Genomic DNA, 72089 nt, shown 5'->3' with positions numbered 1-72089 from the left:
TGTGAGAGCATATCCAAACTCTAAATTAGAGATCTTGGATGGATTGCTATAATCAGCGGTCGGTGAGACATGCCACATGGAGCATCTTTAATTCTTTATATTTATGGATAATTAATTACTCTGAGAACAAAGGTTGATAAAATCAGGATTCCATATTTCCATGCTTCATCTTTTTCACGTTATCTAACCAATCGAAGAACTCCTCAAGTCCTGATGCAGAGGAGTCGCGATGTGCCGGTTGCCTATTAATGGCTGGGATCCATCTGGATCCTCGAATAGGAGAGTGCCCTGTACGTTGTATTTATGCCGTAGCCTGTCCTTATAAAATTGGGAGCGCATCTCACACTGACTGACTTACAGGTATCGTGCATTGGGAATCTTCCATGAATTATCATAGAGATGTTTCCGATCCATAATGAGATATGTGCCTGTAAAGTCGGTGTGAGGAGCAGATACGTCTCGTCCTTACAGGCTTTGAGTTTGAGGAGGTGTTTTCTTATTGAATAACCAATGATTCAGCAAATCAGAAGTGCATTGGTGAAGACTTAATAACGTTTTTTTTTTTTTTTTACAAACACACTTAAACATGCATATCATATATATGATGGATCATGCTATCATGATGATGTGTGCAGACACGCATAATATTGGAAGCAAGTTGGGACAGTTTTGTAAGAAGACCCCTGTTTCAATTGACATAAGAGAAGTGAAAAGTACCAGCTGGCTATCCATACTATTCACAACCTTTGCAGCTAATGCAATGCTAATATTTCCCCATGAATAAGAATATTTGTACACGCGGATATGTTCCAGAATGGTCTCCAGCTGCTGGTTGCAGTGTTGACATGGGATGGCATCTTACAAGATTGGGGACGGATTATTTCTGAATAGTTTGGATTTGGTATAGACAAGATGCTATGTACATGGCAAATCTGGGTAAGTGTAGCCACGTAGGTAGCAAAATTGCTCTTACTTCATTTACTAGTATAAAAAAATAAGTAAATTAGAGAAATTAATTTGTCATTTAATTTTAGGCAAAATTTATTGTGTAAAAATTGGTACAAACCCAAAAATTTAAATTTATGTATCATATATGATTAATACTTAATTGCATATGCCCTTCTAGTATGAAACAAAATTACAGTCTAAATAATAAAGTGGGATATCATACTTGATTGATAAATTTTAGCGCTGTTAAAATTTTTAATGTGATTGCTAAATACACAAGCTTTTTGGTAAATATTCATTTCTACGTCATAATAAAACTTTTAATTTTATGATCAAATTGTATTTAAAAGAAGAGTTAATTATAATATTATTAAATGATATAGCGCCAATATTTAATCCATTGCTTACTTTGGGACAAAATTCAAATATCATATTTATGAAAGGAGTCAAACATAAAACAAATATTTTAGTTCTTGGACCAGAGTAAAACCCGGGATGTTCTTTGGGCCCCGGTATTTTGGTTAATCAGGCAATATGCCAATCCAACGTCATTTAACCGGGACCAAAAAAAAGACTCGGGTTCTCAATTTTACAGTCTGACCGTCTGATCCGGATTCCGAGCCAAGTCTTAAAAAATTGACAAAACTATCAAATAAGATAGACGAAATAGTGTGGAAGAATCAGAATGCAACTAATTCCCGGAAGGGTGAAGGGTAATTTTCGTAATAAGAATATTCATTGTCTGGAAAGGAAAGTGGAGACAAAGGGGAGAGTCGGTGGTCGTCGGTGGAGAAAAGAAAATTGCAATTGGCCGGGCAACGCGCTAGTATGATGCAATAGGAATGAACACCGACAATCAAATTTCTCGTCTCCCTCTCTGTTTCTCGGTGGAACATGCATCTTTAGCGTTTGTTAGACGACCGTGGAGATCAGACGGCGACGACACTATTGTGGTCTGTGGGGCCAAAAAAATATGCTATTGGTATTGGAGATCCGGCAAAATGTAATGGTGAGAAGTAAACTGATAACACTCAAGATTGAGATGCAATGAATTGGAATTGTATGGTGCAATGTAATAATGTGGAACCCAAATAAAACACTCTTTATCACCAATTGCCTGTTTTGATGACGGGTGATTGTTGGGACTAATCTGAACCATTCCCCAATGAGAGAAATGGGCCCACCTAAGGATAGGATTGACCACACTCATTGTAGGCTGGGGGAGAAATAATGAATTGAGAAGTAGGAAATCAAGTACTGAAGGAGTATGTATAGTACTATTTCTACAATGATGTTTGAACAGAAATTAGGTGAGTGGAGGATTGTTGTGGCTTGTGGGTTTGGTGGTCGAGCACATATGAAGTGAAGGAGATAGATTTGATGTTATATGCAAAAAGAAAGACTTGTTGAGATATGACCCCTTGAGATATTTATATTGTAATGAAATCAGAAATATATGCATGAGCTCAGCTCAATCAACAAGCAAGTTCTCGGAAAATCTGTGTGGTCAGTAGACCTGTTCATGGGCCCGACCCCCGTGCGGGTTTTAACAGGTATATAGGCCTGCGGGCTTAACTTCGGGCCAAAAAACCCGACCCGCAATAAATTTGAGCTGGGCTCGGGATTTGCCAAAATAGCCTGACCCGGCTTATAACTAAACCTAAAAACCTAGTTGAATACCCCTCTTTTTTTCACCTTCTTTCCTTCTTTTTTCAACCAAATTCTTCTTCTCCACATCATCTTTCCCTTCTTTATATTATTTTTTTAATATAAATAAATTTTGAATTTATATATTTTTTAATGTAAATAAATTCTGATTTATATTGATTATTGAATAGGGAAATTTTCTAATTTTTTTATTAGGTCGGGCTTCGGGTTTTTTATTAGGGCCAGGCTCGGGCCCAAGTTGTAGGCCCGTTGGTCGGGCCGGGCTCGGGCCTAACATATTTCTATTAATGGAGAGTAAAAGCCCGGCCCGGCCCAGCCCATGAATAGGTCTAGTGGTCAAACTATCCAAATTGAAGATAAAGCAGCAATATTGTATTACATTGTGATGAATTATTCCACCACTCCGAGAGTTTGAATTTTGTCCTTACAAAATCTGTTTTTACACTGTTTTAAAGTTCTTGCAGTCGCAATGGAAATATCTTTGTATTTGCATGTTTCTTATTCATCAATAGATATTCCTAATGCACAGTTGTAAAGGGCTCTAAAACGGTATGGGGATGGACACAAAATCCAAATTTTTAGAGGCCAAAATATTGAAATATTGTTGATTCACTTATTTGTATTGCCAATTTGCAGTCTGAATTAGTAATAAATTATATTTGACCTTAAAAGGCTGTTCAGATATGCTTAACTTATTTTCCTGTACTTCTAATCATTCTGTGACAAGTTTCTCATTGCATGTGTAAATATAATGTATGTGTTTGGTTTCCTTTATGTTTATTGAGTTGCCACATAGGTACCATGTTAGCAAAGGCCTTATTAATTGCATCCGTATGTATCAATGTTTGCATCCATAGCAAAGGTTTCATTAAAAGCAAACATCGATTTTTGTGTCTCTTTGAAGCTTACTGAAACGGATAAATATTTATTGGCACTTTGTTGATGTGGTGCCTAATGACGCTTATGTATCATAAACACCCTCATTAATTACTTTTTTCGGTTTTGCAGCCACACAAGTATAAAACGTTTATTCAATAAACGTAAACGAAACCAAACACCTTCAATATGCATAGGTATTTACATTGAGTCCAGATCTACCAAGTGAGTGAGAATGTACATTCAGCCATGAGAATGTGCAAAATGCCAAAGATCACCTCAGCCTAAAAATTCAAGACTTGGGCCAAGGTTTTCCTGTTCAGGCCCGGCCAAGGCCTAGTCTGGTCTACAATTATTTTCAATGAAAAAGAATCTATGTAATTATAAAATATATATTTGCTTTGAATCTGATGCATAAAAGATAAATTTAATTATATAATATTAACTTATATCTTTACCAGTTACTCTAGTTTCATTAAATACTACATTCTAACAAAGCTAGCTATACAAAAAAAAATCAATCAGGACAATCAAAGTAGAAAACAGTCGGACTGTGTAATCCTTTTAGGACTAGGGCATGAACCACCCCATTACAAGACCTTTTTAACAAAAGAAATCGAACACTCAGAACCTGCAGTAATGACTACAAATCTTGGAAAAGCCATAATTCTTGGCAAGCTCTAAGCCCATGTATCACTGTGATTGCTTCAGTCTGGAGTGGAGACGACGCTTTACATGGGCCAAAACACACCGCTACACACAAAAGCAGAGTTGCTTCTAATTATCACTCAATGGCCAACTTTATTCAAATTTACAAAACCTCCATATGAATTTATCTTGATGGTCTAGCCACCAAGGCGGCCAAAAGAAAGGTAATGACTAATCACCAAGCTCCTAAAAGGGGTATTTAACAACATGGTTGATTTGCTATATATTGAAAATAAAAACAACTCTCACATTTCTCAAAGGAATTATTCCGTCTAAAAACTTAAGTTGTTAGGTGAGGTCTTTGAATAGGTTTTTGATTTCTAATACGTCTCTTCATACAAAAGCCCATTAAACTTGAAGCATGGATATACACATACCCACTTATATCTTGTGCTGAAATTTAATCAAGTATAATGGGGGACATCAGTGATTGAACACTAAACTATTTGATCAAATACGCTCTGATAAGGAACCATTCAACCTAAAAATTTAAACTGTTTGGTGAAGTCCTTGAATAGATTTTTAGTTTCAAACAACATTAACAAAATTAGATTATTTTTACTGATGTGATAATTGTTTACAAAACCAACCATATTATCAAACGTCTCCTTTCGGTTTGAAGAGACTTTGGAGCAAGGCCTCAAACTCTCTACGGTGATTTTTACAATCCTGCTAATTGCATTTAGGTTACCATCATGTGAAGGTTCAACATCATCTTTGTCAAAGGTATACCTGTTACGAGATTTCTTTATAGGCCAAAGTAAAATGGCAGTATCAACAAAGAAATCTCTCTCTCACTGTTGCACCCAGTCAAATAACCAAACCTTATAAGCCAGGTCGGGCACTGTGTAGGCTTGAGCCTGGGCTATAGCCATTATCGATTTATCAATAGGCGCTAACTACTAAGGACCTGGACCGGCCCATGATCACTCCTGATCCAGCCTAACCCCTCCAAAGAGCCCAACTGCCCAAAATCCCAAATAGATGAGACCATCAATGGACTGTTGCCCTTTATTATGCCCTTCTCGATTACTTTTTAAAAATGCATTATCTTATTTTTTTGTTAAATATTAAGTTAATTTGTATTTCTCTTTCAGAAAAAAAAGTTGTATTCATTCAATTTGTATTATGCCCTTCTCCTAATTGTCTTCCAACTGCGTAGCGTAGCAAATAGCAACTTCCCCCTCTTCTTGAATTATCATGTGGCTACGAGAGCGTAACTGTCCTTTGAAATACCCCCAACTTATCCTCTTAAAAAGTTAAAAACAAAAATATTTACAAAGTACTTACTGAATTCGGTCCCCATTAAGAGGGTGTATTGCCAATCTTGTTTCTTAAAGCAAACAATGGAGGGGCCCACCGTCCACCCCTCCGCAGTAGTTAGGAGTGAGAAAATAACACAAAAAACGAATTGATCAAAATCAAATCGAGAAATCAGTTAACCGAGTCGATCGGTTTAGTTTTGGTTCGGTGTCTTTAAAAATCTAATGAGTTCAGTTTCGATTAACTAATATAGAAACCCGGCGGTTAATCGAACTGGCCGGTATAAATACATTTCTATATATTTTATATATATTTGTGTATATTATATAATTATATATTTTATATATTATAAATTAATAAATATGCATAATATATAAATATATATTTTTATAATATATTGTAAAAATTAAAAACCTAAAATCAACAAATCGAACCGATCAACCAGCTAACCGATTGATTTTGGTTCGATTTCGATTACCAGTTTTCCAAAAACTAATAATAATGGTTCAGTTACAAAAAAAAACCTACAGTTCGATTAACCAAACCATGAGCACCCTTTACCAGTAGCCAAGACATTTTAAAGTATCTAAGAGTAGGACTGTCAATGGGTCAACAGCCCAGTAGACCCAAACTCAACCAATCCAATTTTATGCGTCCAGATCTCTTGAAAGAAAAAACACATGTAATACTTTGAGATCACGGCATCTATATGTACTTCAAGAGTATTTTTCATGTTTGTATGTTAAATTCATGTAGAGATACTCTCGATGTGCAGTTGGATGCCGTACTCCCAATATATTTACATGGTTTTTGCTTTTAGGTGTTAAATTCATGTAGAGATATTCCCGATGTGCAGTTGGATGCCGTACTCCCAATATATTTACATGGTTTTTGCTTTTAGGTGATCCCATCTCGTTTTATAAGGTCTGAATCTGCATTACGTGTCTTGATTATAGTTGAGTCAGTATTGGTTTTGATTGTTCCTTTTTTTTTAACAAAGGTTTTCATTATTCTGAATCAATTAATTAAATATAGGTATATTATAAAGATACCTTTATATCTATTCTTTTTTTTACCATAAATAAATACATATTTATTCATGATATATTTGTAATATTACTATTTTACTATGTCCAAAGTAAACAAATAAGTAGGTTTGTTGTCAATTTTTTAACTTACCTGATGGCCTTGATTGGAAATAGTATAGGGTCTGTTTTGGAACTGGTTCTTCACAATTATCAAGTTGGGCCGAAACCTATATTGACCTGACCCATTAACAACCAAGGTTTTTAAAACCAACCCGGACAACGAACCGGTCAGGGTTCGGTTCCTAGGTCAAACTGTCTGACTATTCGAACTGAATGACCAGCCCGTTCTAACAAAAAAAATAAAAAAAAATGGTCAAAACTGTTGAATGGTTTGAACAATTCAATCACCCAGGTCAATGGTTTACTGACCAAATCAACATTTTTTGGCAAATGTCTGGTTTTGGGAAAAAATGGAACTGATCACGTGACCGATTCCCGATTTTTTAGGTTCGACCATCTAATTTTGAAAACCATATTGACAACATTATGAAAGGGAACGGAACTTAAACCTAGTCAAGACTACCCAAGCTGAACTTAGGCTTGTTCAGTAAATGAGCATAACTTTGGCTTTATTCAAGAATGAACCAAGATTAGGGTTACAAATTGTATCTATCTATTTGAATTCAAACTCAAATTCCATATGGTTAAAGGTGATCTGGGTTGATCTGTTTGTAATTGAACCAGGTAAGATTTTATCCATATCTGATTTGATAAAATCCCATGCAATTTGATTTAAATGTATATATAGCAAGACAGTCCATGTCACTATGCCTTTCCTTGCTCCAGTCCCCCTTTCCTAATTTTCTGTTTTTTTTTTTTAATTTCACATAATTACCCATTAAAGCAATAAGGAAATAACATAGGCTTAACTATTTTAACAACCATAAAGAAAAAGGGATTTGCTTTTCTAATGTTTAGCCAAGTAGCACCACTTTTCCCCACTTTCTCCTAAATGGTCTCTAATTCCTTTTTATCTCCTAAAATATCTCTAACTCCTATTTATCTCTTAAATTATCTCTAATTTAGTAGAGAGATTCCCTCCCAAACTATTTCTAATTCCTATTTAACCTCTCCCCCACATTTATCTACATCTATCTAAAGAAAGTTTCAATTAAAAAAAATAGAATTATTTAAATATTATAACAAAATTATATACTAACTTAAAATATGGATAAAATACAAAAACCTCCCTTGAAGTTTTTGACAATCATAAAAACCTCCCCTATAGTTTCATTTTAACAAATACCTCCCCTAAACTTTTGAGAAACTCAACAAAAACCTCTTTTCCGTCACTATCTCAGACAGAAAACGTTAGATTGATGTACCAGTTTTTTTCCAAATACCCATTCTACCCTTTTATAAATTATTTTACATACAAAATTACTGAATATGTTTTTTTGTTGAGTTAAAATGGGATTGTTTCAGTAATTTTGTATGTAAAGTAATTTATAAAAGGGTATAATGAATATTTGGAAAAACCGGTGCATCAATCTAATGTTTTCCGTTTGGGATAGTGACGGAAGGGAGGTTTTTGTTGAGTTTCTCAAAAGTTCAAGGGAGGTATTTATTAAAATGAAACTATAGGGGAGGTTTTTATGATTGTCAGAAACTTCAGGGGAAGGTTTTGTATTTTACCATTAAAATATGTATTCAAAACATAAAATTTAATAGATTTAATAATATTCATATCATTAATAATTCTATATTTAAAAAAAAAAAACATCATGAAATTATGTAGTAACAATATAAATTATAATTTTGGGAATTATTCAATTTAAATGTTATTCAAATAATAAAAATTAACATTAAAAATAAAACATTATTTAAATATTTTAACAACTAAATATCTTAAATAACAAAACATTAAAATAGTTAAATAATTATATAACAATATATTTAATATTATGTAATAACATTAAAATAATAAAAATTTAAATATTTTACATATTATTTAAATATTTAAATAACAAAATATTTAACATGACTAAATTTTAAATAGTTAAAATACAGAGATTATGTAATAAATTAAAAAAATCTTAAAAGTAGAAAAATAATTATAATAGATTTCATAATGTTCATATTAATAATAAGTTAATATTTTACAAAATTAATGACGAATTATGTAATAATAGTACTAGTTATCATTTTATAGATTATTAAATTCAATAAATAATTAATATTTTAAAATTTTAAATATAATTATTATTTAAATAACTAAATAATATTATATATAACTAATTTCACTTATATCAATTAATAATAATAGAAAATAAATTTCAAAAAATAACATTTATTAGTAATAATTTTACAATAATAATGTATATTCATTATATGTTTATATATATACTAAAATTAATATTTATTTTATATTCAGTAATTATTTCATGTATTTTTTGATAAATATGTTTTCAATAATTATTTATAAATCTATTTTTGTTTTGTTATTTAACAATAAATTGTCAATAATTATTGGAGATTAAACAACTATTATTTAACTTTTGAAATTTAAAGTATCATATTTATTGTATTTTTGTTATAAATTTATTTTTAATAATTATTTAATTTTAATAATTTATTGATTAATATTTATTAGAGATTAAACTATTATTTAATATTACACTATTTATTGACTTATTTAATATATATATATATATGTTCAGTATTTATTGTATTTTTATTAGATATCTATTGTATTTTCATTATAAATTTATTTTCAATAATTGTGTATTTTTGCTATAAAATTTCAATAATTATTAGACATTAGACTATTAATTTAGCTGAAATTATGAGTGCTCAAGGATTAGTTCAATTTGGTTATAGGTTGTTTCGCCAACCAAATCGACTTGGTTAGGTTGGGAGTTTGTCACTCGAAACTGATTGACCATTAGTGAAAACCTGTCAACTCGGGTTGTATAAGTTTGGGTCTATTTTCGGTTTGATTTGTTTACTCAAAAGATTTAAACTTAAAAAATTAAATTTCAATTTAATAAATTCCAATTGTATTATTAAAAATTAAATTTATGATATAAAATATTTTAGACTAAGGGTCTGTTCATTTGTTATGAAGTCTAACATCTAAAAGTGCAATAATTACATTAATAGGTATATTGGTATTGATGAACTTTTCTTTCCTCTAAAATTTGAATGCAGAGAATGTTTGTTCTGAATTCTGAATTCTGAAAATTATCAAATATCCATTTTGACCCCATTATGAGAGTTTTTGTTTGTCTTTTTGGGGGTATCATTGGAAAACACAAAAAGTTGTATGATTGCACTTTAAGAAATAAGAGATAAGAGGTAATAAATACCTATTTTTCTCTTAAAGTTAAAAGATTCCTCTAAAGAGATAAGAGTTAAGAGGAAACGAACATGCCCTAAGAAATATAGGAATTTTCAAACTTTCTAGTATTAAATATGTATATTTAAAAAACAATATATATGTGGTCGGGCCGGTTCAATTTTAGTTGATTTACAAATGGTCAAATCAAAACTAACCTAACTTGATCGAGTTGGAAAATTGCTAAACCAAAGCCAATCGAAAATACTAGAAAATCAACCAACTCAGGTTGAGTTTGATAGGATTTGTTATTAGAAAGTTAAAATATAAAACAACTATATACTCCTATGTATTTCTATTATTTAACTTTCGCTTAACAAATCTTGTGCATTAGATAGGTCCTTGGTAATACTTATATATACTCAAAATTTATATGTTAAACGTTGTGTTTTTACCAAAGATTCATTGTCATTGGTTAAGTGTCATAAAATTTATTTCCAATATATTTTGTTAAAGATATATTATATTAAAGGTTTTTTTAGTTCATTTTATTAATGATCTACTATAAATGTGATTGATAAAATTGAGGGTTCAACTGTGATACTTGAAAGACATCATACCAAAAAAAAACTTGTAACCAATCAACCAACATCATAAAAGTGGTAATCAATTAGGTAGTGTTTTCAACATCGTTGACCTGATTGGTTGAACTGTTCGAACCATTACCTGGCCAAGATTCTAGGTCTGGTTCAATCAAGACCCGTCAGACAATAAAAAACTGTTGACTTGGTCAAGAACCACTCCATCCAACTAATCGAAACCGGTGACCTACAACCCAGAGGCAAATATGGTTCAACCTCCAGGTTGATTTTTAAAACATTACAATAAGTGGTTTTTCTTGAGCTTAGATCTTCTACCCACAAATAGGGGTGTCGATTGGACTAGATTTGGTTCAATCCAATCCAGTCCAATACGTGTCCGTTACAAATAGACCATGTCCAATCCAATGCAATGAATATTTTGGACCATTTTGGACTGGTCCAATTCAATGTCTGGACCATCCAATCTGTTTAAATTGGTTTTTAATTTAGATTTGTTCCAATCCAAACCTGGTCCATTGACACATATATTCTTATTTTATATCAGTGGATTGGATAATAGGAGCAATCTGACCCAATCCACTATAAATCCATAATAGATGAACCATCTAATCTAATCCAATAAATACTTTGAACCATTAAATCTGGATTGATCCAATTCAATATACCTTATTAGCAGTTATTAGTCTGTCCAATTCGTCCAAATTGATGAACGGGGTCCGATCCAAAATAAATATTAACACCTTACGAGACACTATAGGCATGTGTAACGAATATCTCTATTATCATTTATTTGAAATGTTCTCAAGTATAATTTGTCCTGTGGACATATTGTTCATGGGCCAAGCTTTGGGCTTAACTTTACACTATTACGAGTTCGGCATTCAAGTTTGGCCCACTCCTATTTTAACAAAAGCTAAGCCGCCGAAGTATAGGCCATGAATATTTCCATCTATTGGTAGGGTTGTGAGAAAAGTTTTTATATAGGGATATCGGAAATGAGTTTTTTTTTTTTTTTTTTTACCATATTCGCTGGGGTTTAATTGGTCAAAGCCCTTCTACTATCATATCTTTCTGCAGCATAGATTTTTCCTAAGATATGATTTTAATCCGAATATAAAGAATCAGATTCGGATTTATTTATGTAATACATGAATGGATTAGCTGAATGCTTTGACTGTTCAACTGGCTGTAAACTCTTTGCTGAATCACGAATTATTACTGTCGTGATTCTCGTAAAATCTCATAATTAGTTCCACAGAGTGCTGAACAGCGAAAGCGTTCATCTAAACATTGAATACACACATGAAACGAAACAAATGGATTTACCTTATATCCGATTTGATCCGGTTCGGATGCAGTTTTGCCTTTTGGCCCTAGCTGTATTTTATTTCTTTTTCTGATTTTTATATTTATATTAACTCGGATCGGGTTAAGTCGAATTTCCCTGTTTTAAGGCACCTCTGGCTCTGTAATTTTTCATTGATACAATGGAGTTCTGGTTTTAAATGATGCGGTTGCTTCCGTTTACTACAGGATGTGCGACTTTCTCTCCCTCCGTCGTCGGAACGAAGACGAAATTGTGACAGGTATAGTCTTTCTGTCTTCTAGTCTTCTAAACTGCAACTTAAGAAAGAAATACTGGCCTTACTCGGCTTGTTTTAATAGTTCAGAATCACCGGCGTGTATTTTTAGCTAAATTTGACAATTTTCCCTCCTGAAAGGCCGAAACAGGTACCATGGCGATGCTCTTTACAGGCTCTCTCTTAATCACGCCTACCCTCGCAAGGAACTCTACCCTCTTCACCTTCTTCACCAAAACATCATTTCTCTTGTTTGGGCAAAAGAGTCATGCTTACAGTACTCACCCCCATTACTCATCTCTTATCTCTCTCAAATCCATTATCACCAGCAAAAATAAGAGCTTCTCTATGAACAAGAGAACCCAACTCTCTACTTCGGTCCATTCTGCAACAATACCCACTGATGAATCTTCAACACCCACCACCACTGTGCTTTCCAACAAAGCACGGAAGAAGGCCCATCGAGAGTCTCCTGAAGGCTTGCTTCGGTTAAATCTCGATATGTGCTCAAAGCGTGGTGACCTTGTTGAAGCCCTTCGCCTTTATGATGATGCTCGAAGTAATGGGATACCACTCAATCAACATCATTACAATGTTCTACTTTACCTGTGTTCTTCTTCTCAGACTTCTTCGGTTGAATCCAGTGGTGTCAGGAATGAAGAGGGCAGCTTGCATTTGGGTCTAAGAAGGGGTTTTGAGATTTTTCAGCAAATGGGTATTGATGGAATTACTCCAAATGAGGCTACCTTTACTAGTGCTGCGAGATTGGCGGCTGCAATGGAAGACCCGGAGATGGCTTTTGATTTGATTAAGAAGATGACAAGTTTTGATATTCCGCCAAAGTTAAGGTCGTATGGGCCGGCGTTATTTGGGTTCTGTAAGAAGGGGGAAGCCGATAAAGCTTATGAGGTTGATGCTCACATGGTGGCGTCTGGGGTGTCGGCCGAAGAGACAGAGCTTGCTGCCTTGTTACAGCTTAGTGCGAATGCAGCGAGAGGGGATAGGGTGTATGAAATACTTCATCGGTTGCGAGCGACTGTGAGGCAAGTTTCGGAATCGACAGCTGAAATTCTGGAGAGCTGGTTTAAGTCTGATGCTGCTGCGGAGGTTGGAGAGGAGAATTGGGATGTGGAGAAGGTGAAGGAAGGTGTTGTTAAGGGTGGAGGTGGGTGGCATGGGCAGGGGTGGTTGGGGAAGGGGAAGTGGGAAGTAGTCAGAACTGAGATGGATGAGAAGGGTACTTGTCATTCTTGTGGGGAGAGACTTGTTTCTATCGACATTGATCCTTTGGAGACAGAAAACTTTGCTAGTTCGTTATCCAACTTGGCTTGCCAGAGGGAGGTTAAGGCTGATTTCAATAGCTTTCAGGTATTAATATTTTTATTTTCCTTTTCTTTTTTGTTAGTCTTACCTTAAATTTCAGGCTTTGAAGAATTTTGTTTGTTTTGATTAACCATGTAATTCAGATATGCTTTTAGTTTTTCTCTTTCTTTTTATCATGCAACTATATTTTCCTACTGTTTTGGGATTTGGAAAGAACAATATTTAGGTTTTATTCCAATAATTGAAAAAAAGGCTATTATCCTGTTGGTTTCCGCAATTCAGGGTCTTTGGAAAGTGGACTGGATATGGTCCTAACCTTTGGCATTTTTTTTTGCACAAAATGGCTGCTCCCAGACTTCAACCTGCATTCTCAAACTTGCCAACCTGAGATTTTACCATCGCACCAAGCAATGTTCCTTTTATAGCAACAATTGAAAAGTTAAATAATTTTGGAAGTCATTTTTACAGTGTTCTAATTAGTAAGAATGGTTATGGATGAATCTGTAGAAGTGGTTTTGCAAGATTGAGTGGCTATATTGCTAATAAAAAAAATCAATCCTTTTGGATCCCATGTTTTTGTTGTCATGTTGCTATCTATCTATATATAAAATGCTTATTTGAGGAAATAGTTATATAGAACATTATTAAGTGTTGGCATCTTTCAAGGCATATGGGATGGATACTTTGCCATTTTCTCTTTCTTTATTGGGTGGTTACTTCAACTTTTTCTTGATGAGAAGATTTTTTTTCTCAATGTATCTTTCTATCCTTCAGAAAGCATGAGCAAATTCTTGAGCTACAAGTGCAAAAGAGATGTGCTTATGAAATAGTGAATTGTGATTTGAAGTACTTTCATACTGCGTTGTATTTCTTGGGATTTAAGGGTTAAGGTCATTACCCAATGCTCCTCCCAGCTCTCTGAGGTCTTAGGAAGGGTGGACTGGATACTAACTTTTGGCATTTTTGGCACAAAGTGGCCACTCTCAGACTTGGACCCACATTCTAACACTTGACAGCCCAATATTTTACCATTACATCATTATATTTCTTGGGATTTCAGGTTGAAAAATGTGAGTATTGGAGAAGCTGGAAGTTTGCATGCATCTCATATATTTTTCATTTCTGGTGTTAGTAAATGGATTATCTACAGAATTTTTCCAAGCATCCAGAGGTCTACAACTAGGAGACATCGCTTCTCCTTTTCTTATTATGCTGGTTGTTGATTTTTCTTGTGTCTCATCTATTGAAGTCTAGTTGTTGATTTTGGAAGCCAGCTTGGTTATGGTCTTCCATAATTGCCAAAAAAAAATGCTATAAGGGTTGAAAAAAAACTCTTCTGATGGTTGTTCCTTGATGATGATTTGTTGGGTAATGGTGATGCGGGATCTGGACGCTCCCTCGTGTGTTATGACTCAGACTCAGACTGTGTGTCAATCTGGTTGGGCCAAGCTGATGTCTGTTTGTCCGAGATAAGATGAGCTGCAAGGAAAGAAGGGTGAGAGTGCCCGGGTAGGTTTTACCCGGGGAGAACACTCCAATGCTGAAGTCAAAAAGATGGTATGGGAGTCTCTTGTGAGTGTGAGAGAGCTTGAGTGTATCAGTGCGCATACCTTTCTAGGTGGATCTAGACGTCTTATATAGGCCCCTGGATTCAGGGGGCTCATGGTAATTGTTTTCAGCTCTTTGTGGAGTTGTTTCCCTATTTTCAGGCAGATTAAGGTGTCAGTCGAGAGATTTTTGCGGGAGTTATGATTCGTTCACGTAGAATCTAGCGTACGACACAGTAAGTCATTCTAATGGTCGCGCTATCGGCGCTTTTGGTAGCAAGCTGCTGGGGATGGTCGCCTTAGGTCCTCTCAACTCGGCCGACTCCTAGAACAGGTTGCCGTAATCTTACGGGTCTGCCAGCTTGGCCTTGCTGAAATGGAACTGTAGGGGTGGTTAGCGAGCTCTCCATAGCAGGTCGCCTTAAGTCCCTACAGTTCGATCGACTCCTAGGACAGCTCACCATAATCCTACGGGGTCAGCTAGTTCGGCCTCGCCGAGGTCGAGGTCGGCCTGGGTGAGATGCTTCGAGCTAATTTTACTGAGGTAGCTCGCTGACTTGGCGCTGAGGCGCCATCCAGAACAAGGTTCAAAGTATCGACACATATTGGCCTGTATCGGCCGATACGTATCGTTCCGAGACCCTTCCGATATACCCCTACAGTGGGTGTATCGAGGGTCTGACCGGTTCAAGGGGTGGAGCAGCCCTAAACCGACCCCCCCCTGAACCAGTTTTGGAAAAAAAAAAAAGTAAAAAACAAGGTATCGATTCGCCCGATATGCCCCTATTGGCGTATCGGGCGTATCGATATTTTGAACCTTGATCCAAAAGCCTGTAGTATATGCTTTTCTTCAGATTTCAGTCTTTGTACATATTTAAAACGTAAACAAAAAGGAGAGAAAAAAATAGAAATTATATATATATATATATATATATATATATATATATATATGGTGGGAGTAGCTGTTCTTGTTGGGTTTGGTTGATTGGGTAATTGGGGTGAACAGGTGGTAGGAGAGGAGAGGAGTGGGCCACTTTTGGTAGAGGGTTGATTCCTATAGGGTGTTGATGGAATGTGGGAGGGATGACGGGATGAGTATGGTGGATGAAAGTTCAAAAGATGAATTTTATACACCACCTATTTTGTACATAACGAATTTGGTTGCTACTCTGTTAGATAGTACTACTAATGCTTGACCTTATTTGTGTCCAAAAAAAACCTTGATCCAGAAGCCACGTGTCGCTGTATGATTGGGAGGACCAAGTTACCCCTCATCAGGTAACACTTTGGGTATTTCATTTTTTATTTTTATTTTGAAAAAGGTAAGGTAACTTTAGAGATTTGAAGTATTGACTCTTGACTTAACTCTTGCACTTTCTACCACAAGGCCATCCACAAAGCAAATGATCACCAATCAATACGTTTTTGGCATAAAGGAAGTTTGAGGCTGATAACCTATAGAGATTTAACCCGTGGAGTACAGCCAACAGTTCTGCTCTAATCTAATTACATACCCTACGGGTCCAGAATGTAATGCTTAAATTGTGCTATTGTTGCCTCTGAGAACACCCTTATGTCTTAACTTCCTAGGTTTCCCATGCTACTCCCATCAAAATTCAGCTTGATCTTATTGGCTGAACTGTCAAGAAAGGGTTAAAGATGTTATATACTCAATCAATGTTATTGGCTGGAGAGGGGAGACCAATGTGCATGTGTCAAAATGCCAAATGAGCTGTCAAGAAAGGGTTAAAGATGTTATATACTCAATCAATGTTTCTCGTGAATGAATTGCTTCCTTATTCTTGCATTCTTTTCCCCCAAGTCATTCACTTCCATATTCTTGTGTTCCTTTCTCCCAAAACTAACTAAAGGATAGCAGCTCTTGTGCATGTAGCCATGTGCAGTATTTTTCCTCTCCCAAAACTGACAAAAGGATTGCCATAAGCCACATGATATGGCTGGAACATCCACTACTAAAGGTATTACCACTCTTTGTTGGTCTTCACTGGAGAGTGATTTCATTAAATCAAATTTTGATGGCAGCAGTGTGGAAAACCCAGGGAGCTCAGGAGTTGGTGGAAGTTTTAGAAATGAAGATTTCCATTTCACTGCTGTTTTTTTGGACCCAACTGGTGTAGGTATTAAGGGCTTAAGTCATGGGCTTGATGGAAGGAGTGCAATGAGCAAGAAGTTTGATTACTAAAAATGGTAATAATTAAAGGGGATTTCAAATTGATGCTGGCATGGTTTCTAAGTAGGGAGACAAAGATTTGGGAGTATAGGAATGAGTTAAAGAAGTTTAGGTGGTTGACTAAAGACAAAGAAGTAAGATTTTTTTTTTTTTGAAAAAGGCAAAGTATAAAGACAAAGAAGTAAGATTTCAATGGATAAAATGGACAACTGATAATGTAACTGATTCTTTGGCTAAACAAGGGGTGGGGAGGGATCAAATGTTTTGAGCACAATTGTAAGAAAATGAAAGGGGAGAGATAAGAGGTTTTGTTTCTGTTTGTTTGATTGTACTTATATATATATATATATATATTCTTCCTTAATTAATAAATTGCATGGTTATTGATCAGAAAAAAAGGTGTACAGACACATGATAATGCTATTAATTTGCAAAGAAGTAAAACCATATTTGGTTGATACCTTGTGCAAATAACTTCCTTATTTTTTGGGCTCAGAATTTTAAGTTCTATCTCAAAATTCCACATGTCTTAGCAAATGAACTCAATCTTTTGTTAAATAGAAGAGAATGCTGTCATGGCTTATAATGTTGTCATTGATAATGTGTTTCACTATCTTAGTGGTTGGCCAATGCTTTCTCCTTCTCTATGCTTGAGGCAACTTCTGCATATAAAGATTGTCAATCAAATCTTGTCTAATTTAGAAGTTAACTCAATTCAGGAGTGGCTTTGCCAGCATGGACCATTTGATGCTGTTATAGATGGTGCCAATGTGGGTCTAATCAATCAGCATAATTTCAGCTTTTTCCAGGTGAGATTCTGAAGGTAATTTCTAGAAAGACTGGTAGTTTTGCATATTCTTTGAAGTGTTAGATACATGAGTTCTGAATGTGATAATTCTGGGGCAGCTAAATTCTGTTGTTAATCGTATTCGCCAAATAAGTCCATCAAAACGCATGCCACTTATTGTTTTGCACAGTCGTCGAGTGAAGGATGGTCCTGCACAGAACCCAAATAATAAGAAGTTGTTAGAAAACTGGAAGAAGTCTGGTGCACTCTATGCTACCCCTTCTGGATCAAATGATGATTGGTAAAACCTCTTTCATTAACTTGGAAAAAGTTTCTTGTTTAAACTATAAGCCATAACGTTTTTAGTCCTTAACAATGTTTATTACCCAATCTGCTTCACCAATGGTCCATGAAATTTAGCCATATAAATAAAATCCTGAACTACTACATGCTTAAATATATTTTCCTTAGTTATATTTTCAACCTCATATTGCCTATGTTCTAGTTATGCATTTTCTCTGAACTATATTCGATCTCCCTCTGAGCAAATCCTTTAGGCTCAGTTTGGGAAGAGTACAAGCACAAGCAAGTAAACTGCAAATACAATGTTTAGAAATACAATATAGAAGGTTTTGCATTGTACATATTTGCATTTGTACTCTTCCCAAACTGAGCCTTAAGGAGAAAAGTTGTGAGATATAATTCTGTAACTTAAAGAGCTTTTCTTGTTTATTTATTTAATTTTGGATCAGTAACCAATAGTGCTTATTCACAACTAAGGATCTTTGCTGCTAGGTCCTATGTATGATCTTTAAGCACACTATTTGGTTGTATAATTCTTGTGGCCATCTTTGTCGTTTTGTATCTGAAAGGTTTCTCCAAATATAACACTGTTTGGTTGTATAATTCTTGTGGCCTATCTTTGTTGTTTTCAATATAGGATTTAGTTGTCTGTGCAAACCGGTATTACACGAACATGAGCACAGGAATCAGAACTCAATGCATGTTTAGGAGTCATGACTCAGAAAGATGAAGAAATAAGGACTTGCAGACACATTTACAGAAAAGTATAAACTATTAAAATAGTTTGTATTTTGTTGAATTTTAACATTATAAACCTATAGAAAAAGGTCTAAAAGATCACTTTTATTAATTCTACATTAGCTATTTATTTATGTTGAATAAACAAGGAGAAAAAAGGAAAATGTCCATGCAACACTGGTACAAACTCTCTTCACTGGATTTACATGCTGGCGTGTATCACTGTCAAAACAGTCTAGAATTTAGTATTCAGCCTTTACCTAAGGTTTGTTTGCATAACCCATGTAGGAGGTACGGGGTGGTATTTTGTGATTCTAGCTCATTATATTGATATTCATGTTTTGGCACCTTTACAATTTCATCAATAAAGATCTGCTGTCCTGTTTTGGTTGATTGGTTTTTCAAGTTTGTAAGTTCAAATTCCTTTGTCGACTTTCTCTGAATACTGGTTTGTCCAATTAATGTTCCTGCTTTGGCAACAGTCTCCTATTCCTTTAACTTCCTTTGTTCTTGAGTTGGGTCATTTCTTCAGCTTGGAATCCTACTTTTGGTTGTTGTTTCTTGCCTAATACAAGCTTTCTTTGTAGTTATTTTTTGATCTTGGAATCTTGCTTTTGGTCATTGTTTCCTTGCCTAATTCAAAATTCCTTTGTAGTTATTTTCTGGTATTTGATCTCTCCGTGGGTGCAACTTGTGATATGCTTTAGGTCCTACTTGTCATAATATCTATACACCATTGTAGCTCAGTGATCTTGTAATGTAAGAGAAAGAGAAACCCACTTCTGAAGCCGAGGTCTTCAATTCAGCCATAGATGCGATTAGGAGCTGGTTGTCAATACATACTGAATTCAAAGATGTTACTTCTGATCATACTTTTTTGAGAGTGGACTTTTTTTGAGATCCTTTTTGTACAGTTAGTCGTATACAGGACCAGTTATTAATATAATCATACTTTACCTTCTTTCAAAAAAAAAAAAGTAAGAGAAAGAGAAAAACTTTGTTTCACAAAGAGGAATCAAGAAGAGTTGCCACCAGGGCACCAACTAAATAGGTGTAGTTGGTTACCAATAAGAGACCATTATTGCTTCCTGCTGAAGGCATTAGGCACATTGGGGCTGCCTAAATAAAAGTAAAAGACTCCTTGGACAAGTATAGGCACTTGATCTTGTTGAACCTACTTAGAGGTCCAGCTTGCATGACTATTGTATCAAAGAATGACGAAGATTAGGGGTGCAGCTTGGGTTGGTCTTGGCCCTGGCCCACTCAAATTTTGACTAAAGCCCAACTCAAGCCTGCCCAAGTTGCACCCCTGATGAAGATGGCATATGGAAAAGAGGAAAAGAATTTTCAATATGATGTCATGGGAAACTACTAAAAATGTTCACGATATATGACATAAGATGGATATTAGAAAGAAAAGAGAAAGTAGAGAAAAAGGAAATGAAGTCATACTATTGGCTCAGGGGGTCCCATTCCTTGTAAAATGAATAATAACAGGCAATGGGTGGCTGATTAAAAAAATTAATAGGCAATGGGTGGCTGATAAAAAAAAAAAAAACTAATAGGCAATGGGTGCCCAATAATCATCATTACCAATAATAGAAATTAAATATAAAGAAAGAGGTTAACCTATCAAAACATCTTGGATAAAACACATATAAGACTTTCATCTTATGAGGTATAGGTTCAAACTATAGAGCTTCCTTGAAAATAATTAACATGGCTGACATGCTCCAACTGAGGACCAAATTATGTTTGCATTTTCTGTTTGATGAGTGGAGAGAATGTAATTCACCTCTTTCTCGAGTGTCCTTTTGTCTCAGTTTGGAAAGAGTACAAATACAAATATGTACAGTACAAATACATACAAAATAATACAAAATATGAGGTTTTGCACTCTACATATTTGTATTTGTACTCCTTCCAAACTGAGCCCTCACTACAAAGGTATGAAGCTACTATTTAAACCTTTTTAGTGTTGCTTGGTCTGCCCCCTTCTGAAGTGGTTGAGCTGTTTTTTCTCCAATTTCTTCCTATGAATACAAAAAGAGGGAAGATTCTATGGCACTTTATGAGGGCAGGAATTCTATGGAGTGCTTGAGGTGAGAGGAATTCCATGTTTTTTGAAAACAAAAGTCAAAATACTGAAGGTATTAGACTTTTGTCTGATAGGGGTAGCATGACGGTTGTAGACTATAGAGGAGTTTTGAGGAGTTCCAATTGCTTTGATTCTAAGATTACGAGGGTAACTTGCAGAGGCTAGCTGTCCTCAAAGATTAGTCAGTTCCAAGCTATGGGTCACACCTGAACAAGGACCTACGTTTAACTGAATTTTGACTGCAGCTCTCTTGGGAATCCAGGCTAATCTGGTATAGGAGTTTACAGAGATCACAAGAGCGACATGTTATTAAGCTATTCAGGTCCAGATGGATTGGGAAACTCTTGAAGGGTGGAACTGTTAGCACTTATTCAATGATTTAGATTGCATGGGTTAAGCTTGAGTTATTTGGGCATTCAAGGAGATTGCCAAGTGTGGTCAGTTGATTTCTCTTGAAGGATGAAGAAGAACCTTGATGCTTTTAGATCCTGAATCAGAGAAGCAACAACTCTATCTTCCTATTCTGTATTCCAATCTGAACTGCTTGTTCAGTTGGATTCCAGATCTGCTAGCAGCATGGCAGATAGAGTAGCCAAGATGAGGTCAACAAGAGAACTGGAATAGGGAGTTCCAGAGCAAGGGGGAAATCTTTTGTTGTTTTATACTTTGGACTATATGGTGCTATCAGCCAATGGATTTTTTTTTTGTTTGATAAATTATCAGCCAATGGATGTTCGATTGCCATTCATAGAAAAAATGGATGTTCGATTGTTTCCATCTTATTTCTCTAAGTATCTTGGAGAGTAGCGCTGCATTGTATATATTATCTCTTTCAATAAAATTTTACTATTAATGATTACAAAATTCTTGGATAAAATATAGTTGAATGTAGATTGCAACAAAATTTTAGAATGGGATTTCTTTACCATGATAACACTAGAAAGATATCAGAAAGAAATCAAAGATTATGAAGGAAACGAAAGGGGAATTCCTACCTAAGTATGTATCCTCCAAGGCACTAAAAAGTTCAGAACACATCAAAGATGGTTGAAACTGAAAGAGAACCCGAAGGGGGGTTTCTTCACCTTAAGATATTGGTCCAACTCTTTCATAGAAAAGAAAACATAAATGGAATGAGGTTATAAGATTCTAAAAGTTAGGGAATAAAAATAAATATTAGGGGGTTCATATTCTAAATAAACATCCACTCTTTATTAAAATAAAAAAAATGGTATTTTTTTAAGCAAAAGTTGTTCTATGAAGGGGCCATTGCTTGGTGTAGTGGTAAAACTTTGATTTGACAAGTGCGAGAATGTGGGTTCAAGTCTGAGAGTAGCTATTGGTGCAAAAAAGAAATGCAAACCCCAGATAGATGGGACAAACATTGAGTAATGGCCTTTTTTGACAAAGTTGTCATGAGACTCGTGGGGATTGAGTCCTTGCCCCAGTCAGCTCTTTAATGCTGGTCACACCGGAACTCAACGGGACTTCTGTTTTATTGAGTAACCTGTCTGGAGTCCTCCTATCATCTCTGGATGGTCTTGTCCCCAGAGCTATGCTCCCCATATCCATGGATTCACCAAATTTTAGTTTTGATTGGTTGTTCTATCCAGAATCAATCCTAGGCCAGTCTGGATGGTGGAGTCCTTCTTGGACCTATTGGAACATCCTTTTGGACTTAAGTACAGTGGTGCTATTAGTATTGCTGACTAAGCAGATAGTAGGTGAGAGCTCTCCTAACAGGAACCTGCATGGAAAAGCAGCTTTGAATATCTTCTTTGGTCATTGAGGGTCGACTTGGCAAATAATATGACATATATCCTAACAATTTGGGCAAATCAGTTCAGATAAGATAGATCCTAATAGAGATGAACCTAGTGACAGCTGAACAAGCTAGATCTAGGGATGTGAAGGGTCTTTTTTTTTTTATGGTGACAACCATTACAACTTCTCAAATTGAGTAGTTTTCTGTAATGGATGGGCTATCTATTTATTTACCATTTGTCATGTACAATCTCCCTTCTTGTGATGTCACATTATACATACAAGTTACTTTCTCTCTCTTATCAAACAAGGTTATGTTATTTGAGCAGTTGATATTCTTCTCTTTGTTGTGATCCATTTTACCAAAGTCCTAATGCTAGCACATAGCCACTTCTTTGATTTATGAAACCCAGGATGACTAGTCTAATGTTGATCTGCTAAAATCCTTTAAGCTGCACTATGTCAGTTCCTGACTGCTATATCTTAGGGTCTAGCAAATAAGCAGCTTTATATTGGGTTCCCTACAGTAGTTACAGTATCAGATTGAGTTGGTTCTCAATTTGTTGTATAGTTATGCTTCCCAATGTGGTTATCTTCTTGAGTGGCGGTACTTACTCTAAATTATGTAGAACAAATAATTACTGATAAAAAAAAGAAAGCTAATACAAATCCCATTACTTTAAGTATTGTTGAATCTTTGGGGTTCAATTAAATGATCAATTTACTCATATTAATTATCTATTAGACAATTGATCGGTCAATTGTTTCTACTTGTTCAGCCCATGAATCAATAACGACAACTGTTTAACTGCCCAGGATGATGGAATTGATTCAGAAATGAAGAAGCTGAGTATGCCTGAGGACGCATATTTACCTATTTAGTGTTAGGTTTTAAGATTAAGAAATAAAGAGAAATAAAAAAGAAATGATAGTGAAGAAGAGCTTAACTGAGGTAGATTACAGTAGAAATGTACTTTAAAACTTGACTCAGGATAATAAATACAATTATTTAATCTCTTGCTAGTCAATACACCATTAAGCCCATTTTATTCTAGTTCTCAATTTCTCATTAAATTTTGCTTTCCTATCCTTTGCATTTGATGTATGACTTAGTAAAAATAGATTAATTTTTCATATTATTACAGGTATTGGTTATATGCCGCTGTTAGTTGTAAATGTTTGTTGGTTACCAATGATGAAATGAGGGATCATTTATTCCAACTGCTAGGAACTAACTTTTTCCCAAGATGGAAAGAAAAGCATCAGGTGTGTGTTTATTTTTCATTTCTTCTATATTGCCTTTTTTTTTTTGAATTTGTGGTGGAAAATGTATTTAATGTAAAAGCACAATTTCATTGCCAGATCTCATAGAATGAGGAACAATGAAAAATATTATTCCTCTTAAGCAATAGATTTTTTATCATGTATATTGTCTGCACTTTTTGAACTATTACTCTTGTATTGTTTGTTGAACTTGGTTCTATTACTCACACCATTTATCAATTTTGTATTTCCAAGAACTAAATATCTTTCAAAAGTTCCATTTTAATTATTATTTCTTTTATATACTTTTTTCATTAATGGACCAAATTGTTTTAATATGCAGAATTGACACAATTTTATTTTTTTGATGAGGTGATCAAACAATTTTTAATAGAAAATGATTATTATTGTTGTTGTTGTTGTTGTTAGGCTGGGTTTGGGCTCGGGCTCGGTTCAGGCTTATTTGAGAAAGCCTGAGCCCGGCCTGAAACATAGTTGGACCTGGTGCGTAGAGGCTGAACCCGTGGGCCTAAAATTTTGCCCAAGCCTAATAAAGAATGGCCAGGCTGGGCCAGCTCGTCAGGCTACCCGGCCCACAAACAGGTTTATTTACAGTTACAACAGTATACTGCCCTCTACACCCAAAATATTTACCCAGCCATAGACAAAGTTTCTACATTCACTTGAGCTCATTTGAAACAAGAGTGTAATATATAAATAAGATTGCTCCTACCAACATGTATGAATCACTGGCCTTCCAATCTTTCAGATTCTTTGGTTATGTTCTTTCCTAATAGCCCAACATGTTGCGTGTGGAACCAGGGCCTGAAGTACTGCAACCTTGCTCTCAACTGAAGCATAAGGCAAAAATTGGATCACTTGCTTTATTGATGAAGAGCAAACCAATAATATCTGAAACAAGGAACTGAAAAAATCCATAGAAATGACATGGCTGAGAAAAAAAAGGAAGAGGTGGTTGACCGTCTCTTTGGCTGTTTTATACATGACACAGCAATAAAAAATTTGTCCACACAAGATTTGCATCTCCTTTTATGGATTTCATCACTATTACAAATTCCTTTTGGTTTTTCTTTCCAAACAATTCCATTCCTTTGAATGGGGAAGACGATAAGATCTTCAAGTTTCTGAGGAAGAAGACATTCCATGATTTTTCTATTAAAGAGGGGCTTCTGAAAAAATTGAGTTCCATATAATGCAATACTTTACCTAAAAGAAGTGTTCCATAAGTGGAACTGCCTTGAACAGAAAAAAAATAAAGAAATTCAGAGATTTTCTTTCTGACATGAGAGTAAACTCTGTATAGTCTAGGACATAGGATGCATGCTTTGCCAGCATTAGATCAATCATCTTCCCAAATTTTGATTTTAGTCTCATTTTCCACCTTGTTTTTCACGAGGGTAGAGCACACAAAATATATTATTATTATTAGCATGATGCCCTTCCATAAGCTAACCCCATAAGAAGAGGCCACTGATTTAGTTTCCCAAATACTTATTGTATCCCCATATTTTGCAGCCACTACCATTCTATGAAGAGCAAGTTCCTCCCAAGAACAAAGCTTTGTTCATGAAGCTCATTTTTTGAAAAACCTAGACTCAGAAAATGTTTGGGCTGTCTCACCCATTTCCACCTAATAGAATTTCTTCTTATCACCTCTACAATTCCAAAAGAAACCCACTTTGAATTTTCTTGGATCTTTTTGCAATAAAAGCTGGCATTTTAATTTTTAAGAAATGAGGCAAGATAGATAGGGATGCTAGCCAATGCACACCTTTCATCCAGCCAACCTCTGATCCATTCCATCAGTGATAGGATTTCCTGCTCATTTTCAATTTTGTTTAACACTTAATGGAAAGCCCAAATAAGAACAGCACAGAGGTTCCACTTGACACCCCAAAGCGGCTGCACATGTTCTAAGAGTCATTATTATAATTACCCACCCCAAAAATGGCACTGTTAAAATGCTTCAGGGATACAAGAAAACTTTGAAATAGCCAAGAATGGCTCTCAACTTCTGATTTGCAGGGCTAAAAGATAAAGGAAAGTCAATGTGTCATCTACATATGGAGGTGGGTAATAATAGGTGCTTCCTTCACTGTAAAACCGGTAATGAGCCTCATGTTTTCTGCCTTACACATCATGCAGCTTGGTTTCAGTTACTGACAAAGAAGTCATCAGGAAAAGGGACATTGTCTTAGAAACTGCTGATCAAACTGATTGGTTGGGAATGCTTATCTTCCTTGACCTCTTATCTTCTTAGGAATAAGAGAAATAAAGGTAGCGTTGAATGTGACTCTAGATATTCCTATCATGGATTTAAACACATATATTCCTCCAAGAAATTCTATACAGCTTCAAAGAAGTTCATATTCGAATCTATCTAGATTGGAGAGTTGGTCCATTCAACAGCTTGTCTCCTAGATTTCCTCTGCTAATTCCCTTTCTAACCATCATGCCTCTTTGTTCAAGATATTCTTAGCTCCAGCCCCACCAAGATTGGTTTACTACCATCTTTGACTGCATATATATTTGAAAAGTAGCTTTCTATTATTTGTCTTACCTTTTGTGTTCTTGATCCATGGGTTATCAATTTTCAGCTTGAATAGAGTTGCCCTTCCTCCTGAAATTTTCATATGCACAAAAAAACCTGAATATGGGTTGCTTTGCTCATTGAGCATTACCTTCATTGACTTGACAGTAGCTCCAGCAAATTAAATCCTGGGTAATGAATGTTCATATGTCCAAAAGAAGGGGAACATGGCTTAATTACTCTCTTCGGTTGTTATTCTCTTCTTCAGTTGTCATGAAATAGATGTGTTTATTACAGACGTTCTAAACTGAAAATCCAATTACATTTTGATGTTTCACCCGGATTGGTCTCCTTGCTGAAACCCAAATTTGTTTTGATCTTCACAGGTTCGACTTACAATTTCCAGAAATGGGCCCACCTTCCACATGCCCCCACCTTATTCAATTGTTATACAGGTGATCGTGTCACGGCTGTTCATTTCCTTGATCATTTTAAGCTGTAATTTGTTATTGCATGACTTCTATTTGCATCTTAAAAATGTTGACTCGAGGATGAATGTGCAGGAATCAGAAAGGGGTAGTTGGCATATACCAACGGTCACTGGTGACAACATTGAGACTCCAAAGCAGTGGTTGTGTGCTACCCGGTCCCAATCTAACACTGTCCCAGATCCAACACGAAAATCCTCTTCCATGGGAGAACTCACTAGGTTGTTTTCAACCAACAAACCGAATGTTGTGTAATCTTTGAAGAGAATGTCTATATTTAGGGGGCCGTTGGGTTCGCGGGAATAGGGGTCCGGAATCGGAATGACTTGGTTGGGCGGAATTGAAATTCCATTCCCATTCCTGTTGGAATGGTCATTCAATACCATTCCAGCTTATTCTTATTCGAAAGGATTTTGATTCTTATTTCAATTTTGATTCGATTGCAAACCAATGGATCATTAATGGTTTTTTTTTTTTTTTTTAAACTTGTGTAAACCATGAGCAAGTTTGGATTTTTTGAGCTGAAAGTTGAAGTTGAACCTAACCACGAGACAGGTAAGATAATTGTAATAAACTGAATACGAGTATCGGGCCAGAGCCAATTCCAAACATTGCATTGAACAAACGGACGAGGGGCACATGCTCTTATTTTAGATATAGGCCATGTTTGGGAATGCTTATGTTAAAAATAGCACTTATTGAACAAGTGCTTATTTGAATAAGTACATATTTATATTTGGCATTCAACTTTTTCAAGTGTCTTATTTTAAAAAATAAGTACTTATTTCGTATTTGGTGTTTGCTAGTCTTTTTTTCTAATGAGCACTTAAATATGTATTTATGACTATTTTGCCTTTCATTTTCTTTTAAATTTTAGGAAAACACTTTTATAAAAGTATTTTAAAATAATTTTATAAAAGTATTTTTATAAAAATATTTTTATAGAAGTATTTTTATAAAAGTAAAAGTATTTTTGTGGAAGTACTTTTATGAAATTCAAGTAGGGATAATTTTGAAAGAAAATTTTGAATAATTGCTTATTGTATAAATACTTTAAAATATTGAAAATTTGGATTTAAAAAATAAGCACTTATTTTTCAAACACCAATAAGTGCTTAGTGATATGGTTCCCCAAATAAGCGCTTATTTTTAAGCTTTACTCTCGCTAATATAGAAATGAAAACTGTCGTGGGTCTCTGCAAGAGTTGAAGTTGGTCGATGAGAGTTTGCTTCTGATGCAGAAGACCTGCTGCTTTTGGGATTTGGGTGAAATAGACCAACTCTATGCTCTGTAATAGGCCATGGAAATCCCACCACATTACTCTTTCTTCTCATGTTTTACGTTTCTCCACAAGACCACAACTCCCAACTCCTGTCAGTCTCCCAATTGTCTGTCTCGCTTTTTGTCTTTATTTCTTCCCTGTGCGTCTGCTGAAATAGAGTTGAGATGGTGAGGGGTGATGGGCCGATGGCCTGGTGGGTGTGGATAGGGGATCAAGAGAATTGGAGTCAATGTTCTGATTTTTTGTATACTAAGATCCCCAGGCCCAAATTGCCACATGTTGCTTCAGTTTAATTTATGGGCAAATTTCTTAAATTGCTCTTGTGGTTTAGCTAATTGACTAACTCTATCTTTACTGTTTACATATTGTTTTAAAGTATCCTTACTGTTTTTGACAATTTATTGTCTAAAACCTCTACTACCGTTAATCCTCCGTCATAAATCGTTTACATGTGACATCACATCACTAATTCAAATCCCTAAAATACCCTTTTGTCACAGAATTCAGGGCACCGAGACTGGGAGTGGGACACTGGGACCTATTTACCTCTATCACCACCCACCAGCCTTCCATGTGGACTGCATTGATATATGGCTCAGGTGAGGTCTCATGCCAACTGTCCATGTCGCGCTGGTTTTGTCCAGAATCTCCATTTATTCCATTAATGGCAGCCAGAAGCTGATGCACTAGATCAGACCCGTTGAAGAAGCATCACCTCGAAGAAACTCACAGTGGATCGGTTTGTGTACTTCAGCGGACTGGGGAGAGCTGGGGGGGATCAAGGGAGCCATGACCCCCCCTATGGTCCAGAAATCCGCACAGTGAATACATTTTTCTATATAAGTTCTCTCCCTCCCCTCACTTTTCACCCAATGGTTTGGCCCCCCTATGAACCATTCATAAGTTTTGGCCTTCTCGTAAAAAATTTCTGGCTCTGCCCCTGCCAGCAGAGAATCCTCCCCCAAGATGGACTAAGTGGTTGACCACCCCTATAGCATCATCGCCTTGCTTTTCTTTCTTTGGGTGAGAATCACTTGCACTCTCATAAATCTCAGTAATTACTTTAGTGCGTGCTCTGCCATTGATGTGCCTGGCATTTCCCGGTCGGACTTTTGAGGGTGAGTTTTTTAGTTTTAGGCACCGTTCCATTGAACGGGTGCATAACTCTATAGGTTGTAAGAACAATAACTTCCTGGTGTTCTTTGGATTGTGGTCGACCGTCGGTTGCATCTAAGGAAACAGATTTTAAATAAACACAGAAAGGGTAGTGCAGACAAGGGAAAAAGCACAAAGAAATATTGAAAAGAAGGAAAACCCCTACTACAGAACGTCAGATGCTATGTTAAATTTGTCTGCTCCTCAACAACACCATTCGTTGTTTATATTCAAAACTACGTTTTCCATGGGAGAAGTTTCCTCAACAACACCATTGTCAATGGGAGAGATTTCCTCAAGCAATAACTAATTGTAAAAGAAAATACAAATAACATGAATTAATCAAGTTGATCGACTCTGCCTTTACAATCAGATTCTGTAATTAAAATTGAAAATCTCTTTTGGGTTCTTCAATCTTACAAAAAATTTGGATAAGTCGGGGGAGACCAAGACGAAGAAGGGCCTGTTGCGTTGACACGCAATCATTCTACCCATCTCTACAGTCTACCTTGCCATGTTTGAATCATCTAAATGTTTCAGATATTGAAGGAGTGCCCCTCCTCTTACTACGGTCCTGCTAACGCTTTCTACATGCTTTCTCAGTCTAGATTTCTGAATCTCTGACATAAAATTTACAGATGCAGTTTGAGAAGGTTGTTGTTGAGGTTGAATTGGGGGGCGGCAACGGCGGACTTAGAGGAGAGGATGGCCTCTTGCTCTTTGTTGATGGACTTTCCCTCAGAAATGCGAAGAAATGCCACATAGAAGGAAAGATTGCAGTTTTTCAAAATTTTCATCAAGCACTTACAAATATGTAAACAATAAGTACTTAGATTTTGCCCTGTCAATTGTCAGAAATAATAGGGTAACAGTGTTAATCAATTATCTAAACCATAAGGGTACTTTCAAAATTTTGCCCTTTATTTATTTATTATGGTCATTTATTAAAACACCCCTTGTAGTTTTGTAAATTTACTAAAGTGTATCCTATATTTTAGGTTTACTAAAACACTCCTAATAATTCATAACCAATTTATTTAATCGACCCTCTGTTAAGAATCCTTTATATTTCTGTCAAAAAATGGTAATGTGACCATATAAGGGTTTGGGTCCCTGCTTTTTATTCCAAAAATATCCCTATCTAGAAATAAAACACTTGATTTTTAGATCTATAAAAAGATATTTGGCTTCAATAGAATGAAGAATATAGAACAATGTTACTTGGCATAAAAAAGAATAGAACAATGACATCTAAGGTTCCACTAGATATCAGTGGAAAATCACAGTTTTGACCCTAATGTCCATTTGAATAATCAAAAGAAAATAAAAATAAAATACTATTTTTATCCCTAATAAGACATGAGCAACCACTCTATTTGGTCAATTTTGTTTTCTATATAAAGAATTATTAAGGGTATTTTTGGAATAAACAATCATGGGCACATGCCCTTGAACATTTTCCACTCACTTTAGGTGATCATTTTATTATTTTTAGATTGCAAAACAAATACTTCTTAGTGAAAGGTCAATTAAGTAAATAGCTTATAAACTATAAGGGGTCTTTTAGTAAATGAAAACTATTGGATAAGTTTAAGTAAATTTGTAAAACTATTGAGGGTGTTCTAGTAAATGACCCAATAAAAAACTAAATTGTAAAAAAGGATTCAATTTTCATGCCAAAAAGATATGATATAGAAAAAAACTCATCAATTAGATAGGTTTTCATCAAAATTCATTGGAGTTTTGATTGGTCAAAACTCTTCCCATACCATGTCTTTTTAGCATCATCAATTTTCTCATTTTTCCAACATCATATATTTTTTTTTATAAAAAAAAGAAAATTGAAAAATTAGGAGGTAGAGGCCGATATAGAAGAGTCTGGATTTGCTTCTTATAATGCATGCCTCACATCAACCTCATAGGCCACAGCATGTCCGGGCCGCACATCAAGAACATCTCCCATTCTTGAATTTATTATTCATGGGAGATGTTCCCATTATAGGGTGAGATGTGATTGTGAGATCGGTGTGAGGTGTGTTATGTAAGAGCATATCCCAATTCGATATAAAACCGGATCGCAACAGAGGGCCCTAACAACCAGTCCCAACACACACCCCAACTATACAATGGAAAAATGAATTCAGATCTGCGCCACACAACGTCCCACAGCACATCCTTGCCCTGTATTGATAATATCTCCTAATGACAACATCATCATTTCGTATCATCAAGATGTTCCCAATACACGCCATGATGTCATGTGGGACGCTGTGGGGCGCAGATGTGAACTCCGGAAACATCTACCAATAACGACAGCGAGATAGTCTTAATGTACGGTTGCAAATAACTGTTGGGACCCGTAGTTGTACTGCAAATTCTTTTTTTTTGTATAAAATCACCGGTCAATATGTTATAGTACTTAAAAAACTTCTAACCAATTATAAACTCACGTGAATTTGAATGCACATTGATTAGCAATTTGATGGTACCGATTGAATGGTTATCACTCTTTCATGTACGCGACCTTAATTTTCCAGTACCATGATGATGGGACTCTACGCTCGAAGCGGGAAAAAAACATGATGGGCCTCTACGTACATTAAATTAGATGCGGGGCCTACAATAATGAAAATTATTATACTTTTCTTGGGATTTAGGTCAAGACCTCAAGACCTCCCCTTAGACTTTGCTATCTACTAAAAGATCTTTACTATTTTCGTAAATTATTTATTCTGCTCAAATTTGATATGATACACCTTGAATCCGGTATATTGTCTCGTATCTTTTAGTATATGATATATCTACTTTAAGGGGTGATAACGAGTCGAGTTTTTCACGAGTTGTTTGAGCTCGATTTGGTTCGGTTCAGTTTGATTTCAGTCAAGTTCGAGTCTATTAGAGCTCGGTTTATGAGGCTCGCAAGTCAGCTCGAATATATATATATATATATATATATATATATTATAATTCTTAATTATTATATCAAATAAAAATATTATAATTCTTAATTTTTTAAATATAAAATAAAAAAGTATATATATAATTTTTATTTTTATAAAATATTTTTTCTAAATATTTTTATAAAATATAAAACGAGCTGAGCCGAGCTCGAGCTTATGAACTCTTGACTTGAGCCGAGCTCAAGCTCAAGGTTCTGGCTCAAACCGAGCTCGAGCCTTATAGAATAGCCTCGAGACGACCTTGAGCCTAGTACTATTCGACTTGACTCAGCTCGAATCCACCCCCAATTTAAGGTGATTTTAAAAAGTTTTTTCTAAATAATTAAAACACATAAAAATAGTATTGATATTTTAAACCTTGATTCCACCTTTCTACTAATAAATAATAAACCATCAGTTTTAGCATGGGAAGTGTCATGACATTTAAAATAAAAAATTAAAAGGTCAAAAATAAAATAAAGTTTGAGATGATAAACTGTTAGGATCCATAAGATGGGTGGCCGAACCATGCTAGATGCTTGGGCAAATTTTCAAAAATTTCCTAATCCTTTTGGGAATCGAATTCCCTATGTTTTGAAAAATTGCATTTTTCAAGATTGGTCTTGTATTGAACCAGACCATATTTGAAACCAATCAAAGAGGGAGATGTATACCTGATACGAATACCACAAATGCAGAACCCAAGGTGGAAGTTCATACCTAAATCAGTCTTAAAACTAGCCTCCACTAAAGATGGTGCAGTATATTCCTGAAGTCGGATTAACAACATAGTTTTTAACAAAACTACAATCCAACTACTTGGGTCGAACTAGGGAAGTTGAGCCTAATATCCCCTGAATTTTTCTTGCAAAAATAAGAGAAAAACTAATCTATATCAGTCCTAGTAGCTGAGGTCAAACTAAGAGAAAACTGGGAGACAAAAGGGTGCAGAGAAAACCAAAAACTGCAAAATTATGAAGATGTTTTGGACTGGTCTGTCCCCTCCCCTTTTATAATCTCTTATAGAGCTATCTCATAATCTAATTAAGAGATAATCCAAATCTAAATCAGATCTGGATTCTAATTAGAGATATACCTTATCTTATTATAAGATTAGGTCTCCATACCCAAATCCAAACCTAGATTTGCCCCATGTTACATGACAACTTAATTAATCATATTAATTATGGGCTTTACGCCAATCAACTATAAGGCTCACGACCCAAGGGTGTTGCATGGCCAACTTAGGTCTAATTTGTATGGTGTGGGACCCCACAATGACCTCACATAAGTTCATATGGGTTCAGCCTAGCCTCTATGAAAAGGCTTGTCTGAATTCACTTTTAAACACAATGAACCCCTGAGTACATCACTATGGGCTCAATATGAGTTCAACATTTACACTTAAATTATCATTTTATTCAACCATCCTATAAAGACCCAAGGATAATGGACTTAACCTCTTGGCCCATAATGATCAAATACTATTCGACAGGGAATGACCTCTTTCTTGTTGCAAGGTATAGTGTCACACTCTTTGCTTGGATGAATCCCAATAATTAAAACCTTTTGCAAACATTTTCAATAAAACATTATATATATCTATATATATTACAAAACAAAACCTCAAATATAATTGAAATCCACTACCGACAATTTAGGTTTTCATTAGAGAAAGTGTAAGTCCTACAATTCACTTTGTTTGACAAAGGGACCGATCTTATCACTATAATCATCCACTCAACTGAATTCTCGAACTGCCCCAACATATTTAGGTTTTGACCCTCAATGGATCTCACTGATTGGCATATCAAAGATAACTCAATTCAATACCTAGTGTAATAATCAAGTTTAGGAGTTATGTGTAACTTTCCAGTTTTGCCCATTAATCTCCAAAGTCTACGGCATAATTAGAAAATGGTCAAGGTTTAGTGTTTAAACTAAACACACATTGCATGTGCTTTGAGTCTAACCCTAATAGTTGAGACAAGCTGCCCCAACTTTATCTAATGGCTAAGAGCATTTTAATCTAATACGAGTCTCATAAGTATCTAGTTTAAAGGGTAATTTCGCAGAAACATACCAATATCAACATAAAACAATAATGTATTTTTATTCATTTACAATAAATGTATTTATACATCAATCAAATTTGAGCTAAGGGCATAAACTATCTAACATTTTATTATTAAAGGCATTTTAAGAAAATAACTAATATTATTTTAATTTCTTCTAACATCTATATTCCCTTGGAGTTCAGAATCTCCTCCCAACAAAATGCATTCCAACAAGCTACCAATTTGATCTTATACCATAAATCTTGCTATAAAAATGGGCCACCATAAAAGTGAGACCCGCCATAAATGAGATATACGGTGTCGGATAATGTTGGTAGGGTGTTTCCTTTGATAAGTAAGCCGTAGAAATATCAAACATAGTATTACTATTATACATGTTATAGATAGGAATATATTCCCAATGCATGGGATAGTGTGCTGTGGATAAGCGTGGCGAGAGTTCTTCTGTACATGAGATCCGGAGTCAGAAGTTTTATGTTCAATGGGGTATTAGCAAATACATAAACGGGAGGGAAGTATTAGCATTTGATGAAAACGCTGGGGACGTATGAGTAATTTACCCTATGTTCGGATGTTTGGCTCGACAAAATGAGAGGATGGCGGGAGAGACGGAAGGACGGGATTTCGAGAGACCGTTGTAAAGAAAGACATTGAAGCCTCCATCCACTCCACAGCCTTCGAAAAAGTGAGACCCCATTTCCCTGAGAAAAATTTCCCACAGAGGTCGAAAAATTTCCGGGAGACTGTTGTAAGGAAGAAATTCAAGCATCCACCACCTTTGACATTGACGATTTTGACGTCCGGCGATCAAAGGTGAGACTGCATGTTCTTTAGCATCGCGAGCATTTTCTTAATTTTGGATTTTTTTTTTGGGTTGTTTAGAAGAATCCCAGAAGATCCCTATTTCTAAGCTTGCCGACCAGAGAGGCTTGTCGGTGAGTATTTTTTTTTGAGTGTTTTGGTTCCCATGGCCGGCGATTACCGGCGAGATATATGATGAAAACCTCTCAGATCTATCGGCGAGTGTTCTTAACAGATCATAACTTAGATCTGTGGAGTTAGGTGATGAGATGGAGATCTGTCTCTCTCTCCACTTCATTCTACTGGTTACGCATAGCATTCCTCGTTTGAGATATTATTTATATATTTACTTTTATTTTTTGGTATAAATGAACAGGGAATAGACAACGGATTACAACTTAGAGTTTGCCTCTTCGCTTTAAAAACTGTTCAGCTTCGTCATTTGCCTTTGTCTTCCTAGTTGCTGGTTATCTTCCTCTTCACCGGTGACTACTGCTACCGTGTGAGTTTCTTTTTTTTTTTTTTCATTTTATTTCAATTTGAATTTTTTCCTCGTTTGACTCCTTTTATGTGTTTCAAATCATGGTTATGATGTTAGGATTAAGGTTTTAGTGAGGTTTAACCGAAGATTTCGTGTTGTTAAATAAAATTTGGATTATGATTTTATATTGCATTCATAGTTGCATGCCTTTATTTCATTGTTGTGTTATGCCTTGATGGCATGGGGTTCATTTATTTGGGTAGAGCTAAGTTGAGACAACAAACAAGAGTGAGTCTCTCTCTCTCTCTCTCTCTCTCGTTCTCATCCTTTTTGAAATGAAGCTTCGTATGCAGGGCCAATGAGGACGAATGGGGTTTATTTGGCAAGGCATGTTGTTACGTGGGTTATGGGATGAAAACTTTATCTTGTCAGTTGTGGTGAGATTCTGTATTTTGTTTTTTGATATTTGTGTTAAATTTCAGCTCTGTTATTCTTGGAGGAAGGGGAACTTGTTTCATTCGAAAGGACATGGTAGAAAAAATTATTTGTCTGGGATTTCATTGTTACTGAGAGTAATGGATAATTTTTATTTGATAAATCTTGGGATCAAGGTTGGTTTCAGGTTTAGGGATTCTGTTCTGCTTGAACAAGGGTTTGTTTCATATAAACCTTCTTTTTTATTAATCTGTTGTATTCCTGGTAAATGGTGGAGCAATTTGGGTGCACATGGATTTGGAGATGTTGGAGTTTTGTTCTGATCAAGTGGATTCTATTCATGTAATGGAACTTGGAGCTCAGGGTGCCTTTGTGGTAGAAGGATACTGAGATTGGCAAAAGTGAGGTCTGGATCTGTCAATGAAGAGAATAAAGACTGCAACCCTAACCTATATTATCAAGAGTATTAAATTATTGAGGTTTGAGAGTTCTAGAGTATAAAGACTCTGTTCTGAAGTTCTAAGTCAGCTAATATAAGAGCAAATGTTTCGTGATACATAACCTAGGTATTGCACAACTGTTTTCCTTGCCAAGGTGGAAACTCTCTTTCTGTATTACAGTGTTTTGATGATTTCAATATTGATCAAAGTTTTGTGAAGTCCATTCTTTTATGTGAATTATAACCTTACACTTAATTTCTGCTACATACTCACATACTAGATTTAAATGCTTATTGTTGTCCAACAAGTTAATCTTCTAATTGCATAGTAGCTTGTTATGGCCTATGGGGATCAAATCTTTTCATAGGCTTCTGAACATTCTGTCATTGGAGCATTATTTTGTATGTTAAAGTGGTGGAATAGTTGCAGATTAGTTATTGAATGGTTTAAAAGGTCTTGCTTTTGAATGTTATTTTCTAAATATTACAGGAATAAAATGCAAGGCTGTCCACAAATCTTAAATTGAAGTCTAAGACTAAGCATCTTCTTATAGAGCACTCTTAATTGAATGAATTCTATAAGGCTGCTAGTGACTTGTGGGGGGTAGTCTGGTAGGTCTAACTTTCTTTACCCACCAGCCAAACGATAACCCAATATTGAATGCTTTTATAGAGCATGCTCAATCACACAGCAACCTTTTGAAGAAAACTACATTTAGTCTAACCTTTTTCCCCGAAGATGCTTGTCATTCTTTTTTTGTTTACACATTTAGTCTAACTTATAATGTTTACACATTATAGGTTTTGGATTCTGCTTGCATTCTTTTTTTTGACTTGTGGTAGATGAGGTGCAGTGCCAAATGGATCCATGTATTTGAACTTTGGATGATTTCATATTGTAGCATGCAGCCATGTGACATGAAGAATTATTTTTTCTTTTCTTGTCTTTAAATCTTCAAGATATTTCTGAAGGCCATACATACACTGGTAGAGGTAGTCTGCAACACAATGTGGGGTATAGACTTGTTTGAACAAGGGACCTAAGGAACTAAACATGTTTTTAATATTTCTTAAATATCTAGCTAATGAAATAAAAGGCTTTATTTTCTATTCAGTTGAATTTTGTCAATTTCTACATTTTTGATTTTTGGAGGTAGCCTAGTGGTTTATGCTGTTGTGAAATTTAGTGTGGATATTTTTGCATAATGGGCTTTGTTTCAGGATAGATTGGCATGAATTCAAGGTTGTTTATGATGCCTTTCACATTCTTTGAGGATACAAAGTTGTCAATGTTGGCTTAGAATTATACACATTTTTCTTAAAGAAGAGATACAGTTATACATTTTTTTTTTCAAATTAATAACATTTCTTCTTACCTTGGTTGGGACATAACCTTGGGTCCATCACTTGTTTTTTTAGCTTGAAGCTCTTTTTTATTGAGATGTGTAGGCTAAACATCACAAAACAGCATATTCAAGTGTTTATAATTTCAACATGACTAAGCTGGTATATTTTAGGTATTTTCTATTTGGCTTCTAGGAAAATCCAGGTAAGAATTATACAATGTATGTTTGGAATGAGATTTTGAGCTGATTGAATATACATTGATGTAAAAGATTGTTGCTTGACTTGCCAAGCCACTACAACACATATAAAATCTGCTATTTACTTGGACCAGTCCCGATGGATAAGGTGAGCTATGTAGCCCAAGTAGATGGATAAGGTTAAAATGAAAACATGAAAAATGAAACTTCTGCTTTATAACTAAAGATTAAGGGGAAAATAGTGCTGTCAATGGGTTAGGTCTGGTTTGGGTCAGGGTAGACCTGGTCCCGATCAGATATATAAATGAGCAGAATCAGTTCCAAACCAGACCCAATAGTTTCTGTAATAACAGACCAAGAACCGGCCCAATTATTAATTGGGGCTATCAGGTCTGGCCTGATTAGACCTGATAATAATTGGCAGCTATATTTTTAACCTGCAATTTGATGGCGAACCTACAAAGTTGTTAAATTGACACATTTGGACTCTTCATTATTAGTATTTACATCCCAATCAGTTATGTCTTCTTTCCCTATTGATTGAGTGAGGTCCATCAAACATCATCAGGTGGTGAAAAACAGTTGGGAGTAGTCTGTGGTGTGTACTCCTCACTATCTTAATGAAATTAGTGATCACCTTACATTGCTGGCCACTTGGATCTGATGGATTCCTAGGGAGTTAAAATGTTAAATTCCTTGGCTGATGAACTAGCTAAATCAGGGATTGAGAGGACTTTGCCTGAGTATTTTTATGTTTTAGTTGTGGGTGGGACTGTTTAGTTTTGTGTGTTCCTGTACATCCTCTCTTGTACTCGCTTTTTGCCACATGTGATCAATACAAATACTTTAGTTACCTTTATCCCCCACCCCTAACCACCCAAAAAAATATAGTTTTCATCTTCCTATTTGTGAACTAATCTAATATATGCTCTCTTTTGAGACCAACCAAACAGTTTTTCACCAAATTATTTGCATAATTTGATGTCATTTCATGATTGGATTTATACTTCTCAACACCGAATTTATATATTTTTCTTCTCTATGTACAGCTGATGCTGTCAACTTTTGCAGTTTGACAGAAAAAGGATGGGTTCGTGGTGAATATTGTCCTCAGGGAGAAAGTTCAAAAATTTTAATGTCCATGACAGCATTTGTATATCCTTAACCAAAGATTTGAACAGGGTTCTGTGTATTTTGTGCTGTATTATTCAGATGAAAGGAGGAAACATTTACAGATTGAGGGGAAAACTACTCTCTCTTACTCTCACAGTCCTCATTTTCACAACTATCCTTCTTTGGGCATGGGAAAGAACCCCACTTACATTGCTCACAGTGCAGGAACAGTTTGAGATGCCTTCAGGTTTGTTTCACAGCTCATACTTGCCAGTTTTTTTTAGGAACATGGTTATTTTCATTATTTAGGCATTATTTTCCATTTTACTGGTCAGGTTATCAGGAGTATACTTGAGTATAAGATGCAAGGTAATGAACTGAACTGAGAAAATGAGACAATTTGAGAAAATAACAAGCAATTTTCTCCAAAGGATTAAACCATTGAAGAAATATGAGGGGATGTTCTATTCAAGTTGAATAATTTTCTTTTTTGGTCAGCATGCATTTAAGGTCAATATTCAAACCAAAGCCAATCATATTCCCTTTCAGTTGCTGAAATGGAGCAAGAAGCAAACCATAATCTGGGTAGTGATTGATGTAGATGTTCTTTTCTCTAGTCATCTTGATAGAACCACTTCCTGGTGTGATGAATTGACGTTTGAAAGCAAGGTTCAAAGTATCGTTATGTATCGGCCCGTATCAGCTGATACGTATTGTTCCGGGACCCTTCTGATACGCCCCTACAGTGGGTGTATTGGGGGTCTGACCGGTTCAGGGGATGGAGGGGTCCTAGACTGGCTCCCCTGAACCAGTTTTGAAAAAAGAAAAGTAAAAAAACAAGTATCGAAACGCCCGATACGCCGCCTACCGGCGTATCGGGCGTATTGATATTTTGAACCTTGTTTGAAAGTTGTAGAGAGACTGGGCCAAATGGGCCCTAGCCCATTAGTGTCTTTCTTGTTATTTTTTCTTATTGGGCCTTTTCTTTATGGGCCTTTAGCTCTTGTTTATGTTTTCTAAGTATAGTGCTGATGTGGACGCTTACTTAAGGGCAATTTTGTAAATTATGTACAAGTTTATTAAAAGGATTAGTGGGAGAAAGAGGAGATTATCAAACTCCTCCTTTTTTCTCCAATCTTCCTTCTTCTTCTTGCTGTCTTCTTCTTCTTCCTTAATTTCTTTTGCTTTATTCTAAAATATTCTACTAATTTTATTGGTTTGAATCACATCTAAAGTTAACCTATAAACATTGGTCATTTGTAGGTTCAGGTTTTGGAGATGCAAACCAGATAGGAAAATAGGGTCTCTTGGGACAAGGAAGTACTTAAGTACCCTTCCATCTGTTCCTAAGGAGAGCATGCAAATTCACCTATCAGGACCAATATACTTTCTTCCGTAGAAGAGGAAACTTAATTTTAAGAGGCACTTGTTGATTCAATGTCTGCAACCTTTTTAAATGGACAAGTTGTTCCATAAGATCCCTTGGATGACAAGGTGACTAGAAGACTTGCAAGTACAGTGGTTAAATTTCAGAAGTTTCGTCATCAAGAAAAAGATCTTTAGACAGAATTGGGGGGAGAAAAAGGTTTAATCATTAGCTCCTGCTTGGTAACATGGAGTATTCAAGAATAAAAAGAAGATATTTAAAAAAGTTTAGCATAAATTATGAACTGAATGATCCTGTAAACAAAAGGAGGAGGAAAGAAGAAGAATGCAGGATATGTTAGAAATAGACCTGTTTATGATATGGGCTTTGGGCTCGGCCCATGAACATTTTACACTGCTTTGTGCTCAGGCTTCATGCTGGACCCATTGGCAGAAGTTAAGCCCAACCCTGGCCCATGAACAGGTTTAATTAGGATTTGACAAATATTAGATTCTTTCCGTGGTTTTGAAATTGGATGCCTCATTTTAATGGGCTAGCTTTTATTTTGTGGATTTTGGCTTTTGCTGGGTATCTTTTGAGTGTGATGTCTGTTATGGTTGTGTCTAATCTATGCTATATGGTATCTTGTTGTGTTATTACATTTCATCTTTAATGTGGGATTCTTGTTTGGGTTGACAGTTAATTCCCATCTTGGTTTTTTGGGAAGTTTGTTTGTATTTCTTGTCTATCATTTGATGCTTGGAAGGGGTTTTTTAGGTGATGTCTTGATTTCCTCAGATGAATTCTGTGGTAGGGTCAAGGGTGCAAATTCTTTGTAGGTAATTCTCAAAGAGTGTCTTCAGGGATTTTTCTTTGTAAATTTCTAATTTCCTTTTTTTTCCTCTTCCTAAATAAAATTTGTTGATGCAGCAAAGCGAAAAAGAAAAATGATAAATATAGGAAAAGAATAGGTTAATCTGCAAAAAGCTACTTACCCACTAATTAATCATTTCCATTTCTTGTCTTTCTGTTTAGCTTAGTCTTAAAGATTACAGAAATTTCAAACTAGTATGCATTTTGAACTTCTTTAATGTATGGATCTCTTAATTTGCCTCCCCATTTTTCCCAACAATTACTATATGATTCCAACATGTTGACAATTATTAACACCTCTGGCATATGCCTCAGGGCGTTTTGGGGGCACCTTGCCTAGAGGTGTGCCTCCAGGGATACACCTCCCACACCTTTTAAAACACTAGTTGACATGTTAGTGTCTGAGTTAAAAGTTCTTTCAAGATCTATACCATAGTTTTGTTTAGTTTTGGCTTTTGGTTTTTCACTTCTGAAACAATGATTCTAATTGCTGCTCCTGCAGATCCCTTGCTGTCTATTAAGACAACAGAGGAGATAGTGGAGGAACTTCCTGATGCACAGACAGCAGGGGAAACAGGAAGTGGACAAAAAGAACAAGGTTTTGCTGAAGCACCAATGCCTTCCAAGATTGCCAGCTCTTCCAAGGAGAGAGAAAACAAATGGGATTTGAAAATAGTTGACACAGAGAAGAGAGGTAGAGTCTCCTGTTCAATGATTTAAAAATTGCTTCTTTTGTATATTCGTATTTTGTGTCTTGTAAGTTATGAGCAATTGGCACAGGTAAGATTTAATTTAGTGTGAAAAATCTAGATTTTGGAGTTATTATCAAATGAATATGTTCTTGTCACTCATCCTAGGCCAGGTCCATCTAATAAGCATGACAGTGCTGGACTGCTAGTTATTTGGGCATGATTTAAGTTTGTCTGAAAAACTTAGTGCCTTCTTGGGTGGGCTGATCTGAACATTCACCTAAGCTGGTTCAGCTGTCTTGAGTCACTCCAATTAAGCTATCTAAAGAGGTTAAGTGGACAGCCCAAAAAATGATTGACTAGCAGCCAATTTGGGCTCTCCGGATTTTTCACCAAACATAGCTTAAAGGCTGTCTGTGTAGGGCCCACTTTGGAAAGCCACAAGCTGCTGTACTTCAGCCTTCCCAAATAGATACTTAAAACAATATGCATTCAAAATCTGGACTGCACTTGTTACAATTTAGGGGACTTGGTCCAAAGTGTATTTGGCTATCAGAAATCCTAGTTATTTAGACATCTAGATCTCTCTCTCTCTCTCATGTAACTTGATTAATTCTTAGGGCTTAAGTTTTTCACTATTGCAGTTTGCAACTATGCCAAGGGTAGATGGGTCTCTGACAGAAAGCGGCCACTGTATTCTGGGTTTGGATGTAAGCAGTGGTTGTCTGAAATGTGGGCCTGTAGACTGACCCAGCGCACAGATTTTTCCTATGAAGGATTTAGCTGGCAGCCTGAAAATTGTGAGATGCCAGAATTTGAAGGATCAACATTCTTGAGAAGGTAGATACCTCCATTGTTCTGCTTGCATGACAATTTGCTTGGGTTCCAACCCAGGAAGAGCTGTTAAGCCTCCTCTCTCTCTCTCTCTCTCTCCCCTCCCCCCCCCCCACCCCCCCCTTATAGTGTAATTTTACAGTATCAGGATTTTATGATGATGTCTAGTGCTCTAATGGTGATCATGGTGAATCCAGGATGCGGGACAAGACTATTGCTTTTATAGGAGATTCATTAGGAAGGCAGCAATTCCAATCTCTTATGTGTATGGTTACAAGTGGTAAAGACGCACCGGAAGTTGAAGATGTTGGAGGAGAGTATGGTCTTTTCAAAGCACCAGGTTCTATTCGTCCTGATGGATGGGCTTATAAGTTCCCAAGCACAAATACCACCATATTGTATTACTGGTCTGCAAGCCTTTGTGACTTGGAACCCGTGAACATCACAGATCCAGCTACAGATTATGCCATGCACCTTGATAGACCTCCTGCTTTTATGCGCAGGAACCTTCACAGATTTGATGTCTTGGTTCTCAATACTGGACATCACTGGAACAGAGGGAAACTTCAGGCAAACCGGTGGGTGATGTATGTGGATGGTATGCCCAATAAAGATAGAAAACGTGCACAGATTGGTAATGCGAAGAATTTCACTATATATAGTGTTGTCAAATGGCTAGATACACAGCTTCCCCAGTATCCAAAGTTGAGAGCTTTTTTCAGGACCATCTCACCAAGGCATTTCTCTAATGGGGATTGGAATACTGGGGGTAGATGTGATAATACCACTCCATTGGCTGGAGGAAGTGAAGTTTCACAAGATGAATCTAGTGATCCTGTCGTGGATGGTGCTGTAAAGGGTACAAGGGTCAAGATTTTGGATATAACTGCCATTTCTCAGCTGAGAGATGAGGCCCACATATCCCGCTACAGTATTAAAGCCACAGAGGGTGTTAACGATTGCCTGCATTGGTGCCTACCTGGCATTCCTGACACCTGGAATGAACTCCTTTATGCACAAATATAGGCTCATCTCATAGGTTGCTTAATTGGTTAATGGGGCATCTTTTCTATGCTTGCAAACAAGACATCTCCAAGGGAGTACTCTGATTGAAGGACTTTATTTTCGTTCCTTCTAGGTTCTAACTTGTCGTTTTCTGCTATATCCTTGGATGCAACTTGCATCTCATGCCAATTGGTGAACAGAATGCACTTTCTGTAGTGCTATCTGACGCCCATTTTAGCAAGTAGTATTCTTGGAACATAAGTTTTGACTTCTTGGAGGTGGTATGCCTGACATTGCATGAATTGGGGAGTAACATGGAGGTATTGGATATGGGATCTGCAGATCGTATGAAGTACATTGATTTTTGCCTGCTAGTTTATGTAGCACGTTATCATCATTGAAGTACCGATGAAAGATAATTTGTGGCTTTTCATGCAGTGCAGGTGCTGTACATGTAAGTTCCCTAAATTTACTGTTCTTAATTCATTCAAAAATATCAGTACTTTCTTGAGTACCATTCTTTTAGAAGTACTTCGTGCATACATACTCTCCTGCAAGGCTGCAAGTCAATTGTAGCACCACTTATCATGTATTACTTATGAAATGATGGCTCCTTATCAGAAAAAAAAAGAGAAAAGAAGAAAAGTAGATACATGAACCAATTGGCAGAAAAGAAGAAAAGAAAAGAGAAGCATCCGAACTTGTGTGGCCTGCATTAGTGGGCTTCATACTATATCAAGGACTACGGCCTTATAACAGAACATGACACAGCCCGGAGAAAGTCGACATGGGTTGGCTCCAGAAATTATGTTTTGCTATTCCACTCTATCAAGGGCTACCTCCTTGGTTATAGTATCATTAGAACTATGTTATGGCCTTCCCCAATCTTTTCTAGAACCATCAGCGAACTGATGCAGTAAATGCTCTAAACCTCTCGCTACACATAGGAAACGCTTGATAACTAGTGAAGTGGCTGAAAGTTTAGTTCTTTGTTTTTTAGTGAATAAGTTCTTTTGGAGGTTGCTTTTTCCTTAATGGCTGAAGCTGAAGTTGAAGTTGGAAGAATATTATACACATGAATGTTTTATTGTTTATAATTTTATCTACTAAAAGACAAAGTAATAAGTTGTTCAATTCAACAATTTCAGCCGTTAACAAACAGCCCCTTCTCTATTGTCCCCATTTTCTTTCATATATTGGGGATTTTGTTAGATTCTCATGATTACAATCATTTTTAATCTTGCCACTGATCCATCTCAGTTGGGGAAAATTGGAGACTATGCAAATGTTAAAATTGATATTGATATTAATTTTTTTTTTCGCATCACAGGTGAGGGAGACCAAAGGGATCCATATGATCAATCATCTCTCATGTAGACCTGTCAAATTCACTTACTGAACCTCTGCCACATGCAAAATACAGAGGTGTCATATATAGGAGGTAATAGCTTTTCTTAAAAAAAAAGTTTAACTGATGACCTACTAGTTCAGTTGGTCACTCGGCATCCCTCTGAATAGGCAACCTGTGGAAAGGGAGTTCGGATGGGCTCCTGACAGAGTGCATCCCACCGGGAGTCTAGATCTGCTGACCACAACACATTGCTGGTGACACTCATCCAGTTGTACATCAGGAACCTTGATGATTAATAACCAATATTTCCAATGTGTGGCCAGCAATGTGTTGTGGTCAGCAGATCTGAACTCTCCCACAGGTGCCCCACAGCCTATCTTCCTGTGTATTGGGAACATCTCCTGTTCTTGTGGGGCACGCTGTGAGGATCCCATCATGTCTGGCGGAAAGGCAGGTTTTCAATATAGTCAGTGTGTCTGCAATCTGCATGTGTACCCTACCACCACTAACCTGCTATTCCCACTAATCGGGTCTAACATAAAGCATGTAGATGGTACGAATTTAGATATGCTCCCAATATTGTCCCAACTAATCATTACAGTCCGCACATCAAGAACATCTCCCCATGAATGATAAGGGAGATGTTCATATCATCTGCCAATAAAATACGTTCCAACACCCTCCTAACATCATTTCACACCACACATCTCATACATAATAAATCCCATTTTTGTGGTCAGTCCAGTTTCAAGGTGAGGTGTGCGGTGCCAGATATATTGGTAGGTTGTTGGAATGTGTTTTCTTGGCAAGAGAGATCCCAATTCGATGTTCGAGTTCCCATTGTGCAGCTTCAGTGGTCTGTTGGGACAATTTTAGTCTAACACTGCTCGGATGATCCTGGTTCTTTGTGCTAGCTCTTGAACATGTAGAGTGGGCTGTTCTAATGTTTTTCAGCTAAATCGGTACGACTAGTCAGCAGGTTGTGCGGCTCACATGCAAATTAAAAAAAAACAATTAGCATGAAAAATAAAGGTCAATTTAGCTCAAATCAAATTGACGAGGAGCCAAGTTGAATGGAGTCAATGGACTCGTGTCCTTTGCCCCGGCATATTTACTAACATGGAATCTTTGCCACATAAACTCAGTCTTTTGTACAAGTTGTAATTTGTAAACATTCAAATTCCACGAAGTGATTTAGGTGCTTTTCGCCAGAATGACAACCACCAATAAAAAAATAATTATTTTTCTAATACGACTGGGCTAGGCCTGGCTTGGGCCTAATGCTTTATATAGAGTTCAAATCTGCGCCCCACCGCCTCTCGCCCCACAAATGCCCCACACACCGAGCGTCCAACACCTCTCTATTCGTATGTGGTCAGCATTCCCTTGTGCGGGGCTAATGGGATGGCCGTTAGCTTATCCCGTTAGCCTCAAAACCCTCGTTTCTACATTCTCCCTTCCACCCGAGCTTGGATCCAATTCCTTCTCCGGTTACTTCACCTTGATCAGTTACTCTCCAACACTCATATTTTGTTTTTTCATTTTAAATCAAAGAAATTCCTGTTCTCTGATATTTTGTTTTCTCATTTCAAATCAGAGAAACCACTGGCGATCATTATGGCATGTCAATGTTGATCTTTTGTTTGTCGTCGCAACAAGTCTTCTTTGCTTTATTATTTTCTCTATGTTTTGGTTCTGATGTTGATTATGGGATTTTTTGGTTCACGTATTGGAGATGTATATTGTGATCGTCACTATTGCCGTGGAATTTGTTTTAAACCTCCTCATTTAGGTTTTATTCTGTATTCGTGTCTTTTGTTTGAATTTAGTGGATGAAACTTGGAAGAGTAGTTTGGCAAGAAACGCGGAAGAAGGAAATGGAGGTTTTATTTTTCTCCTTTTCTTTCCGTTCTTTTATTCCAATTCGAAGGATGAGTTGGGATTTAACTTCTTTTTTCATTGAATGAAATCCTTCTCTTATTGCTTTCACTCTAGTACTGTTGCTTACAGTGTGTTGTATCGCTGGTGTCAGAGAAAAAAGTCCTGTTGTTGGTAAGGTTCAAAGTATCGACACGTATCGGCCCATATCGACTGATATGTATCATTTCGGGACCCCTCCAATACGCCCCTACAATGGGTGTATTGGGGGTCTGACCGGTTCAGGGTGTGGAGGAGGCCTAAACCGGCTCCCCTGAACCAGTTGCGAAAAAAATAAAAAATAAGTACCAAAAGCTGTATCGATTTGCCCAATACACCGGTATCGATATTTTGAACCTTGGTTGCTGGTGGTTTCTCTGGTTTGAAATAAAAAAACAAAATATCAGAAAAAAAGAAAAAAAAAAGAAAAATGTGTGAAAGAGTGATGATATGAGAGATGGAGAGCACCTGTGACAATGATATGGCTGGATGATTGCCGGTGGTCACTGTAGATGGCTGGTGGTTTCTCTGATTTAAAATGAGAAAACAAAATATCAGAGAATAGGGGTTTCTCTGATTTGAAATGAAAAACAAAATAGCAAAACAAAATATGAGTGTTGGAGAATACCTGGTCAAGGTGAACTAGTTGGAGGGATCAGTTGAGGGGGTCAGGGGATGACTAGTTTAAGCACAAGAGGGATCTATTAAGAGGGCGGGAATGTAGAAATGAGGGTTTTGGGGCTAACGAGACAAGCTAACGGCCGTCCTGTTAGCCCCGCACACGGGAATGCTCACTGCGTGCGAATAGACAGGTGGTGGACGCTCAGAGTGTGGGGCGTTTGTGGGGCGAGAGGCAATGGGGCATAGATTTGAACTCCTTTATATATTGTTTGTGCATAATTATTTATATTATATTATTTTTTAGGACAAATTTCTTAAATTACCCTTATCGTTTAGCTAATTGAGTATGTCTTAAATCAACCCTACTATTTGATAATAGTTATCATCATTAAATTGTAATGAAAAGGATAAAATGTCCCTTTTACCCTTATGTTAAAAGAGAAAAACTGGGTGGCAATGAACTGAAATGGATGGTGGTGGCAATGAACAGAGATGACGTAGAGAGAGAGAAGAGGGGAAGAGAAGGATGGACGAAACCTTTTAGGTCCCTTAGACCACAGATCTGAGATCTCAAATCCAGTACGAACTCGGACTCCATGCGTGTCAACAATTGATTCTGGCGGACTCGGGTTCCATGCTCCTCCGGCGCCAACAATCGACTCTGGCGGTTAGATCTAGTACGAACTCAGTCTCATGCCGTTTCCTTCACTTCCCACACAATGGGTTCTCTCAAGCTTGACTTCGATCACCAATACCAGAACGACATTGAGAATTACATCAGTAATGACAAGAACAATGAAAGGGAAATTGCAGAAAGCCTCAAAAGAGACAACTTCAATAGCAAGGAATTCGCCACCGAGATTATTGAAGCCAAGAGCTGTTTTGACCTGATCAACGCAAAGATCACTTGTGCATTACCTTGATCACTACCTTTGATGGTGCATTTCAGCCATGATCACAACCAAAAACAAATATGAAGCTGGTGGCTCCATCTCTCGCGAGAAAGTCAAAGAAACCGTCGATCTCTTCGGTGGCTCCATCTGTTGCGGTTTATTCTTGCAGATCTGATAGCCATGTGAGCAATCTCATCGGGGTTTGGATCTGTCAGCAAAGAGTAGATCTGATGGCCATGTGAGAAAATCCTTGAGTTCCTTCAATATACGTTTCGACGCCATGAGAACCTCAGAGGAATCTGCATTCCATACCGTACTTCTGCATCCCATAGTATACTTCTGCATCCCACTAGTACATCCTTGGCTTTGGGGGCAAGATGAGCCATGAGAGCAGCGGCAATACTCGCATTGTTTTCTTCAATGAAACTGAAACTGATGGTGGGGTTAAATAAGAAGCAGAGTAATGATACCCACGAAAACCTCTTCAATTCCTCACTTTCTGGCTTTTTCAGAAAAAAAGCTGAGAAGCAAAAGAGATGCAAAAATATTATTTTTTTCGTTTCTCCTTTGTATCTGAATCTGCTCTTCTTCTTCTTCTTTAAACTCCAAAATGCTACAAGAAAGACCCAGATCTGATAGCCATGAATCTATGAGAAGATGACGATGACAGTGCAGATACGAGCGGTGATTCTTACCTGGCCTACAGAAGAGGGACGAGGTATGGGGTTGCACATAATTCTTCGAACCCGGTGGTAATTACTAAAATATGCCTAGGCTAGGTTTAAAGTTGATTTTTAAAATATCTTTAGAATTTTCCAAAATTCCTTAAAATCTTTAGGATCTTGTAATTCACTTTTTAAAATATCTTCAAATTCCTATAATCTAATTTTTAAAATAATCTAAATTCCCATAATTCTATTTCCAAAATATCTCATAAGGTATTTTTAATTGGTTGCTGGTGAGGAAAATTGGGAAATTCTCTTGATAGTGAGGAGGTACCTAACCCTAAACCCCTACAATGTTGCCATTTCTAACAACCCCAATAAAATGCGTAACTAGGGGTGAGCAAAAAAAAAAAAAAATCGAAAAATCAATCGAAACCGAATCGAAAAATCGGTTAACTGAACTGGTTGGTTCGGTTTCGGTTTGATATTCTTAAAAAACAAAAAATTTCGGTTCGGTTTCGATTAACCTTGTACAAAAACCAGCGGTTAACCGAACCAACCGGTATATCTATACAACAGTATATTGTATAATGTATATATATATATATATATATATATATATATATATATTTTTTTTTAAATTGAGTAAACCTTACCTAGCACGCGTCTGACGTCTATCACTCTATTCACCGGCCTTTTCAAGGCTATTTAAACTTTAATCCAATAGCATGTAGGCAACGATCTTCAAGGATCTTTAATCAAAATTCGAAAGCCCTTTTAATTTAAAGTGTCCACCTAGCGCCTTTTCAGTTTTCCCCCTTTCCTAATTTCCCACTTTTGACTTTCCCCTTTTTGGAAACCTAAACCAATAAAGGTAATAGGCAGTAGTCACTAATCCTTGGCTTTCTCACTCTCTCAATTTCTCGTCTCTTGACTCTCTTCGTCTTCCCTAATCCCCAGTTTTTCCTCTGGTGTCGGTTGTCCTTCGACTGATGGCCTCTTAAGTCTCACTTAGTGGCCAATTTTCCTCTTGCTTTGGTGCTTCCTTCTACCTCTTTCTCTCTCTGTCGCTTGTCATCTCTGTCTCCACTGCGCCAACCATCAAGCAGAGAATTACGCAGCCACGTAGCAACACCGGTCGCCGCCTCGCCAACAACCACCAAGCTAGCTTAGCCGCCTCAACTCTGTCAGGACCGCCACCTCCCAGGCTCAGTCTCTGTCTCCCTCATCTCTCATCTCTCTTTTTTTCTTAATTTTGAGTGCAAAAAAAAAATGAAAAATCGAATTGCGGTTAACCAGCCCACCACCGGTTAATCGGTTACATAGGTTCGGTTTTGATTTAGATTTAAAAAAAACCGATCAAGTCGGTTCAGTTAAAAAAAAAACCCCACGGTTCGATTAACCGAACTGTGAGCACCCCCCTATGTGTAACATACCAACGTTTGAAATAAATGATCAGTTTTCCCATTTTCGAGGTTTAAAATCCCATTCACAGTTCATAATGTCTTGCCATCATATCTGTTAACATTAATATTAAGGGAGAATGATGGTTCAGCCTAGGGTCAGAATTTTTAAGCCTAAAGTACCGTTGGAGTAGATGGCCATGCATGAGGTTTAAAACCTCGAAAATGGGGTAGATGGCCATCATAATGGATATGGTGGCCAGACATTGTGAAGTGTGCATGGGGTTTTAAACCTCAAAAATGGGAAAACTCATGATTATATTATAAATGACCCGACAGATGGCCTCATGCATGCTTGCGAATTTAAATTCGAATTGTCTTTCATGAAAAGTTCAATGGACACAAACTCTTGTTGGGAAAATGCAAACACAGTGGGAATACAAAAAAAATTGAATTATAAGTGTTTTAAGGATTGTCTATTGAGTGATAGCGTATGTGCTCATGGGTCCATGCACGAGTTCTAAACATATTAACTCTAAGCCCAATCCTCTCAAGAGACCAAATCCCGTGGACTCTCCTAGATAATGTTCTTAACTAGGAGAACCCTTCTCCTCATCTAGGATAAACTCTCCTAGATAACTCTCATCTAACCTGGATAATGTAAAACTCTTCTATTCTTATCTCTTGTAATCCTAATGTAAATTGAACACTTTATAAATAGAATGACTCTCGACTCTACTAAAGTAAGGTTAGCTGATTTATTTTATTACTTTCTCTCTACTATTCTTTGTTATCCTCCTTTATTGTTATTATTATTATTTTTCTTGTTGCTTTAACTTGGTATCAGAGCCAATGTTGACCGAAACCGGAGCACACGACAGCATTCCAACTCTCTCCGACTATGGTCATACATCAACGACCTCCCTTTGATCCAAAACGTCACTCATTATTTACCTATCAAACTTGGTAGTGACAACTACCTATTATGGCGTGCCCAGTTCCTTCCTATTCTACGACATCACCATCTCATGGATTTTGTTGAAGAGAAGAAGAAGCCTCTGCCTAAAGTTATTCCAGATCCAGATGGTACGAGAACAATCATCAACCCAGAATTCGAAAAGTGGACAGACATAGACCAACTTGTGTTGAGCTGGTTGATCTCCTCTTATAGAAGGTGTTATGGCTCAAGTGGTATAGGCTTGTCAACAGCAGCTGAGGTATGGACTTCACTTGCTCATAGTTACTCTACTCATTCTCGATCCAGAATTCTGTAGCTGCGACAACAAATGCAAAGTCTCAAAAAGGGGTCACTTTCTATTTCTGCTTATATTCAGCGTGCTAAGTCCATTGTTGATAGCTTATAAATAGTTGCTGAATCTGTTCTCAAATTAGAACTTGTTCTCTACAATCTTGCTGGACTAGGGAGTGAGTACGAATTTGTAGTTACTACACTCACCAACCTACCTGCTGTAGCTGATCTTGGCATTGTGGACATTATGGGAGCTCTCCTTAATCATGAGAGTTGTCTTGAAGAATAGTTCCACGTCTCAAATCCTCGGAATGCCAACTTTGCCAATATTACTTCCAAGAACAAAGGTAACCCTTAAAAACCTCCACAACAATTTTCTCTGGCATTCAATAATAATAGAGGTAGAGGACGAGGTCATGGATCTCCCTACTACAATCATCAATCTTTTTCAAATCAATCTCAACAATTTTTTGGAGGTCGTGGAGGTAAGAGCAACATAATTTGTCAAATTTGTAATAAAGTTGGACATAGTGCTCTTCAATGTCATCGTGCAAAATATGCTTTTGGTTTTGCTAATGATAACACATAAGTACCCCTTAATATCAGAACTCTTATAGTGAAAATAATTTCGACCCCGAAATCAGACTGAGTATATTGGGTCAAATCAAGTCAAGGTCGGAAACGATTAAGGTTTACACATTCGACATACTGGATCATCCTTATGTTGTTTAATCAACATGCTTTTTCTTTGAAAGATATCTACCATGTTCATTCTATCTACAAAAATTTATTATTTGTTAGTCGATTTACAAAGGACAATGATTTATTTTTTGAGTTTCACCATAATTGCTGTTATATGAAGAATTATCCGGGGAGAATCCTACTTCGAGGGGTCAGTAGAGACGACTTATATAACTTCCCTTCTTTAGTCACCACAAAACTGGAAGGTCTCATTGGGAAATGCACGCCTATCCACGGATGGCACCTTCGACTTGGTCATGAAGCTCTACGCATTGTATGACAAGTTGTTTTAGAATTTGGTCTTCCTTTTGATAGGTCTACAACTAGTCAGTCAATTTGTGAGTCATGTCAAATGGGTAAGAGTCATAGGGTGTCTTTACATTCTTCCAGTTCTAAGTCCAAGCGTCCTTTAGATTTAATTTTTTCTGATGTATGGGGACCAATTCTCGTTAAGTCAAATGATGGATAATCGTATTATGTTAATTTTATGAATGATTTTTCAAAACTTTATTGGATATATCCTATGGCTTGAAAGTTAGATGTATTTGATTTATTTCTTAAGTTTAAGAGGCATGTTGAAGTTCTCTTTGATACTAAGATCAAAGCCTTTCAATCTGATTGGGGTGGCAAATATTGTCACTTATCCAAGTATCTCAACTCTCAAGGAATCACTCATTGACTTACCTGCCTACACACTCATGAACAGAATGGGTCTATTGAATGGAAGCACCATCACATTATTGAATTAGCCTTGTCTCTACTGGCCACCTCAAAACTCCCCTTCTCCTTCTGGGCTGATGCGATTGAAACTGCGGTTTTTCTAATCAATTGGTTGCCTACTACGATTCTCAATGGTATGTCCTCTTATGAGAAGCTCTTTCATACTAGTCCTGATTATTCCATGTTTCACTGGTTTGGATGCGTTTGCTATCCTTTCTTGCAGCCATACAACATGAATAAGTTCATGTTTCGATCTCTCTGATGTATCTTTATTGGTTATAGTAGCTCTCATAAAGGATATAGGTGTCTTCATGTTCCTACAGGGCGTACGTTCATTGCTCGCCATGTCGTGTTAGACGAGAGACTTTTACAGGAATTGACAGTCCCGCATCCAGCCCTACCACTACTTCTTTTGGTGTGTACATTTCTGCACTAACCTCACGGCATCCAGAATCTGTACCAACCTCACAACATCACTCCTCTGCTGATCCTCCCATAGTAAGCTCTAGTTCGGCTCCAGTAGTTCTAGAATAGACCCCTTCACCTTCATCAGCTAGTTCTATTCCCAGTACCTCACCTACATTTAATCGACCACCACGGTATCAAAGTATTTAGGAGTTGTTGGATCACACCGAACCTGTGCTGCCACTTGTACGCTCTCACTCTATGCGTACTAGATCTATGGATGATACTTTTCCACGCTCTCACTCAGCCACAAGGTACCCCATACCCTCTTCTCTTCTTACTCTTCTCTCTAATGAAGAACGAGAACCAAAATCCTTTTCCCAAGCAGCTAAATAATGGTGTACGACAATGCAAAAAGAATATTGGGCGTTAATAAATAATAACACTTGGCAGTTAGTTCCGTACGATCCATCCATGAACATTGTTGGAACTAAATGGATCTACAAGAAAACTGATGGTTCCATTGATTGTTACAAATCCCGGCTGGTTGCTCAAGGTTTTCATCAAGTCCCGGGTCTTGATTAATTTGACACTTTCGTCCCGGTTGTCAAACCGGTCACCGTTCATACAATTCTATCTCTTGCAATCTCTCACAACTGGTCGGTGCACCAGTTAGACATTAACAATGCCTTTCTACATGGTTAACTTGATGAGGATATTTATGTTCATCAACCCAAAGGTTTTGTTGATTCAGCCCATCCCACTCATGCCTACAAACTGCATAAGGCACTCTATGGGTTTAAACAAGCATACTGGGCTTGGTATTCTCGTTTGAGTTTAGTCCTTAAACAAATGAGTTTTCAGAACTCCATAATTGATCCATCTCTATTTGTCTTCAACTCTAGTAACACCATGATGATGCTACTTGTTTATGTTGATGATATCATCCTTACTGGGAATTCCTCCACTGTTATCGGATTTCTCCAATCCTTATCTACGGTGTTTCCTTTGAAGGAATTAAGCCCTGTACACTATTTTCTGGGCATCGAAGTATAGCAGTCTACTTCTCTTTCAGCAGTGATACATCTTGGAGTTATTGCATGGCACCAACTTAGAAGGACCTAAACCGGCCTCTTCGCCCATGGCTACTTCTATCCGGCTTTCTAAAGACTCCAGGACACCATTACCTAATCCAACTAAGTATCAAAGTACAGTCGGAGCTCTCCGGTATGTCACCATCACTTAGGTAGACATTTCCTTTGTTGTTAATAATGTGTGCCAATTCCTCCACTCTCCAATTGATGAACACTGGGCAGTTGTCTGGATGACCGGCGATCGACTGGAGGCTATGCTATTCACCTTGGCTCAAATCTCATTGCTTGGAGTTCTAAGAAACAACATACAATAGCCTGCTCCAACACCGAGTCCGAGTTTTGAGCCCTTGCAAATGCTGTCACAAAACTCTTATGGATTCAGTCCCACCAATTAGTCACTTACATTGATGTTGACTGGGCTAGTTGTCTGGATGACCGGCGATTGACTGGAGGCTATGCTATTCACCTTGGCTCAAATCTCATTGCTTGGAGTTCTAAGAAACAACATACAATAGCCTGCTCCAGCACCGAAGCCCTTGCAAATGCTGTCACAAAACTCTTATGGATTCAGTCTCTACTCAAGCATGTTGGCTACTCTACTCCCTCACTAGTCATCTGGTGTGACAATATGGGAGCCACACATTTGGCAACCAATCCTATTTTTCATGCCCACACCAAACATGTTGAAGTTGACTTCAATTTTCTTCGTGATCTCACCATTTAGAAGAAGCTTCACATTCGGTACATATCTACTGCGGATTAGATAGCTGATGTCTTCACCAAGCCACTCTCGTCTTCAAGATTTGCTCATCTCAAGTCCAATCTTCACATCATCTCGTTCAGCATACAGGGGGTTGATAGCATACATGCTCATGGGCCCATGCATGAATTCTGAACGGATTGACCATAAGACTAATCCTCTCAAGAGACCAAATCCTGTGGACTCTCCCAGATAACATTCTTATCTAGGAGAACCCTTCTCCTCATCTAGGATAAACTCTCTCCTAGATAACTCTCATATAACTCGGATAATGTAAAACTCTTCTATTCTTATCTCTTGTAATTCTAATGTAAGTTGAACACTTTCTCTATAAATAGAATGGCTCTCGGCTCTATCAAAGCAAGGTTAGCCGATTTATTTTATTACTTTCTCTCTACCCTTCTTTGTTGTCCTCTTTTACTGTTATTATTTTTACTTTTCTTGCTGCTTTAACTCTAAGCTACCCTTGTGAACCAGAAGAGTCCCATTAATAATCCCACCTAACTTAACCCAAGCTTAAAAGGGGATGCAACAAGTGAGTGCAACCCATCTCTTTCTGTCAACAACTCTTCAGTGACCATCCAGTTGAATATGGTCTCTAGTACTGGTTCAGGTTTCTTTGGTGGTGAATCTAGAAAAGCTAGTTAGGAGGTATGGTCTCTAGTACTAGTTTAGGTTTCTTTGGTGGTGAATCTAGAAAAGCTAGTTAGGAGGTCATTGCCTGAGGATTTTATGAGAGAATTTGAAAATGAAGCTCGTTCTATGGTGCTAGCTAAATCTGAAAGTGCCTGTGTGGCTCATGTAGTTAATCTGAAAGAGTTGAAGGGTAAGAAGCTCATGGAGAAACAAATGGGCCTTGAGTCTCTTTGCGAAATTTCTTTGTGAACCTAAACCTCTCAAGATCCTTACAGACAAGATTCGGGATTCGAAGTTGCAAAATAAACTATGTTAGGTTTTAATCTCTGTTAAGTGGGCTTACATATTCAGTGAAACAATTGCATTGATGGGCTATCTTGCAAGTGGGCTAAATCAAGTGATTCATTTAGGCAAAGCCCGTAGACTTCAACAAAAGGGTATGGGGCTTAATGAGTGGATACCACATTTTGGCCCATATAGGCTTAATGGGATCCTATTAGGTCAAAATATAAAGGCTCCTAGGTTATGGTTCCCAATATGTTAAATCATCTAGCCGCCCTCTTGCTCTACCCCATTAGAGTCAAGAGCTGAGAAAACCTATGGAAGAAGAAAGATTTAACTGAGGAAAACCACAATCGACCTACCATTGATTCATCACTCATTACGCAAGGGTTTCTACTACTGCGATGGATACAGGTATGTACGTTTAAACCTCCTTGATAATTGCAACATGATATTCTTTGGGGTGCAACATGGCTTCTTGTTTTTCGTACATGAATGGTATTGGTATGATTCTGCAAGACTAAGGATTGATTTGCTCCCCTTTATTTATTCTTACAAACTAGACATCCAAATCTTAGGCAACGGGTTCTTGTTTTCTTTCACTTTAGAAGCTAACTATAACAAGATTCTCAAGGAAGGTCCTTGGGTTGTGAATGGTAAATACTTGTTGTTCATGTGTTGGAGGATCGAATTTAATCCACTCAAAGCGAAACTTGAGGAAGCCGATATTTGAGTGAGGTTACTGGGTCTCCCCATGGAATTCTGGTAAAGAAAGGGTCTGGAGGTGATTCTCAGAGATGTGGGTACCATTGTCAAACTTGATGGTGATACCCAGAAAGGTTCTCGCTTGCTCTTCCCTCGGGTTTGTGTGAGGGTTGACCTTACTCAACCTTTTATACTTGACATTCTTGTCATGATTGATGACCAGAACGACACCTTATGCGTCTTCTATGAAAATTTTCATGACCTTTGTACCATATGTGGGTGGAGAAGTCACAAGGACTACTAGTGTAAATCCAAGGCAAATGATGTTGAGGATGGTTGAGTAGTGGTTAACAGGAGGAAAAAATTTGGAGGATACCGAATGGATAAAAAACGTCCTTAGGTTCAAATGGAGAGATCTTGGCCATATCAAGGACACATGAAGGCTACTGGCTGGGCTCGAGTTAAAACCCAGAGACAAGAGAGGGTTAAAGGGTACTTTACTTGATTAATCCAATTCATGCTATGATCCTTCCAAATCATGTGACCCAACAAAAATAGTTGTGGGTAAAAAAGGGTAAGAACATCCCAATGGATCATTAGGCTAATAGCTCTATTTCAATGCAGGAACAAGAAAGAAACGGAAATCATTCCAATGTTAATGAAAATATTATCTCCTTTCTTGCTGGTATATGTAAGTATGTAACAAAGTTTTGAATTCTCTAGAAGATGACGAGGGTATCGACATGGATGAAGATGACGGAGGAGGTGATGATGAGGAAGCCATGGAGGAAGAGTGGGACGGCCAGGAAGGCAATGAAAACTGGGAAGATCAAGTGGTAAATGAAACAAATAATGTGTTGACCATTAATGAGGATAATGATGTAAATCCTAGTGAGGATGAGCAGGGTCTAGTGGAACTTATCAGTGTCAAATGAAGATCCTAATTTGGAATGTAAGAGGAGCTGGAAGGCTCCGTCTCAGGCGGCAAGTTGCAAAGATTAGTAAATCTTTTAAGACCTGTATTTTTGTTTTAATGGAAACTAGAGTTTGTCCAACTAGAGCTAAATGGATTGCTGCTTCTTTCAAATATGACAAATGCCATATTGTCAACTCCATTGGCTTTGCTGGTGGTATTTGGATCTTATAGGACTCTACCTTTTGTGATATTAATATTATTTTCTCAAATGATCATCTTGCCCATTCTGTAGTCACTGATTTTAGCACAAAGAAGTCTTGGTTTAATGCATTTGTCTACGCCCCTCCCTGTAAATCTGAACAATTAGTTGTTTAGGGATGGATTAAAGAAATTGCAAATAATACAATTATAGATGGGGCTTGGTGCATTATGGGAGATTTCAATACTCTCAGAAGTGGAAATAACAAAAGAGGTGGGAGGAAAGTTCTCCCTCACCACACTAGAAAATTCAACCAAATGATTGATGATTGTAACGTCATTGAAATGGACATGGATGGGTCACAATTTACGTGGAAGAATAGCACAACAAGAGAGAGAATCTGACGCAGCATGGAAGCGATAAACCGGGCTGGCTATGCAAGCACCGGGCAAACCAAGTTTCTAGCGAAACAAGAAAGAGAGAAAATCTCTAGAGGAGAGAGAAAAGGTGGCGAGAATTGAATAGAAAATCTGAAGTGTCTATTAACTTGGAAAAAACAATATTTATAGTACATCTGGAAATTGTAGAATAACTAAGAAAGAAAACTGTAGTTGATCTAAACATCTTACTCTCGTAGCTAGGATCGAACTCTTCTTGATGTTGCCTTGCTTGGATCGAAATCTTCTTTGACTTGACCTCCACTGTCCGATCTCCCTGGATCTTATCCAGGCATGGGTTATCCTAATCTTGGTATGAATCTTGGATTATCTTGAACTCTTGGATTATCTTGGATTTCCTTAAATCTTGGGATAATCTTGACTTATCTTGAATCTTCCCTTGAATCTTGGGATAATATTGGATTCTTGGATTTTCTTGGGATAATCTTGAATTTTTGAATTATCTGAATTCTTGATTTATCCTTATCCTGCAAGCTTCCTATCCTATGAACTGCCGCCCATATGGTGAGATGGGCCTCCATCATTCTCCCCCACTTGGAAAGGACTCGACCTCGAGTCGTGGCTAGGATATGCAAGTGTCCACCTGACGCAGCGTGGACTCCCTGTTGGAAGCGAGCAGGATCAATAACTGACCCAGCTTCTGTTAGCAATTGTGCATAACCAGGTTCTTGAACACTTTGATGACTGACTACAGTGGAAGCCGAAGAAGAAAAGGAAGATTGCTGAACTTGTAATTGCTGCTGATTATGTAGCTGTATTTGGAGCTGTGCCTGTGGTATTTGAGAAATTTGTTGGGCAGACAAAATCTGTGATTGTGTCTGTGTTTGGGCTTGAAGTTGCTGAACCAATGGACCTTTCCGTTGCTGTCGTTGCTCAAATAAGGTCAACTCCTCCGGTTTCTCCCACCGACTTTCACTAGTTACAGTGTTATAATAACACTTAAATCCCTCAGGCGATGTGTGCTCAGTCCAATTACAAGTTAAAGGACCCGCTATCTGTGTACTTGCATGAACAGCTGAAGCAGAAGATGCAATTGAAAGTGCCACTGCAGCTTGGGAAGTTGCAGGAGTGCTACTTGCTGTCTGTGGTATAGTTCTAGTCCATTGAGGCTGTTGTTTACTAGCTTGGGAACTCTGTTGTTGTGTCAGATTTTGACTTGATGGCTGCATCAGATTCAAGTGTTGTTGCAACTGGGAAGACGATTGTCGTGATGACTGAGAGCTTGCCTATGGAACTTGCATTTGTTGAGATAACATCTGAGAAAATTGAGCAGATGACTATTGTAAAGGTTGAAGCAGGGGTTGCTGGATGGAAGGAGCAGACAACTGCTGTTGGCCTGCCATGATAGAGACAGTTTGCTTTTGTGAGTTCTGAGGGGTTTGTTCTACTACAGTAGAGCAGCTCTGCTGGACTTGAGGCTGAGAAATTGGCAATTGACCACTCAATCCAAATGGTTGTTGCGATGGCAGAACTTGACTAAAGGATGGACCAGATAACCAACGGAACTACCCATCCAAGTTGTACTGCTTTATGAGGCCATGCATCTTCTCAATCTCTTCTATTTCTTCCCTGTCGTTGGACTTCTTCACATCATTGTAACCAGCAACAACAACAAGGTTTTCCAGTTCCCTTAGTCTGGAGTTCCTACCATAGAACTCAATCAAACCTGTTATGTTTTCAATTCGATCGAGCCTCGCCATGGAAAAGATAATGAGCTTTGGGTGATCTCTTAAAGTACCAATGCGTTCATCATTCTGCTATGGGTCATATAAGAGCTTTTCAATTGAACCATGTAGAGCAGTGAGCCTCTTTTCTTTATCTGAGTATGGGAAGTAAATAGTCATATTTGCTCCTGGAGAGACAATATTGAACTTTGGATCAAAAACATCAGTGCCATGGACAACTCGGTACAGCCCCGGAAGAGTGAAAGAGGTGTGGCTCCCATATTGCCCAACAGTATTGTTGGTTCCTGCAATTTCTTGGTATATACTTGTGATAAAATCTTGTAGCTCAACAGTAATTTCACTTGATACATCCTCTACGAATTTCTCCAGGTATGGCCATACGTCAAACCTTGAGATCCATTTCCTGAGAATTCCTTTTTCAGTCCTAAAAGGCACCCCCAAAATATGCGTATTTCCTGTCCCATTGATCCTTTCCAAACGTTGATGGCATGTTGTTCCATTTTGCTCCTCTGCCTTTGGAGTTTTGGAGGGATTTTTCTCTACCATGGGTAGTAAGGTATAGCGTATACCTTCTTTTTCGAGCTGGTATGTATTCTTCCTATCCAGGTGTTTGGCATCCACATCAAACTGCCAAGGCCTACCCAACAAAATATGGCAAGCTTCCATGTCTACAATATCACAATATACTTCATCATTGTACTTACCAATAAAAAAGGGTACCTTGCAGCGTTCCTCCACTCGTATGCCGCCTCATTCCTTAATCCACCCAATTGTGTATGGGTTTGGATGTTTTTCAGGAAGTAGTTGTAACTTTTGTATTACATCCCTGTAAATAATATTTTCTTGACTGCTACTATCAATAATTAAATCAAATAATTTACCATTGACAGTACATCTAGTACGAAACAATTTGTGGGATAGCATTAATTTTCTCACAACACAAGTATACTCTTTATGTTCGTATGGACCCTCTTCATCTTCCCCATCAGGCCCACAGTATACTTCCTCCACATCTTCCTCCTCCTCCCTTTCTACCATATTAACTGCCTTCCTCCTAGGACATCACTGGACCTATGTCCAACCTCATTACATTTAAAGCATTTAATAGGAGCAAGCTTTGCATAGGGATTACTGGGTTTAGGAGGGTTGGAAGGGTTACCTCGAGTATGTTCTCCTGTGGTAACCTTACCAGCGTTAGCTGTACTTGCCGGGTGAGAAGGCTGAACTGGTGGGACTGATTTGTTCCTATCGACAGTTGTCGGCTTGTTGTCGCTCCCGCTGTATCGGTGATAATTATCACTACGTGCCTTGTCTTGGAACATCAATTCTGCTTTCAAAGCTAGGTTCCTTGCTTCCTGCACACTAAGAACCATTTGTACACCAATTTTATCTCTGATGGACGGTCTCAACCCACTCAGATAACGGGCTGCCTGCTGGTTATCACTTTTAGATAATTGATTTCTTTCAGCTAATCTTAAAAATTTAGAGGTATATTCATTAACACTATGGGAACCTTGCGCACACTATTGGTAAGATTCAAACATGTATTGTTCATAATCTGGGGGTAAAAATCTACCTCTTATAAGCTGTTTCATGCGCCTCCAGGTTCGAACAGGACCCATTCCTTCTTTGATTTGGGTCTCTCTCATGCGTTCCCACCAAACAGATGCGCCTCCCTTTAATCGGAAAGCTACCAATTTTACCCTTCATTCTTCTGGTATCTCCATGTACTCAAAGAAACGATCGACTTCTGTGATCCAGTCTAGAAGTCCCTCTATGCCAAGATCTCCACTAAAAGTAGGAATATCTACATTGAGTTTAAATTCATTATTATTCCTACGAGGATTGAAATTACCTTGATTGTGCCAATTTCTTCCGTTTCTGTCATTGCCGGGAAAAACTGGAGCACCACCGAATTCTAACTCATCATCACTGTCGTTGTCAAGAACTGGACGCCGAGATGTGGCGTTGACGGGTTGCCTGTCGTGGTCGTCTCCTTCGATTGGATGTGGATTTTCTCGGTTCCGTGGAACAACCTCCCATAACAAGGTCTGCAGTTGTTTAGCCATTTCTGCCAACTGTTGTTCGATGTTACGTGTGGCCGTACGCTACTCTTCGATTGCTCTCCAAACAGCTGGGAACCCCTGATCTCCGTCATGGGGTGGGTTGCGACTACTACCGTCTTGGTTGGCCATCTGACTGGGCGAATTCCCTGCTCTGATACCACCTGACGCAGCGTGGAAGCGATAAACCGGGCTGGCTATGCAAGCACCGGGCGAACCAAGTTTCTAGCGAAACAAGAAAGAGAGAAAATCTCTAGAGGAGAGAGAAAAGGTGGCGAGAATTGAATAGAAAATCTGAAGTGTCTATTAACTTGGAAAAAGCAATATTTATAGTACATCTGGAAATTGTAGAATAACTAGGAAAGAAAACTGTAGTTGATCTAAACATCTTACTCTCATAGCTAGGATCGAACTCTTCTTGATGTTGCCTTGCTTGGATCGAAATCTTCTTTGACTTGATCTCCACCGTCCGATCTCCCTAGATCTTATCCAGGCATGGGTTATCCTAATCTTGGTATGAATCTTGGATTATCTTGAACTCTTGGATTATCTTGGATTTCCTTAAATCTTGGGATAATCTCGACTTATCTTGAATCTTCCCTTGAATCTTGGGATAATATTGGATTCTTGGATTTTCTTGGGATAATCTTGAATTCTTGAATTATCTGAATTCTTGATTTATCCTTATCCTGCAAGCTTCCTATCCTATGAACTGCCGCCCATATGGTGAGATGGGCCTTCTTGATGAGATGGGCCTCCATCATGATGAGATGGGCCTCCATCAGAATCGACTCGGTCTTTTCTAATGTTGATTGGTGTCTTGATCCTAATTTAAGTGATGTTGTGATGGGTGCATGGGATATAAACATTAATGGGTCAAGAGCTTTCCAATTCTACAAAAGAAGAGACAATTTAGTTAAAGTATTGAAACAGTGGAATAAACACCATTTTGGTAATGTTAGAAAGAAAAAAAAAAATTATCTAAAATATCCAAACCATTCAAAAGACACTAGAGGAAGACCCGAATAATAGGTTCCTTACAAATCAGGAAAATGCCCTCCAAAAACTCCTCAATAATACCCTTACTAAGGAGGAAGTTTATTGGGCCCAAAATTCGAGAGTTAGTTAAAATCGGAAGATAAAATAATAAATTCTTTCATACTACGGCAACAATTCGAAAAAATAAAAATAAAATTTTGAGAATTAAAGATGACAATGGTAATTGGCTTAAAGACATGGAGGCTGTTACGGATCAGTTTTGCAATAGATTTGAGAAAAGATTTAATTCTGAAGGTAGTGAGGATGTCGATGGCTTTATTGCTTCCATTAATCATAGTAGTAGTACTACTACCGAGGAGATTAATAAAACCTAAGGAGGTGACTAACGAGGAGATTTATAACACCCTGCTTTCCATGAGAGATCTGAAAGCCCCAGGTCCTAATGGGCTAAATGTCCTTTTTTCAAAAAAAATTGGAATATTGTTGGTGGTTCGGTGTGTAAATCGGTTAAGGCTTTCTTTCACTCTAAAAAGTTGAATAAAAACCTGAATAAAACCTTTATAACCCTCGTCCCTAAATGTTAGAATCTAGGAAGGGTTAATGATTTCAGACCCATTAGTCTGTACAATGTGGTCTATAAAATTATTTCCAAAATTTCGGTTAATTGCATCATACCTTACTTGGATGATATCATTTTTCTTTGTCAGAGTGCTTTTTGTCCCAAATAGACAAATTTTGGACAACACTCTCATTGTTCACGAAATGATGCCCATGATGAGAAAGAAAAAAAGGCAAGAATAGAATGTTAGCCTATAAGATTGACATGGAGAAAGTCTATGATAGGCTCGAATGGGATTTTATTGAAAAAGTTCTAAAGAAGTTCGGATTTCATCATAAATGGGTCTTTTGGGTGATGAAATGTATCAAAAGAGTTTCATTCCAAGTGCTCATAAATGGCACTCTTTTTAGAACTTTCAGTGCCACTAGGGGTATTCGGCAGGGGGATCCCCTCTCCCCTTATATCTTTGTACTTTGTGTAGAGGCATTGTCTAGGAGATTGTGTGTGGAAGCTTCTACTGGAGATAAATTGATTGGGTGTAAAGCTTCTAGGGGGTCCCTCCATTCCCACTTTCTAATTTGCTGATGACTGTATTATATTTGCAAAATCCTCCATTAATGCATGTCTCAAATTTAAAGAAATCTTGGATAAATTCGACAAGGCCTCTGGGCAGTTTCCAAATTACTAAAAATCAACAACAAACTTTTCCAAAAATATTCCAAATAGACAAAAAAAAAAAGTCTAGAATCCTCAAAATTCCTCTTTGGAGGAAGAACAAAACTTATTTGGGTGCTCTCATTATTGAGGGGAGGGTGACTAAAGACGTTTTTAAGTCACTTAAGGAGAAAGTAACTAGGAAGCGTGCAGGATGGAAAAAAATTCTCTTTCTCTTGCAGGGAAGCTTACTCTAGTTAACTCTGCACTCCACGGTACCCCAATTTGTTATGCAAGCTTTCAAAATCCCAAAGAATGTTATTGACTAGTTAGAAAAGGCCCAGATTTTATTTGGGCCAACTCTAGAAGTCATAATCCCATCCACCTTATTTACTGGAAAAGAGTTTGTATGCCTAAAATGTGGGGTGGTCTCAGTGTGAGAAACCTCAAATGGGTAAATCAAGCCTTGCTTGCTAAACTTGGTTGGAAAATCATCACATATAAAGAGAACCTGTGGGTAAAAATGGTCAATTGCAAATATTTAAGGAGTTGTAATTTTTGGAATGTTAACCAAAAAGTGGCAGTTCTTGGGCTTGGAGGGGTGTCCTCGGCTTTAGGGATCTTATTAATAGGTGCTCAAGTTGGAGAATTGGTGATGGTAGGTTGGTTAAATTTTTGAAAGATATGTGGGCCGGTAATTCTCCGGTTCAAGATGAGGTCAATCCAGATTCGATTTCTGATGTCGAGATGACAACGAATTGTGTGATTGAACACAAAAGGAAAGTGTGGAATAAATAGTACATTAAATCTATTACTCCTTCCCATATTTGGTAACACATTAAACCAATTTTGATTCCTTCTCAACCGGTGAAGGACAAGAGAATTTGGAAATTTACATCTGATGGGAATTTCTCAATTAAAATAGCTTACAATGAGGAAAGCTGATCTAATAGGGATGAACCTAGAGTTAATGGCACCCCAAGATATATTTGGAATTAAGGCTATATTTGGTTTGAAGGAAAAGATAGGGAAACCAATATTAAGGTTTGTAAAGGTTTTCCTACCTTTTCTTACATTTTCCTTTAAACCAAACATAGCCTTAAAGATTCCCCCAAAAGTTAAAGTTTTCCTTTTCCTCCTTTTTAATGATAAACTTCCTATAAAAAATAAACTAATTGCTAGAGGATTTAACATTAACCCATCTTGCATTATTGTGGTGAGGAAGAAAACATCTATGTGTGGTCCTTTAATGACCACTACTACTACAAAGAAAAAATTGCTTGTTTGCTTTGGTACGTTTGGAAAAATAGAAATGATAAATGCTTCATCAACATCACTACAAACTACAGAGATCAGTCATTATCATCGAAGGAGACTCCAAGCTTGTCATCAATTGCGTTAGAGGTAAAGTGAAGCCCCTATGGAGACTAGAGAACATCATAAAAGAGTGCCATTGTCTTTCTACAATGTTCAGCTTAAACATTGTCTTTAGGCATGCGTATCGAGAGGCTGATCAGGCAGCGCCGGGTATGAATGGCAAAAGATGGGTGGTTCCTCAAGAATCAAACACAAAATCTTCGCCTCTCTTCCAAAAGGTGAAATATGCGGCTTGGGAAACCATCTGTTTCTGCTCTGCAACCATGAACATGCTTAGCCATCTACAATGTCGTCTCAAACCCATTTGCAACTTCACTTCTTGTTCTGTCGAATAAACTTCTGCTCATCTATAGTTATGTTGGTTATCATCAAATTCTTCTTCTCTGTCATGAGCATCTGAATTCTTCTTATCTAGCAGATTTCTTTTCTTCCTCGTGCATTTTTAGTATTACTCAATTTATGTTTTTGAAACTTAATCTCGTCAAGAATACCTGATAATGTATAACCATCCATGGCCATGACACAACAGAGGAAATAGAAGAACAGGGAGGGGGCTTCGGGTTCCTCTGTGTTTGCAAGGGTTGGTTAATGATGGATCGGAACTGTTATAGAGGTCGTTCTTGCCCGCCTTATTCTTATATCAGTCCCTTTTGTTGTTTAATGATTCAACTATAATCTTTGCTTTTTTGTTAATTCACAAAAGAGAAAATGGATTGGTTTCTCAGCGGCCTGGAGGGAGTGGAAAGAAGCATATATGAGTCCGACTCTTCCCGAAATCGCATTGGGTCCTCACATTATGCTCACAACCACTTATAATTGTGTATTGGAAATATCTCCGAGGATAGTCAAGATTAAACATGCCTTTTCCAAATTCGGATTTGATCCTCATAGAATCGTCCGTCTTTATAATCTTTTACAACCATGCATTGAGAACATCTTCATACTTGTATATTTTTATTCATGAGGATCAAAATCCATTAATCCCATTTTGCCTTCTAAAGATTATATGTGGCCCATCCAGGGTAATATATTATGGGCTGAGATTTCTTGGCCAAGGCCTGGCTACGCATAACCAATTAGTCGTAGCTCTTCTGAATTCCTTAACGGAATAATTGATGTGTGCTACCTTTATGGAACATGTTCTGATCCTTACAATCCTCTTTTTAAGCTTTTAACCTAGCTAAGATGATCCATGCTTTAAGTCTAATCCTCACACACATAAAAAGGGAATGAAAAAAAAAAAAGAAATGAATGATTTACATTGTTTAAGGGGGTAGGCAGGCCTAAAACCGATTCTTGACCAATTTAAAAAAAAAAGTTATATTTGTACAGTCAAAATACCCAATACGTAACTTCATATATTTCGGGTGTATCAATACTTTCAAATTTGGTTATAACACACAAGGTTTTTAAAACTGATTTGGACAATGAACTGGTCAGGGGTCTGGTTCCCGATCGAACGATCTGACTGTTCGTGCCCGTTCTAACAAAAAAATAAAAATAACCGAATGTATGCACAGGATCTAGTCTTCTCTTTTACTGGATGCATGCTTATCCCCTTCAAATTTCTATACTTTGAGTGCTCTATGTTCTTGGGCTTAATGGCTAAGAAGAAGGGAGAATGTAGTTAACCAGGAATATTGCTACGGAAGGATTCGAGTCGAGCCGAGCCGAATACTTGGTTATTCGAGCTTGGCTCATTGAAATTGTGTTAGGCTTGAGCTAGAGATTTGAACTTAAGCTCAGCTTGGTTCAAAACTTACAAGTTCGAGCTCAGCTTAGTTCGAACTCGACTGTAAGTCAAGTTTTTTTATATACAAAAAATTAATAATTATAAAAATCATTTATTATTATACATATAAATAATGTTTATATTTTACATACAAAAAAACAATAATTATAAAAACTATTTACCTTTATACATAAAAATAAAAATTATTTATTATATATATTTATATATTTATATGTATGTATATATATAATAAAAAATTATTTATTTATTATACTAGGCTTGTAAACCTCACGAACCGAGCTTCACCGGACTCAAGCTCAGGTCGTGAGAAGCTTGGCTCATGACACTTGACTCGTGGCCACCCCTGAATATTGCACATGTCTCGATACAAGGATGAGATACAATGCCAGCTTCCAATATTGTTATTATTTTAATTCCTTTTTGATGCAAGATGATTAAATTAAGAGAAGCCCTTCACTCTTTAGTGTGCTCTCCAATTATTTCAACCTTTGTTTTAAATTAACCAAACTCGAATGAATGGGAACCCTAGTGCTTTATTGCAAGCTATGCACAATGCAGATATCCATATTTATGGAAACTAGGCTAGGCCCATAGGCTGAGTGCGCCATAGCTCTGTTTCTCTCACCACTTTCCAACATACAATCAGTTTCTTCCTCGTTGCCATGGAAGCATTAACCTTGGCGAATGGGCATTTATCTCCTTGGGAGTGGTTAACACCTGGCAAAAAAGGACTGGTTTGATTCTTGGGTTAGGTTGTGCTGAACCTATCAATGGTTAAAAATTAATGCATCATTAATTTCCTTCTTTTATTCTTTTTCTTTTTTTCTTGAAAGATTAATGCAGCATTTCACACATGCCTATCGGTGAAACACTTTGATTCGATGGGTGATATAGGACCACCATGTTGTCATTGTTCTTGTGAAGGTGGGTCGAAGAATGGGTTACCCTTGTGGCCTAACAGAGACCCAAAGGGCAGGGACCCATGCACCGTGAAGTTGATGGTGTTAGTAAAGTTGTTTAGATAAGCCTTTGAGGTTGCTTTTGTCTGAAAAGTAATTTTAATGATTTTTTGGTTGAGTAATTGATTGAAGTAACTTTTATAGGTGGTGTTTGGTATTATTGTGATTTCTCAGAAAAGATCCATTAGATCATTTCCTTAGAAAAGGGTGACGTAGCTTGTTTGGTGGTAAGCAAATGCAGCAACACCAAATAGTAATTCTTGCCATCCGACCAAAACAATCCCTATCCCGACTTCATCCGTTAGGAGAAGTCGGGTACCTGGTGGGGATGGGGAAAACCTGAAAATTACCATCTTTAGGTTGCATCAAAAAAGTCGAAAAGGACATTTTGCCTAGAAAATGGGTTTTACAATTTTTATGAGAAGTCTTTTCTTAGTGTTTTTTTTTTTTTTAAATACCCAATCAAACAAGGATGGTGTTTGGTATGGTTTCCATTTATTAGATAAACGATGCCCGTTCATCACCATGTAGGCGTTTGTCCCAAATTATTATTTGGTAGTCCTTTTTATTTGATAAATGTTAGTATCAATTTATATGCAAGCCAACCATCAGGAGAAGCTTAATTTTAGAGTTTTTCCAACACTGTTTCGCTTATGTGGCACCTAGTGGTGCCTAGTTGGCAATAAACACTAGAAAAACATTTAATAAACAGAAGTCATACCAAACATCCTCAAGAGTTTTAAAATCGAAATGATTATCTCACGATATCAAATCAGCCCCCACAGCACATCCCCACCCGTGTATTGGGAACATCTCCCCATGATAATATCAGAAATGATGATGTCATCATTGGGAGATGTTTCCAATACACAACAAGGATGCGCTGTGGAATGTTGTGGTGGGTTGATTCAGTCTCTTATCTCGCACGGATGTGGCACCATTTTTGGAAAACGGCAATGGCTTGGCTACCCACAATTTCTTCTCCTTGTACATGGGTGTGAGAAAGTTTCAAAAGGCCAAAACAGTAAAAAAAAGGAACCAATTATTGCATAAATAAGTGATAGCTCTTTTAATTTCTTTTCTTTTCTTTTATAAGCCAACAATCAGTGGGTTCAGGTTCAGTCTTCCCACTTTCACTACCTCTTCTCATAGGCATATATTTTCATTGGCTGAAGCACGAAAAATGTCTATTGGAAAGAAGATGATGCAAGTCGAGAAGTCTGGATTGCTTTTGCTCCAACCTGCAGCGTCAGACATAAGGAGAAACGATGGATTACTTCCTCCTACCAGAGGAAGAATCAAGCGCCAAATATTTGCATCCGCCATTAAAAGGCTGAAGCTTACTCTGGATTTCTGCTTGAAATAAGATGTATGCTTGGGTAAACCATTTTATATACTATAATGCACATGAGACGATATACTTGTTTTTAAGGGATATATATAAAGATGTGTGTGTTTGTATTAAGATCATTCGGAAGTTACAGAACTTTCAGATGATCTCTTTCTTTCTATGTGATCCTAATAATTTTACTCTCATTATGTTGCAGTTATAACTATAACAAGTTGAGTTCTCTTCACTTGCTGATAATTAAAATCTATTCAATTTATTTCCAACCATGATTTGTACTACTGCTTCGCTTTGTCTCTTAAGCCCAAGGAAAGTAACTCAGTCGTCTCCATTATGCCAACTGCTAAAAAGTCTGTTTTCAAGTTCTAAAATGGTATACGGAACACTGAAACAAGTTTCGTTTGAAAAACTCCATGGCAACGAGGAGAGAGAGTCTTTTCTTTGAACATGCAATTATACGCAGGTGTTGCCTTTGATTCGCTCATGCATGAAGCAGTGGCACACTTCACTACTTCAGGCGGCCAATTAAGAGAGGTGAGAAGCAGGCTAAAAGGTCGGTCTCGGGCTTGAGCCTCTGTGGCATCAGGATATTCAGGAGTCAGGACCCATGAAATGGTATAACTTGCCATCTGGCTATCGTATTCAAAGATTGAGAGACATGATCGTTAGGGTTCTCTTTTCTTTTGTTTTAATTTTAATTTTCGAGGTTGGTAGCAGAAAGAAGTTTCTGTCACTTCATGCATGTCTGAAGTCTTCGGATTCAGCATTTTGGGTTGTTTTTGCACTAGTAGAAATTAAGGAATTCAGTAAAACATTTACAGTACTGTTTAATTACTTCGAATAGGGTAAACTAGCCTTTGCCTTTTTTTTATATGCATTGTTTCTAGGAGATATGTGAGTTGAGTGTGGCACAAAGTGCTAAGAGACTGCTGCCAAAGACATGAGAATAGATGAAGTGGCTGAGCTGAACTGAATGACTTATTGCCTTGTATTTTAATGGATAAAATAATTCATCATCATTCATGCATTATCCGGTTGTGAGTCCTATTTCATCACTTTTTACGTTTAATGTCATATCCATTAGGCTCGTGTTAAGTTATGAATGATTAATTAAATCATTTCTTACTATTTTGATCCATATCCTGCTCGGTCGTGTTAAAGTGTAGTGTATTATTTTTGAAAAATGCTTTAGCATGAATATGAAAAAGACAAATTAGGATCCGTGATCATGAGAGTTCCGTAAAAATTTTAGTACTGGCTCCCAACACAATCCTCTTTTGTTTGTCTGGGCTTGGAAATGGGCAATATTAAGACAAATTCACAATGGCGGAGTTTTTAATTAGTTGATAAAATAATTAAATAATATTTAAAGATGTCGTAATAAACCCAATTTCAGTTTTAGCCATTCCTTTTAACTTGTTCATTAAATAATTAAAAATTAATAATCTTAAGTCTCATGGTGTATGAATTATGCAACCCATGTTAAGATAAGGAATCTCAAGGTGTGAGTAGCAAAGTCTTGTACACACCTCTCTAAAACAATACTTTTTACCCTTCAAAGTTGTTTTTTTTTTTGGAA

General features: G+C 37.2%; 2 protein-coding genes and 1 long non-coding RNA gene across 7 annotated transcripts; 2 read left to right on the top strand and 1 right to left on the bottom strand.

Annotated features, from left to right (window-relative positions):
- Window positions 1-11866: 11866 nt before the first annotated feature.
- On the top strand, window positions 11867-27492 carry LOC104606701 (proteinaceous RNase P 1, chloroplastic/mitochondrial-like). The gene is made up of 7 exons (XM_010272032.3): window positions 11867-12016; window positions 12152-13378; window positions 17791-17880; window positions 17978-18159; window positions 23907-24027; window positions 26962-27030; window positions 27139-27492. The coding sequence occupies exons 2-7, from the start codon at window positions 12167-12169 to the stop codon at window positions 27316-27318; spliced, it is 1854 nt and encodes a 617-aa protein (XP_010270334.1). The 5' UTR covers window positions 11867-12016; window positions 12152-12166; the 3' UTR covers window positions 27319-27492.
- Window positions 27493-35050: 7558 nt separating this feature from the next.
- Window positions 35051-44615, top strand: TBL14 (TRICHOME BIREFRINGENCE-LIKE 14). 5 transcript variants are annotated; one of them, XM_010272035.3, is made up of 7 exons: window positions 35051-35331; window positions 35696-35821; window positions 36154-36237; window positions 39268-39578; window positions 42073-42264; window positions 42904-43099; window positions 43291-44615. In XM_010272035.3, exons 4-7 carry the CDS (start codon window positions 39431-39433, stop codon window positions 44117-44119), a joined length of 1365 nt encoding a protein of 454 aa, XP_010270337.1. In that variant the 5' UTR covers window positions 35051-35331; window positions 35696-35821; window positions 36154-36237; window positions 39268-39430; the 3' UTR covers window positions 44120-44615. The 5 variants fall into 5 exon arrangements, with proteins under 5 accessions (XP_010270337.1, XP_010270338.1, XP_010270335.1 ...); XM_010272036.3 differs by lacking the exon at window positions 36154-36237 and having other exon boundaries at window positions 39290-39578; XM_010272033.3 differs by lacking the exon at window positions 36154-36237.
- A 3765-nt stretch (window positions 44616-48380) lies between these two features.
- LOC148791429 (uncharacterized) lies at window positions 48381-51766 on the bottom strand. The gene is made up of 2 exons (XR_016076640.1): window positions 48906-51766; window positions 48381-48726 (listed from the first exon to the last, which is right to left on the bottom strand). It is a non-coding gene; the product is annotated as an uncharacterized LOC148791429 (long non-coding RNA).
- Window positions 51767-72089: the final 20323 nt, after the last annotated feature.

Source organism: Nelumbo nucifera, chromosome 5 (assembly GCF_055504915.1).
Source record: "Nelumbo nucifera cultivar China Antique chromosome 5, China Antique-T2T, whole genome shotgun sequence".
Classification (NCBI taxonomy): Eukaryota; Viridiplantae; Streptophyta; class Magnoliopsida; order Proteales; family Nelumbonaceae; genus Nelumbo; species Nelumbo nucifera.
Note: the sequence above shows the minus strand (reverse complement) of the source record. Positions and strands in the feature narration are given on the sequence as shown.

Coding starts and splice junctions, on each gene's coding strand:
- TBL14 (XM_010272036.3), top strand. CDS start 39,431: ATGAAAGGAGGAAACATTTACAGATTGAGGGGAAAACTACTCTCTCTT. Junction 39,579..42,072: donor ACAGTTTGAGATGCCTTCAG/GTTTGTTTCACA, acceptor CTGCTCCTGCAG/ATCCCTTGCTGTCTATTAAG. Junction 43,100..43,290: donor GGATCAACATTCTTGAGAAG/GTAGATACCTCC, acceptor TGGTGAATCCAG/GATGCGGGACAAGACTATTG.
- LOC104606701 (XM_010272032.3), top strand. CDS start 12,167: ATGGCGATGCTCTTTACAGGCTCTCTCTTAATCACGCCTACCCTCGCA. Junction 17,881..17,977: donor ATAATTTCAGCTTTTTCCAG/GTGAGATTCTGA, acceptor ATTCTGGGGCAG/CTAAATTCTGTTGTTAATCG. Junction 27,031..27,138: donor CTTATTCAATTGTTATACAG/GTGATCGTGTCA, acceptor ATGAATGTGCAG/GAATCAGAAAGGGGTAGTTG.